This window comes from Lytechinus pictus, chromosome 10 (genome assembly GCF_037042905.1).
Source record: "Lytechinus pictus isolate F3 Inbred chromosome 10, Lp3.0, whole genome shotgun sequence".
Lineage (NCBI taxonomy): Eukaryota > Metazoa > Echinodermata > Echinoidea > Temnopleuroida > Toxopneustidae > Lytechinus > Lytechinus pictus.
Genome location: NC_087254.1, coordinates 18,657,838 through 18,729,926, shown reverse-complemented (window position 1 = coordinate 18,729,926; position 72,089 = coordinate 18,657,838). Strand labels below are relative to the sequence as shown.

Below are 72,089 nucleotides of genomic sequence, written 5' to 3'. Positions count from 1 at the left end.
TTGTGTTTTACGTCAAACTTGCACCTCATGGCAAGATTTTTCCTAATTTTACGAAGAAATCCAGTGATATTTTTTTTGTAACTCTGAAGTGACAAGGGTAAAACAATACGAATTATTCAATATTCAAGATGCGAAAGTTATTTATGGGTAGAATATTGCAGTCAGATATTGGAATAATGCGATCGAAGGCTGTTCGCAGTAAACCCATTAATCTGCAAATTTGAACCATTATTCATCACTGTTTCCTCAAAAATTGATAACGTACATGTATGCAAATATCTTTTTTCAGATTGTAATATATCTATTGATCGAGTAGTTGAGACTTATGACAACATTTCGAAAGGGCAGAATAATGCATTTGCTCTGCATGTCGATTGCTTTTTCTCGGTGCAATTTATCATAACTCGCAGTCAGCATTAATGCATATGCCGTTGTAAATGAACGCAATTAAAATACAAATCGTTCCCTGTTCGCTAAATTGCTTTTCCGACATTGCTGGCAGTTATTTCTCCCCATAAAACATTGATTTGAATGGTTACGATATTCATCTAAAAGCAAATGAGCGAATCGAAATAGCAAAGCAAAAACCTCTCCCATAAATCAATGATTTTATCGCCTTCACCACCATTTGGGTCGCTTTAGGGCAGGAAAACCTTTACAATTGTATATGCGACCTTGTGTCTACATTTTTGACAGATGAATATATCTGGAATAGCGTTTTTGCAACATGAATACATCTGTGTCAATGAATCAAATCAGATAAGTCAAATTACTCGAAACGTCTCACTATTGCTTTACAAAAATTTCAATTATTTTATGACACTGCAGCACTAATAACTAAATTAATGTGTCCACGCTTTGAAGGAATAACAAGGACATGTACGGACGGGGTACTACCTGCACAAAATAAAATTGACCTGTTTGTAATTGTATTCAGGTGCAATGATGTCTTTTCAAGAATCTATCAAGTACATTGTATTGATGCAACCACTGAGCATAGTAAGGTATTAATATTACACGTGACCCACTCAGACCAAGGATAAATTACAGATTGCCCTCTTTATATTGCGGTCAGTTGATACACATCATGAAAAAAACATATACGGATGTACATGCAGGGCTAACTATCTATGTAGAAATACATATGTGCAGGGTATCGTCATATCCGTAATATAGGCCTATATAAAAAATGAATTAAAAATGCGATAGCTTCAGTTTTCATAGGTAATGTATTATTTACATATTGTAGAAAAATACGGGTCTTGTAGAAATGTGGAAACAAGCGGTAGGAGGACACAATATGCTTATCGTTGAATAATATTATATGCATGACGCATTTAACCACATGAATCTCACCTCGGTCAAGAAAATATTCTACAACATTTTGTTAAATAAGAAAATTGTTGATGAAAAGCTCAAACTAATAACAAGTTATTTGCGTGATTTGTTTTGGTTAAGCAAAACCAACCTTGGTCTACCTAGTCTGAATGAGATCTTTTCTAGATATCCATGAATATATACTTATACAAAAGAATCGAATACAGGTGCATTAATGCACGTGTTGAGTTAACTGACCTAAAATAATCACTGGCGGAAATGTCAATACGTGGGTATGACAGTTTATAACGTAACATTATTATGATGATATATTTTCAATGTTCAGTCACATGATTCTCCTCAGAACTGGTCATGTGCTATGAATGTTAAAACTTTCTCACCTGTTCTATTGAATAGTTTGGTTTCTAACATGTCTAAGGGCCTTTTCACACGTGAATCTTGAATCATCATTGTAATGATGATTGCAGGCGTTTGTGATTCTAAGCAATTGTTCTAGTTTGGTTTCACATGTGCTTATTTTTGGCTAGACTCATCATTCAAATTTTGATTTTTGTTTTTACTGTGTAAAAGGGCGGTAATTTTAATGGTGATTTCGAATCGGATATGGCTAGTTTTCAAAGTGTAGACACACTTTGGTGAAGTCATGAATTGATATTGTTCATTTGCCTGAAAACGAAGCGTGGGCATTGACTCAATGAAGCAATTGCACGCTTTTGTACTTGTATGTTGTATGGTTCCCAAACAGTGTTGATAAAAATGCAGATCAAGAAATAATTACACGGTAAAACGTTTTAAATACACCCAGAATTGTTTCAATTGATGAATGCAGTTAGATTAATCAACTCGAAATACAGTTTAAGAACATAAAGTATAATGTTATGATTGCAAACAACATCAACAGTTTACAACGCCGTCAATCTTATTAAAATAAGTTTTGCTGTACTTCGTATCAGGAAAACAAAAAAGTTGAATAGATAAACATGTATGGATTTTACAATTTGCCAGAAAATTTCTGACTGATTCTTCTTTATCAAACAGGACGAGGAAATGATACTCGATTAATTGTTTCCTGACCATATTCAACATGTTCAAACTAACCCTCACTCCTGCGCAGTTTGAAACTTGGGTATGAATGAATTTAGGCTTTAATCGTAATAATAGCAAATAATTCTGATTTTAGGGAACATCTTTGGAACAGAGAACATCAGCGAAAACATTGCACCTTCTGCATATAACACTGAGGGTCTCTTCCCATCCATTCCCACACATATGGAATAAAGTCAAGATTTACTTACCGCTGATAGCATAGGCAGCTCCCACGCTGAGACAATCTTCGCCTCGATGCTGCATGTTGGGTTAGGTCCAAAGAATGCCACAACTCCACTCTTCCATTGCTCAGTAAGGGCCAGAATGGATTCCCTCTCCGTGTGTCCAGTATTCGTCCAAACGTACTTCATTTTATAACCAGGCAGTAATTTTTTGTCGGCATTGACGGCATTGACCGCCTCGGTCATGGCACCTCCGATTCTCATAGCGAAACGCGTGATCAAATCCTGAGACGAAGATGCTAAGAAGCCGACCTTGATCTCGATTAGGCCATCCTCGTCAACTACCAACTCCTGTTCGCCGTCTGGTCCACATTGCCCTGCTTGGGAAGGTGGTACAGGAGGTCCAGTTGATAGGTCCGTTGATGGTAGCTCTTGGGTAGTGATCATGTTCATAGGGGGCTCGATCCCGTCGGACGCTGTGGACGCATTCAGTTGCGCCATCGCCTCAGGGATCAACGATAAACATAAGACGGAAAGCCATAGCGACGTCAGTTTATGGTCAACTGGAGACCAAATTCTCCGATAGCAGCGAATTTTCATTTCAATCGATTTTCGCCTCCTTTCAGTGAAAATTCAAACTAGATTTGTGTGTTTTCACTAACGCATGCTACGATGCCCTTCAACCACTGTACGTGAAAATCAATATGGAATGACAACCCGAAAAGAAAGTATATCTGAATACAACCATGCATATTCCAGGTCCTGAATCACAACATTCATAATCAGCTATGAGAGTTCAATTTCAACATTTCGTCCATCATCAAAAGTGGATTATGGACTGTAAAGCTACAACAAATTGTCTCTTTGGGTTATTCAGTTATCGGAGTCATTTACGTCTCTAAATGTCGAATCGTATATCAAGGAATCACTGTTTCACGAGCGTCTGTCTTTAATCGAAAGATTGCAAGGCAATAGGGCATGTCTTGCCTACCTCATCAAAAGTTAATGAAAATTTGATAATAAAACACAATATCCCCACAGACATAACCTGTCTCTCATCAATAGAGTGATTAGGTGGTGTAAATCGAAGGCATACTGACAGATTGATGGTCTATGAGTCTGGCTGTGATTTATTTGCCAATCTTATTTTGTTGTTGTTGCACGACTTCCAGGTAGGAATATGGAATTGAAACGTATCAAATTCGTATCGAGTTTATGACAGATGCACTAGCTGTTAAAATGCATATCAGTTCGGCAGATGCGTATTCAAGAAGGGCTATTATTTCTGCCTCTCAGAAGACATTGCTTGACATTTTACATTTCCATTCCATTTCTTTGCTTCGTTCTCGAGAGAGTCTCCGGTATATGGAATAATTAATTGAGCATCGTCTTGGAAACGAAGAAATTGACAGGGGGATGGGAGCCGATGATCTGGTAATTCTTTCGCGATTACACGAGATGGGAATGTATACTTGTGTGCTCACATATGGCTCTCTAATCCTGATACTTTATATTGGTTGAGAGACGAGATTGCTTCCAATCAATGTTCTTGAGTAAAGACTATCGTCCATAGGGGCAAAAAGTGTTTCTTCCAATGTTTCCATGATAAGAATGCGATATTATATTCATGAAGTCACCTCTGAATCTACATTCTTATATCAAACTAAAAATTACAAGCATATAGTGATTTGCTTTTTGTTATTCATTTGGTATCGTAATAATGTTTTTCCTTAATTCAATAAAGCAGCCTATGTTACATGCGTTTGATGTGCTAATGATATCGAGTAGTTCCTAGCAGAGAAATTATGGGGAGAGTGCAATAAGTGGCAGCTAGGTAATCATTAAGTTATGGACACCTTGATGCAAAAAGATTTGTTCCGTTTTGATTATCCACCAGCGTGTCAATTACAAGTATTTTTCGTGGTCGTCGGAGTTTTCAAACAACATGGCTACCAAATAGCATTTGTTGTAACATGCTCAGTCATCGATTTCGATGGAAAGATGAAGTAGAACATTTCAACGTCTGTTTACTACCGAGACAGAATTTTCAGATGAAGTCGAACCAGCAGAATTGCTAACAGCATCAGTTAAAGCATATAGCATCCAGACCATTAAATAGTCACTCACTTGTCAAGAGTTTTCTCAAATTATTTCTCGTTTATGGATCTCTAAGTGACATCAGTACCTCCTCTTCCAGCGAAATTGAAATTGATATTCTTTTCTTCTCCTTATCTCTGCTTACTGACAGCATCCAAATGTCAAACGTGAATCGGGGTGACTTTATTTTATGCCAGACGGCAGGCTTATTTGTATTTCGGCTAATATCGTGGTATTATCACGGATAAGCTGGATGAGGGTCGAAATTTCATATGCAAAAGCACGAAATCGAAAAAATTGTAGAATCATGAAGACGTCAAAATGGTGCACATTCTTATCCGAATCATGCTTGATGTTTTCGTTTCAGAATCGTTTTCAAGCTTTTGGATTTATTTGCAAATCGGAGTGGTTACGTCCAAGTATTCCGAAGTGTTCGGCGGTGAATTTAAAATATTAACGACGACCAAACCTTTATTGTGTTGTCTTATCTGCCTCCTCTTGATATCATTCACTATCCGTCAGTATTGTCGATTAGTTGATTGAATTCATGATGATGCCGTTATACGTGTTTTACCTGTTGAGTTCATTTCAACGTCTGTTTACTACCGAGACAGAATTTTCATTCATTAGCGATCAGTTCATGGCCGGGCTGCAAAGTGAATGCCAATAACCCATAACAATATCCGTCAATGAATAGAATAAATGGTGCAGTACAAAGATCGTTTCCTTGTTTATGAATACACCTATGTGGTTGGTGAATATGCCTAGTACAATTAAACGTGAAATAATTTGTTTTTATTACTATTATTATTGTATTCTGCTTTAAGGAAAAACCTCTTAAATTTTCACGAGTCAAAGACAGAGCTGCATTAACGTCGATTCATTGCATGACGGCGACACCCATCGCTCTTCAGCATCGAGACATTCGTTCTCCTGTCCACACAGCTGCTAAAAACTAAGTGAAGGTGGCTGCATCAGCGCTAGCAGACGACTAAAAACCAATTGGGTATTGATACTCCTCCAGTTCCCTTTTTTTCCGCGCGCTAAGCTGAATCGTTCCGCCTTGATGCGAGTGTTCATCATTCTGAGAGCGCATTTAAATGGGGCAAGTGGTGGTAGCAGCGAAGGAGGAGTGCGTTCTGTGTGTGCGGGCGTGTGTGCGTTGGGGTGGGGAATGGTAAATACATATATGAGATGCTGATAGCAGCTATTCAAAATATTTAACATGCAGAATACTGTGAGTGGTCTTTAAACGTATATTTTTGTTTCTGTTTCTGTTTATGGTAACTTCCGCAGGAACTCGGCATGACAGCATTTTGCTGGTAAACATTTTACGTCTAGGTTAATCAGTCATAGTGGCTTGCGTTATAGACGACAGATATCACTCTCGGGCCATTTTATCAAAGTGGCGACAATGGCAGAGTTGGGATTCGAACTCACAACCTTGCGATTATGAATCCAATGCTCTAACCACTGGACCACACGACCCTTTTTTATTTGAGCATGGTAAACCAAAATGTTTAAGAGCATGGTTATAACTTTTGCCCTTGACGCATGTTCACCATCATGACTGTGCTATACAAACGCCTTTATTAGAAACGGGATAGGGTTTAAGATTATTTGTTTTGTTATGATTTTTAACAGAGCTTGCAATACTAGATGCAGTCTGTTTTCATTGCGGGACGTCGGTCATGCATATCATCTAATGATCGTATTATTATTACTGTTATTATTAACACATTTCCATTAACCAAATACTGTATAAGCTTGGCTTTGATAGTTTCACCAAGGAAGCTCTACTTCAATAAGCTCAAATGTTAAGACGACATTATCAGTCAGAATGACCCTAATTGCACTCATTTCTCTATACCAATTCTCTCTAACGTGCACAATCGCGAAGGCATTTATGATACACGTCTTTTAATCCTCATGTTTCTGATATAATTCAATGATTTATGAATGCACAGTATCACTTAAGCTGATAGTGTTACTATATCTTAATTACGATCTGTATGTTAATAAAAAATCATATTTTGCAATATCACCGACATAAAAAAAAAGTAGATATAAAATTGTTGTATTTTATTTCAACATATAAGCGTGAACTGCAATTGTAATAATTCTTTTTTAATTTAAAATTCAATTAAATTCGATTCTTATATAATATTTTTCATTGACATTGAAAATACAAAAAAATACAAAAATTTACATTTCAATAAATAGTGAACGAATGACGCCACTACACATGTAGTTTTTCGAGGCTTGATCATATGATGATGAAGGATGATGAAAAAATGCAAATATATTTTGTATAATTCAATAATTTGTATATATTTGTATGTATATATTTAATGTTTTAAATGTAAATATCAATAACGTTGCAATTCAACAGTCTACTAATGTTAAATATATCGGATTTGTAATTGACAATAAACTGAAGTGGGATGTCCATATTGAAAACCTATGTAGAAAGGTCGGCAAGTTAGTCAAATATTTGGGTAGACTCCGCTATTTTATTAATGAGACAAATCTAAATTTGATTTACAAAGCCATTATCTTGCCCCTTTTCGACAATGCGGATATTTTAATTGATTCCTCTAATAAAAATTTACCACACAATTGCAAACCCTCCAGAATCGTGCAAGTAGAATAATAATGAAAGTCAACCCATATGATCATATCTCTAATTTACAAATTCATTCAATTTTAAATTGGTCTTCTCTTGAATCTAGACATAAGAAAAATCTTAACCTATTTGTTTATAAATCAGACCATGACATGTTGTCTCCAATCATGTCCGATATGTTTCAACCATCTTCCCATCATTATTCACTTCGTAATTCTCATAACTTTGCTTTACCCAAACCCAAAACAGAATACTCTCGTCGCACTATCCAGTACAGAGGTGCATCTCATTATAATACTCTTCCCCATCACATGAAATTATTGGAAAATATCGATGCATTCAAAAAAGGCCTTAAAAACATTTTGCCAGACTTCTTGTAGTTTTTAGTTCAGATCCTTCACTCTTACTTTCTTACTTCGTTATCTTGTATATATATTGTAAATACCTTTTTTCTTACTCTCTCATATTTTGTCAACGTCTTTATCGTAAGTCAACTAAGTTTTTCTTTTCCTGTATTATATTTACATGTATATCTATGTAAGGGACCCCTCTGTAAAACAGCGTTGATATGTTATTAACGCTGAGTAGGGCAACCCCTCCGTCTCTTTAATGATCATTTCTTTGTAATTGTAAATATATCTATCGATGTTATAATTTTTAATTGACGGAAAATAAATACAATACAATATCTATTAAGTTTGATTTCATACATGATAGCTTCTCCACTGTATAGTAGCCCCTTGTTCAATAAATCATGTATTCATATAAATATAAATTGATAATTCATACTTTCTGTCCATCTTTGTTTTAACTCATTTGAGTGTTTTTAGATCGAAATTAAGGTGATCTCTTTTTTTACACCAACGCATAATGACAGTGATTAAATTCAACTGACTTAGAAGTTATAACTGATAAATGTACAAGGGAATACTTCCATGTGATGTAACTAAAAGATCGTGTCAGGGTCATCCACAGACCGGTGATAGATGATGGTATTCAAATTAAATTTCCGCACGAAAATTGACAGACAAAATGATAGGAGTGTTACAACAACAACAAATTACGAAGTTATTACTTTTGTTGGCATGATAGGAAATACGATCATAAACAATAGGCAAATATGATATTCATATGACAGAAAGAGAAAAATTGTGACAGAAATGTGGGAGAATGGATGTTCACTGATTTGATTATTTGGTTTTATTATTTTTTATTCAACTTGATTTTAGGAATATGAATAAGAAAACCCCCACAAAAAAAGATTTTGAAATCAACAAGTTAGAGTTGAAAAAGCTTATCGTGTAAACCCCGCAAAATTCAAAACTTTGCAATTCCTTTATTAATTCTCTTCAAAGGGAAATTCTAACATAGAGCAAAAATGATATTAATATTTATAAAGGCAGAAATAATAGTAATGTTTTATCTACCCAGAGCAGCCACTTCATCTATTAAACTTGTCTACATAACATAACATGTTACTATTACCCTTCTCCAGTATACATGTTGGGCACCAATGTAGCTGGGAGGCTTTTTTGAAATCTTTGTGACTCGGTCAAGGATCGAACCCTTGACCTCCTCTTCATGATGCGGGCCCTATACCACTGAGTCACATTGTCCGGTGTCTAGAGTCCAAAGTAAATATCAGGAATTTTTTCTTTACTTTCTAACTGTATAGTTTTCATAGTTGATTAACTATGGTATGGTTTTGATACAACTTTGGTTCATTTCTATAATTCAATTGTCTTATCTCCTACTAACGGCCACTAGCAAAACCAAGGTATTAATTTATATATATGTATATATATATATATATATATATATAATTAGCTATGAAATAAACTAGTGTTTCGTTTTAATCCCAATGGAATGCCATATGTACATATGATATAACAGTGCACAGTTACTCAACGTACCAGTATAAAACATGTACATACAGGGGACCTACCTTTATGCATAGGCAATAGCTGATTGATAGGCCCGATGTAATGCGTTTGAATATTGCCTCTGCAACCAACCTTAATCCCAACGGGGCGATTAATTCTTAGGAGTGAGATATCATTAGATATTCATGAAAAATGGTGTAAAACTGGAGTTTTTTTTCCCTCATGGCCACTTGCTGATATGTATATTCCTCATGGAGATTATATCGTAATACCATATTACAGGCATATTAACATTTACTACACCTTTAATCGATTTACTTACATATATATCCGGAGGCGTTATCATACCATCAAAATATTCCAATCTTTAAAATTTCGTACTGATGTTAAGCGAAATAGACCAAAGTCACAACTGAAGAGACCATTTTAAATTATCATCATCTTGATCGTATAAAAGATTTTATTTGTCCTTAAATACATCAGGACTTACAAGGCATCCTAGCAAAAGAGTCGCATATTGGAGCAAGACAAAGAATACAAAAAGTTAAAAAGAATACCCTTATAGCGTCTTTCGCGGCGGTTTTACACGAAATCCGCATTTCTTGTATTGCTGAAATGACATGATTATCAAAAGACTGGGTCCTTGAATAAAGATGGTGCTGATTACTAAAATAGTTGCTGGTGCAATGAGAAAGGGGAAACTATAGGATGATGGTAAGATGCGAGATTTTACATTGAATATCAGTGCGCTACGGATATAGCCTTTTGACATCCATAAAATATTTAATGTCTTGTGACTTTTTTTTCATACATGTTTCTTTCAGTTTGTAACTCCGAAGCATGAATATTTCAACAATAATACATTATCTATCTTTCAGTTTTTTTTATATAAGGAACGGTTAAACGGCAAGGTATTATTTTAGTGTATGGTGGGTCATTTGTATTATTACACTGTAAAAAATGAAGTCCTAATTTAGCACTTACAGTGCTTGTATAGTGACTGCACTACGAGTGCTAAATTAGCACTTCATTTTTACAGTGTATGAAAATAAGGATGTAGTACACTATGATTTTTGTTCTGATTTTGGCATGCCTTCATCGTAGGAATTATAAGAATATCAGCGAAAAGAAAAATAAACGATTTGCTTGCCACGTGCTCTGCTATATGTCAGTGCACAAACTTATTCGGTAAAAAAAGCGTTCGGTGTGTGGGATAAATATCAACAAATACTAAAATTTAAATGTAAACAATGCATTTCGTCGAAAATCAAACCAACAATCACATAATTCCAGAGAACACAATTATTTATACGCATTTGAATGGATTTTGGATTTTTAAATTTTACCCAAGAAAACTTGTCTGGATCAGACAGTTGTGTTACTTGGTAACATTTTTTTCTACAATGTAAGTTTCATTCTACCATTCTAGTGAATCTTTACACAAATCACGCTAAAATGATTATATCCTTGTACTTTTGATATACTGTGACATGATACATGAGCAGATGATAACACTAGGTTGCTTTATTAACAAACTGATTATAAGTTTGAACAGAAACTTGGTATTATTTGAAGGAGGAATATAACATGTTCATGGGGAGGGCACTCTACCATGACTGTCACTGCGTCTGAAGGTCACCGCACACCTTACGATTGGGAATGAAACGTTATAGTTTTGAAGTAAATATTGAAACATGGGTTATCTTACCGTGTCATGTTATAAATCATTGTACGAATACTTATGTTCAAATCTGTGACTACGTTATCATCCGTATTATAATCAAGCGAATTTGATATCTAGTCGTAATGACGTCATAGCGATCGTACGATTTGCTACGGTATGAAAGCAATTTGGCCTTTACTCCAAAAATAAAGGCTTGTACTCACACAAGACTGTTATATCAGTATCATTTTAGTTAATTTGAACCTCAAATAAAAATGTATTTTTAAAAATGGCAAAATGCGATTAGTTCAAAAAATTGAGATCGTGGACCGATCGTTTGGTGTGCGGTGGCCTTTAGACATGTTAGAAGTCGAGCCACTCTTTTCCTTATAATTCAAATGTGTTGGAATCGGCAGGGCCCTAGGGCATGTATTACATTTACATTTCTGGTCATTTGTTTTTATTATACTCCCATCATACTTTTAACTACTGACATTTGTGTTTGCGAAGTCTGCGGAGTCCGATAATGCAACCAAATATGAGTCTGTTTTGTGCATTGAGTGCACACATGAGCTCATGATTAAAAACCTTGTATGTTGCATCGTCCGTGGAGGACGTCGTCTTGATTTCCTTTTGATATTGCGAATGTATTAATACAGTGAGGGATAGTCGGATTTATTTCAAATCATTTTCAAGATCATCCATGAAATCCATCTTGAATCCATCAAATTTCTCTTCAATCATGTGTACCGCACACGATGTTGACTGTCAGGGAAAAGAGATTCATTCCGATTGATTTTCAAAGGCCATTAAAAATCAAAGCAAAGGTCAGAACTTGGATGATGAAATGCATTATATTTCACTTTCCCCTTTTTTCCATTATCCTTCGAATATTCCAATATCATGAATATTGTGATGTAGAAATAAGATAAATTTCAGAAGGGAAAATGAAAAAGGATACATTATTTGGGATATGCCAACTCAAAATTACCAAAGGTAGAAAATCATATGCTATAAACGTAAAATGCATTTGTTTTGTTTTTTATCACAATAATCCATTTATTTTTCAAAACAGTATAAAAACAAGGCATGTATTAAAATATAATATATAATGGTGGGCTGTAAACATATCAAAAACATGAAAAGAGAATCAGAACGACCAGACAAGTTCATTGAACTGAGCTTATTTAGGAAATAATGAAACAGTGGGAAAATGTGGATTAATTTGGTCAAGGAGTTTGAAGACATGGAGGACCATCCACATCAATTTCCCTATATTAGCCACTTTGATGCCGCAATGATAAAATATGTTACACAATGTGTTTCATTGCATATTTCTTGGAGATTGTAGACAAAAGATTCCTGCCCAACTACAGACTTACAGGCGAATTACACAAGTAAACATGCTTTTGTTATGATAATTACTTTACGCTGCTTCTGGTCGCATAACATGAGCAGACACATTGCTCACTTTTACAGGGGACAGCAAAAATAAATGTTGCAATATTTCTTGAAATATGATTCGAAATTACTTGACTGGCCGCATTTGGCTGAAGTTCTGACACATAGCATCCCAAATTGAAACATCCCAACAAACTAAGCATGTAATTTTTTAAGTGTGGAAGTGTGTGGGATTTTGTAAAATGTTGATTTAAAATATGTCAAATTATTCGGTTTTATCATCATTCAATATTTCGCCCAATATGAGGACACAATAAGCCTTTGATATATATTTCATCATGTGTTCAATATCTATGTTTTTGCTCAAATAAAAATGGAAATTATCCCAGTTATCTTTTTTCGCCACAAATCATTATTCAGTTTTTCCATGCAACTGGCGACATTACAGGTCGCCACCAAAGGCTATATACATTTCACCTGTGTATTCCTTTTGTACTTCTCTAGAAATTGGAAGCTATTTGCATATCGTTGTCACTCCATTCTTTCTACCTCCATGATTTGGTGGAATACCTCTATATTTTTCCACGGACATCTGACACTTATTTTCATATGAGCTGACGCAAAAAATAGATGCATTATTATAGTGATCAACCGAAATACAGCTTGAGCTAAAGCTCATCATAATTTCAAATTGAACGAAGTTTTTTTTTATTACCCAAAGTACTCGGATATAGTGTACATTTGCTCATATTTGACCTATTCTACAATGAACATACAATGCATGAGGCGTTATGAAAATCGTAATAAGAGAGAGGCTATGGGAGATTGATAAGTTAGCTCAAATTTCCAATTTTAATTATTTCAGGTATAGGGACGATCGAACTGCTGAATAAATCAGGCTTAATGGAAAGCGCGTGCTAAATATGACTGGATATTATGCTCTATGATATTTGAAAAATTGATTGGATAACACGATAATGGACATGATGGAAGATGTATAATACACAGATACATGGGTGGTGTATCACTTGAATAGAAAAATGTGGAATATTTCTAAAAACCCTTGATGAATCAAATGAAAAAAGCTTAACAAATATTTTAGATCATTATCGCTTCCTAAGTTGATCATTAATCACTTTTTTTCAGTGAGATCTTGGTCTGTCTGAGACTTACAGTTTTATAGTTCATTATTTTATTCAATTGTTATACTTGCGTAAATAAGCGGATAAAGAAACATACTAATGCTAGATCAATGTGCGCACTTGTAGCAATTCGTGCATTAATACGTTTATGGTGAAATATAGCGTTCACAGACCATCTCTATATTATCTACCCTTGTTAACTGGTCGAGGTTTTGATATCTTATTGATGACTCAGTATTAACTCGATTCAGTGCATCTAACTTGATAGTCCTTGTCATTGACGACAGCCCTCCCTTGGCCAAACGTCGTCCGGTAGATTATTTTGACCGATATGTTTCATCCCAAAGGAGCTTTATTAAGACGAGCGAGAAGCGGATGGTCAGAACTTGATTGCAGTTTGGCGTGAAGGCGTTAGATTTCTCGAGAAATGATATGATGAATTTCATCTAAATGCTGGTGCTTTATGTTATTATTATACCCAATTGTGGTGTAAAAAGTATAATATGACCTCAGGATCGAACGATGATTATACAGTATACATTGAAACTAATCTCGAACTTACTTTGTTATCAGGTGTAACGATAGAAATAGTATACCAAACTGCAGAGAAAACGATTCACTCACGGGACTATTTTCACCGAATTATTTTCACCGACTATTTTATTGTCTTGTGCTGTCCTGTCTCTTGCTTTGTCTTGTCTTCTACATCTTGTCATTCCCTCTCTCTTTCTGCTTTTAGTGGACCCCCCTCATTTCCATTTATGCTCAATATTATACTGTTTTTTGTGTTTTTTTTACGAAGTAAGAGTGCTCGTCTGTAAATTGTACTTGATTTGTATTACTTTGTAATATGTTTTGAATGGAAATGGAATAAAGAATTGAATTGAATCGAATTATAGTGTACAAGCTCTGTTTTTGTTGCTCCTCATTTTCATGTTCATATCTGCTTCTTTCGATCATGTGAAATATATTTCCAACTTTTTGTTTCAGTAAATTTGTATATTTGCTGTCTAAAGTACTCACGGGGAGTAATTAAAGTGATAAAGTGGACTTATTTAGTTGTGGAATCCTTGGATAATCGTTTATTCCCTTTCTACCCTATTTCGTTAGTGAAGTAAACAGGAAAATTGGATCAGTGTTTTTTTTTTCTTTTTGCATCAATTTTCGTCACCTTTTTTCATGTTACACATTCACAGCATCTTTTGAAGGTGAATGTGGCGTCGAAGGTATTTCATTTCACGTCAGTAGGCCCTTTCAAATGTAGATTAATAATTGAACTAGTACATTGACGATATGGCGGGAAGAAAACTGACACAGAAATCGTAACACCACCATAAGAAGAACGTGATGAGAGGTTATTCAGGTCAATAATCCGGTCAGACGATTCCGAAATGATCACGGATACTAATCGGGTCGCAGAAGTTTCGTCGCCATGGGCAACCGTATCTGACGGCTGATAGCCCGATGGGTTTCTTCCATTGAAGGGAAGAAAATAGGTGTTAGGTCTGAGCACATGATCAATAGCGTTGCGGGTCAATTAACAGAGAGACCAAAAAGTCACAAATTACGGCTCCTCCCCAGACAGAACTGTTTGGGATTTGGGATGGGATTACTGAGGGAGATGAGACATGGATCCGCCTGACATGATGATGGAATATATGATGATGGCGTTACAGTTTCAGTTGAAATCAAATGGACGTCCAGTGGCAGTGAATTATTAACACACAAGAACCCATGCTTGTCACCTTCGGACTCGGGCATAATAAGGAGAGCACAAAAAAATAGCCACGAAGAAGACAACACTATGGGTGAGGACGTAGTACCCTTCGGAAACTATAGGGTTACCTGTTGAGTGATTTTGTAACAGAAACAAGATGACCGCGAATCAGCAATGGCAGGAGTAGCAACAGTGTGTGAAAAAAAAAACATCTATGCATATAGTTAATGATAGCAGAGCAATCTCAACATTAATATATCGCTTGAAACAAAAACAAACAGATGCTTATAAGTTGGGGTTTTCTTTCATTCTTTTGTCACATCTTATTTTGGGGGGCTGTGGATAAGTGAATGGAATCGATTACCACTGTCGTGGTGCTGCAAACTATACACAACGCTGTTTTAGAACAGAAGATTTTACATTTAAAAAAAAAGACTTATACTAAAAAGTGTTATAACATGAAATTTTATGCAAATAAACAGAACAGGTCTGTGTTTATAAAGGAACAAAAAACAACAAAAGTTGTATTACATGCGATTTATTACGTTCCACCAAGTACAACTGTGAGTGTAGTTTTAAACAATGCATGTACGATTGTAGGTACGGTCTTCTCAAGGCTCTCATGCAGGAACTTCTGAATCATCATGATTCTTAATTTTTATCATTATAACAAGCATGTTATTTTTTAAACATAATATCATGTATGTTATTATCATGACGTTATATAGTTTAAAAAATACGAAGAAGGTTTTATTTTGTTAATATCATTATTTTACTCAAATTATCATGATGATCATGAAAAGTTACCTAGGGCACACTCACACAAAGGAAGTACAACATCTAAAGGAAACGGCATAAACCCTTTCTTCAATTAAAATTACGAATAATTTCTTATATAGAAAAAAAGAAAGTTCACCTCGCCTTAATTGACGATGCAGACATGCTTGGCACACGTATGTTCAGACTAGGTCACCAAGGCGCCTCGTATCATTAAGAGACGAGTGATCATTTTAGCCTCTATGGACTATACACAACGTTCACACCTCTCCTCCTCTCACTTGACTGACACGCCAAAAGAGGAGAAAGTATGGAAGTGAACATATAAGAACCAGGGAAAAAGAGACGAGAGAGAGAGAGAGAGAAAGAGAAAGAAAGAAAGATAAAAAACAATAAGAACGAGAAAGAAGGGGGAAGGAGAGAGAGAAACATGCACTTTGAGGTAAAAATATTGGGACAAAAACATGTTTCACGATGTTATACATAAATTTCACTCGATTTGTAAAAACAAATAGACAAAATTTGTTAATCGTTATTTTTTAATACCAGCATTAACGATTTCTGTACAAGGGAGAGAGTGAAATAGAGACGGAGAGAGGGAGTGTGTGAGTGCGAGCGCGCTTTAGGTGGGTGAGTGTTAGTAAGAAACTATATGAAGTTATACCCCTCAGTTAATTTCCACTGTTATTCATATTGTGTTTTTTTAAGTCGTATATGTTCTTAATTATCAGGATTATTTGAATTTACTCACACCCGTTGTATCTGAGTTGTGTTTACCGATTATCTCTATATTATGTTTAATTAATTTTCGTAATGATGTATTCACTTTTGACTCCCTTGTTGTTCATTTACCTATATATTGCGTATATTCTTGTTTTTTTTTTCTGAGTGCTTTGAAACTTTTGTTTAAAGCGCTATATAAATTGTGGATATTATTATCACATTATATTATATTATATCATAAGTTTGATGAAAGAGAGATAGAGAAAAAGAGAGTGAGAGAGAGGGAGGGAGTAAGAAGACTGGGTTGTATTTTAATGCATTAGTAAATGTGGGAAGAGCTTAGATATAATTTATATGCGGGAAAATAATGGTTTATGATGTATGTGGAAGAATCAATTGGGGAGGGGGAATTATGGCATACTACACAAAGTACAGGTCTATGAATGTGAAACCAGATATAATTGCTTATCAATACACACAAATTAAAGAAAATAAATAAAGCTTGATGTGAACGCATCTTTTAATTGTTTCGACCGAATGTACTTTCCTGACATTTTTTTATGACATAGAATCTATTAAGTTGAATGAGGGCGGCTTGAGGGTAATGGTCATAAATGGATGTTAGAAGTTGAATTACCGAGGTAGAAACCAATGATCAGAGGGTAATTCCACTAAACTCTAGACAAAAATACTACAAGGAATTAAACATATACCTGTATATTGCAGTTATGATTATAAATTAGTATATAATCATGATAATTGAACTAGAATCATATTAACGTATGTGAATCATCAGATTCAGCATGATCAAACTGAATAGTGCAACGATTAAGGAAGCACTGTTATAACCTTTCCAGCAAAAATGGTTGTATTTTTCTTTTATCACAAAAGGTATTCATATCAATGCGAATTGACGTACCTTACAACTGGAACAGTAAAGTGCATCTACATCATCGAAAACATTACGCGAGGGGGCGCCATACTCCATAAAGTGTTGCGATCATGTTTTCTGTCCTAAGATCGTGCCGTTTTTCAAATGAAAGTTGAATGGGAAAGCGACAAAAAGAGACCATTTTATAAGAGCGATCGGGATTTCAAAAAATCATATTTAGGTCATTTCAAAATACCTGCTACTCACATTTGCTAATGTCACATGTAATTTATGGAAATCTTAAATTCATTACGAAATTATTAGTACTCCAAAGATAAATAAGGATACGTTTTATCGTTATGTTTTGATATGTCTGTAGTTAAGATGATGATTATTAGGAACGGTGGCAAAAATAATTGACAAAGTTTCATCGACCATACACATCACTTTCTATTTTAAAGAAGGAAAACGTACAAATGTAAGCAATATTCATATCATTATTTTCAAAATAAACAATATATTATCAATGACGAGTGTTGGCGTATATATGCCAACAATATTCAGTTTCCACGCTTTTTTCCAATTACAATAGCGTTGTAGGAAAATAAGTTTAAAAAGCACATTAATGCATGTTCATACCTTGATTCATCCATGAAATTACCTGTTACAATTTGATGGGAAATATCTTGTATATTTATACGTAGAAACCCAATTTTACCCTCCGAATATTAAAAGAAAAACAGAAAAAGGGCTAAGCTCTGACCATGGGAGATGGTATATATAGAAACATTATCGTACAACCATAACAGAGCTGAATCTCCCCTCTATAGTATGGTCCATCTTACGAATATTAAGGGACGAAGCCCCATATGATATTCATGATGATGGGATATTGAGTTGGATGATCATCAAAGACGGACGGATAAAAGTGTGTGATATACTTCTCTCCAAAATGAAGCCGCCGTACTTCATATTGTTCGCTTCCCACATTGATACCTAAAAAGCAGTCACGTCGCTTATTAATCCGAAATGAAATATAGAAAGGAGGAGAAAAGCAAGGCCCAGTCTCCTATTAGAGATAGTCACGTCCACCATGAGTAATAATTCATTGATGTTGACTCGGTTATTGCTGCCTCCGCAATCTTGATATATAATCAGATAAAAAAAAGGTAAGAGACAACATTTGATCTGCTATTAAATGCCAATGAAGATCCGTGCTAGTAAGAATAAGTGATAGACAAAGTTATTTTAGGAGAGAAATCAAAGTTACTGTTTGACGAGAAACGTGACCAATACAGTTATTATATTGGGGCCTCGTGAAAGACAGCGAAAATGGTCTTCATAGTTACAAACTTTTTTCCCTCATATCTTGTTTTATTTGTGTTGTTTAGATACACGGTACCGAGGTGCTAACTGAGAGCTTATGAATCCAGTTATAACTTTAAAGGGTTTTTTTTTTCGTTATTATCGAATCAAGCAAATGTTGTACATCAAAGGAAAATCAATCATGCAATTCTCTTTCTTGTCGTTTTTTTTTTCTCTCCGAAAGATCAATAAACTACATCACATCATTTATTACATTATGCAGGGGATGCCTTTCTCGCTTTCAGTAGCTCATTAAATTTCATAGAATTCCAGCTTTGCCCTTTTCACTGTCATTCTATCCGGTTGCCCTTACGGCTAGTGATTTGGTGTGTGTGGGTGTGTGTGTGAATTATTTTTATTATTTCCATCGCACCTCCTCGTGTTTTCAAAGGACATTGTTCTTGGCTTCTATTATGCATCTGATTACGGAAGTCTCGTAAAGAAATACCGATTTTACGTGCAAGAAGTGAAACGTGTGCGACATTCTTTAATTATTGTTTGTTAAAAAATGTTCAACTACTTCGAATTCAAATTACACCTAAATATGCCATATCCGTTCCCTCCCAAAATGATAGGTTTTTGTTGGGAACACATCTCTATCTAGAGTACAGTGACGAAGTAAAGTTATTGAGTCGTATCATTATGACGTCAATAAGGAAATCTGACAATGATGAAGTGCTCCCGTAAAGTTCTGAATTGTATTAAGATGACATGTCTTCAACGTAATGGACCGGTTTAATATCAGTAATCTAACCTGTCAACATATTCCGTCATTTTGTGGCTTTTTGAATCGTCTTTATTGGAAAACGAACGTTGGGTTGGGTAAAGGGTTGTGGCACTGGTTTGAATGCGTTTGCTCGGATGATAACCGGATGATGATGACGATAATAATCAAAGTTCCAAGTACAAACACAAATCAAAAACCGCCCTTGTATACCGAAACATATAGCAAGATGATATTGTTATTTAAGGCTCTTAATGATTTCGAAGAATGAAAATTGGAAAATCAAGACTTCTACAGTGCGTATCAAAAAAAAAGTTTACACTTACAAAAAATCCTATAAAATTATACATTTGTACACTTTTGAAAAGTTAGTGAAAAATGATTTGCGCAGAACTTTGAAATAGTTATGCAAATAAAAGTATACCTTAATCATGAATAACACATGGAATTTAGCTAGTAAAATTGATTTGAAGATATATTTTACCTTTTTAAACTTGTTTCCTTGCCCAAAACACTTCGAAGAGTGCATTGCGCCCCACCCCACTCCCCCGCACAACGAGGCCATCGTGACGATATTTGCTTTACACTGAGCTGTGATTTACATGAAATGGCTTAGGCTTTATTTTTATTTTGTTAATCATTGTCAAGCTTGGAAAAAGTGCGGAGAAACAAGTATTAAATGAAAAATGAAATGTAAACCCAATTTAAATGATTAAAACTTAGTGAAAAATGCTGGAGATGTCTGATATAAACTTTTGTTCAGATTTAGTTATGTCCTCGGATCCAGCTGGCACAAAAAGGGTAAAGATTGTGCTTACTAAGTGTTGAATTTCAATTTGGGTGGCAAAATTATTACAAAATGCTTGAATGTATCCGTTTTATTTCAATTGACTAAAAGTGCAAGGGAAATGTATGAGAAATGTTTCGCAGGGTAAGTTTGATTTCGCCCTTTTCCCTTGACACAGCGTGAAAACAAGCATTTCTGCGCAAACAGATTTCCGCAAGTTTTACATAAATGGACAGTGCTCAATCAAGTGTAACATTCTGTCATAACTTTTACTTTCATTGGATAGATGAGACCCAAGCCCAAGAATATATGTGAAAAAATTACCCACATGTTGTATATTTTATTAATTCCTAGGGCTTTTTCAAAGTGTAAACTTTTTTTGATACGCACTGTAGATTATTCTAGACACGAATAAAAAAATATAGAGATTGTAACAGACGAGCATTTAATTGGCCTAAAATGATTTTCAATGACAAATGTTTATGAAATTAATTGAAAACGTCTCATTGTCTCCTACGATTATCTGAAAGTAATAAATACAGTGAAAAACAAAGCCATGATGATTTATGGAATCCCCACACACCCAAATACACCCCACACGCCCAAACACCCACACACACACACACACATATATACACACAAACTGTTAAAAAATATATCATTTTCCGGAACATCCTGTTAAAATTACCAAAGTAGTTTTTACTCCTTCAGAAAAAAAATGACTCTAGATTCTAATTTATAGATACATTTTATTTCAAGTTGCTTTATGACTTTACGCTTTGTTTTGTTTTATTTCTCTCTTTGACCACTTCTTTCAACTAAAGTTTGGAAGAGAACTGCAGAGACATACATTGGTTCATCAGGGAGTGATTGTTGTTTAGTTTCCATTTACATCGCATAATTTATAATGTATTTCTATACTTACCCCTTGACAACCATTCAAGCAGCAAAGTGGTTTTAAAAGAATTTAGGTTTATCAAAACTACATGACCTATATGCACGATAATAAATAAAAGAAGTAAATTCATAAAGGAACATTATGAATGCGATAGGGAGCTGATTAGCTCAATCATATTATTCATTTTATTAAACATGTGATACTGAAAAAAATTGGCGGAGCGATGTTTATGTGTGATTGGAGGTGAATGTGTAAGGATGCGTTGTGTATGCCTCATTGTAACATACATTTTATCTGTGGTGATAAATTCTTGAATATAGACAACTCCTTAGCAACTGGAATGCATTAGAATTCATTTATTCATTTAAAACCCAATAACGTTGATCATATATGTCAATGGCAAGAAACGGGGTACATGAATTATACAATCGGGTGAAGGAATACTGCTTTTAATACAGACGACACTATGAACCACTTTGAGGCCACTCCTCAAGGGAAAAGAGATCACCAGGAGGTTGAGCTCTTCGGAAACACTGCGGAAGTCTGATCCAAGCATTCCGATACGGATCGGCCATTTTCAACCGGAAGCATGGCTCTTCGAGAAAGTCGTCCAAATGGGATTGCGATACTGCCAAGTTAATCTCGACATGAACACTTCACCGACTTATTTTAAAGGGATGGTGGAGTAACGTTTGGAAAGGATGTGTTTTCCAAATTAAACATTAATGTTTTTGTATGTACATTTTAACGGCTCTGATGTGAATAATGGGGTTACCATAATAAACAGATATAAAACTTAATAAAATTTCGATTGTCTGTATGTTAGGTTTTAATTTTTTTAAAGGGGAAGCGTCGTTGTGTAGCGCATCTGACTCTCACCTTGTAATAAGAGGGTCGTGTGTTCGAATCCCACCATGGCCTATAGAGCGTCCTTTGGCAAGGCGTCAATTAGCAATTTGCCACTCTCCACCCAGGTGTTAAATGGGTACCCGGTAGGATGCGAAAGCAAATGTAATATGCCTATCAACTGAGTTTTGGAACTCTTGTTGGAATGCCCCCCAGGGAAGAAGGTGCATACATTGTAATGGGGGGCATGCCAGGATCCTATGACCAGGGTAATGATACATTTTTAAAGCGCTTAGAGACGTCATTCCGATGTATTAAGTGCTATATACAAGCGGATTATTATTATTATCATCATCATCATCACCATTAAAAAAAAGGTAATTCTCACTTCCCTGCAATAAAAAAAAACACGAACCAGTAAATATTCTGCGACAAGGGTTACAGTATGCTAAAGGAAGTTTGCTCCTTCTAGTCCTAGGTTTGAATCCACGACTATTCAAAATCATTTCACAGGGTACTGTTAATTTTTACTAGGCCCCCGTCAGAACTCTTTGTGTGACTAGCCCTGCATCTGGTCAGTAATTTAAAATTATATTTAATATGATTTCCACCTTTTCGTTCCTTCTCTTTTTTTTTCTTTCCTGTATACGCATATATGATTAAGTCGACAATTTACTTTTTTCATTTCCAAGGGGGATCCACACTTTACAAGCATTGCTTTTAGTGGACCCCCCCCTTCATTTCCATTTATACTAAATTTTATACTGTTTTTATTTATGAGGTAAGAATGTTCATCTGTAAAATTGTACCCGATTTATATTACTTTGTACTACGTTTGAATGGAAATGAAAGAAAGAATTTAATTTAATTGAATCGAACTCCAGGATAAAGTGTTCAAAATATTAAGAGTGAGCAAAAGGAGCACCATTTTATTTCCCATTTCACCCTAGGAACTTGTTTTCATAATATTCACAGTTGTAAATCATATCATGGATTGAAATATTGCTCTTCATGTGATTTTCAGAAACTTATCTTGACCCTTATTTAGTGTTTACCCCCAATAATTCATGGAAACGTAACGTACATTGCCAAAGATTTGTGAATATGAATGAAAATAAAAGTCTGTGAGTGTCTGCGGAAATAAAATCCCATTAACAGTCTTCGACATGTAAAGGACTATTGCTAACGAACTGTATTCCAGGTCACAATGTTAATTTATCTCCAAATATGAATATTATTCGAATTATTTTAGATGAAGGATTGGGTTCTTGCGGTTTATGACAGCTTCGTTTTGAGTCTTTTAGAGTGACCGATGAAGACGTTTTGATCACTTACGCTAAAAGGGTCAATCGTATTCAATGTAGCTAGAAAGAAGGTCGCTTTCATCTTTTCATTTTAAAGGACACAAACATCTCTTTTTTTGGACGGGCAACGATAAAGTAGTAATTTTGCTGTGATTGTTATAATAAACAATCCTGGTTTTGAAAATGATTTTTTTTAGGTCATTTTTTATCATTCATAGCATATTCTACGTTATCATTATAATTACTATATTGATTATCATCATCACCCTATTCCTTGTTTTCATAATGATTAATGTTATGATAATCAGTGTTGTTATTTTTCATTATCGTCATGGTTATCATTCGAGGATCTATTAAAAGAACGACACTTTATCTGATGTTTTTTAAGTAACTACAATCTTTCTAGATTCCTGATGTCTTAGATCATCCTTGACAACTATTGAATAACTAAGCTTTAAAAATGAAAACTTCAGTGAATTAAAATGGGTATTGACCAGCAGGCACGTGGACCTTTTTACAATACGATACTTTTCTTGTATTACGTTGATAGCATTCGCTAGCGATCACAATGCTCGAGGATCATGGACGAATTTATTATTCAGTCTACATAATCATTTTGTAAAAGAAAATAATCAAAATTCAATTTTTGAAAGACCATACATAGGCCTAATTACCATCTGACGAGTGGTCAACTCAACCAGGCGGTCAAGCCAATTTAAGATCTGGTTGGTCTAACCAAGCCTGGTAATCAGTATCAATGTACATTGAGAGAGAGAGGGGGGATATACAAACCCTGGTCTTTGACCTTCGACATGTTCAAAATGTATACTTTTTGAGGTATTGATATCGATCAAAAAAACTAAAACCTCTGCCACTATTTCCTTTATAAACCTATTTCGAAAACCAAATGAAAAAAATATACAGCTACGTGGGGAAAAATCTCCAAAATAGGAAATCATTTCAACTTTACCCGATTTTTTCGTTGGAGTCAGACGAGGAGGATAAATGTTGTGACGTGCACGTACGCGCGCGCACTAGGCCTGATCACGTGATTTGTTCTGATCACGTGATTTGATCCATATCGTTGTTCTGAAAGATAAGCTAAAATATTTTCTGCAAGATCGTCACGTAATAAGCTACGCGTTTATTCACCATGCATTTTCGTCTTATTTTTTTCATCAAGGAGATATCACTCTAGATATAATGATATCTCCTTGGTTTCATCGATCGATTGTATTTTCAGAAAAACAAAAAGCTTGTAATGTCTTAGTACTTTGAGCTGATCTCGGTGCACTTTTGAACTTTTTCCGTCCCCATCATCCCTCTTTTCATTATTTTTGTCTACTATTCTGAAAAAAAGAGAAAAGAAAGCAGTTTAGCACACCATTCATCTTATGCTCTTTTCAAAAGGGAAACGTCCATGTAGTTCATGATATCGGCACTACCCAAACAAAATAATGTCTGGGCGGCAAATCAAACAAATTCCTTCCGAAAAGAGCAGGATACAGATGGTCAACGCCCCGAACAAAAGGAAGATTAGTGTTTATCGGCAGGATTACCTATTGAATGCTTTTCGTACTTAGAAATACAAAAAGTTTTTATGAATACTCTTTTTTCGACCAACATACCGTATCTAAAGAAAAAAAAATGTCTCAATTACCGACAACACAGGTGCTTATGACATCGGTCAGTGATTCATATTGCATAAAAGCGCTTCCCCTGGGTGATGATGCATATAGGGATGAAAGAAGAATCATTTAGGGAAATTATAGGAAAAAAAATGTTCAGATGTCACGGAGAACGAGAGACAATGAGAGACAGAGATAAAAGCGGGAATAGACAAGTGCGCTTTTGCTAAAATTCCATGAATATCTACTTAAACGAATAACAACATGATTTTATTTCTTGTTAGATTAATTATTCAAAAAATCCCAAAACGTTTGTTTGTCGCAACTCGGTCCTCAGACCCTTGTCAAACTGATGACTTTTTATTATTATTCTTGTTTGACCTAGCCCCCCCCCCCCCCCCCCACCGATGGAAATGTTCTGACCTACACTCTAATATTGCTTGTTTATCTCCTCTCTCCTATTTTCTGTTTTTAATTGCGAGTAACGCGGTAGAAAAGATAAGAATAAAAACCGTCCTGGCCAGTTTTTTCCCCGTTGCGACCAAAAAAAAAAAATATATATATAAATTGCATTTGGGGCGCTTACCATGGTTAGCATCCAAACCAAAATAGTTGGAAAAAAATTTATGTTTTACCGGGACAGCAATGTTTTTTTTTTATGGTGCAGGGTTTGAGCTGTGAGACGGGGTGAATCGGCTAAAAAAATCCTATTTTTTTTTAATTCATGTCATTTTACAGAATGAATTTATAATAGGTTAGGTTTTAGAAGCTCTTTATCTTATTCTCCTTTTTTCTCCCAGATGAAAACTTTTGCATTGAAAAGTTGACGGAAACATAATCACTTTAAATGATAAAACCAATAATGAACTAAAAGTTTCCTCGCCTGAAATGGAGGAAATAGAATGATATAATTATGATAAGAAATTACGTTAAGGTACCCACTATAAAGAAAACATGTTTGTCTGGCGTGTCACCCGACAGATCCCTCTCAATCCTACAAACATTTTTGTATGTGTGACTTACACCCCCCCCCAAAAAAAAAAGGTTGATACCGACCCAAATTTTATTGATTTTCCTACTTTTTCGCGAATTTTGTTCCTCTTTTTTTTCCCCGGCGAATAGCGTGGTAGAAAAGATTCATATAGAAAAAAATAATTGTTTCCGTTTACTGCAAACATTTGGGGCCCTTACCCTGGTTAGCATCAAAACCAAAATATCTGATTTTTAAAAATAAAAACAGGGGTCGCTGAGCGTTTTGATAATAGAGGGGTTGAGCTGAATGTGGGAGGGAGTGACGGGCCAAAAAAGGGTGAGGACTGAAACTTCCTACCAACTCCGCAGCCTCTGTACTATTAAATAGAACGATTAAAACGATAGAGACAAAAATGAATTCTAACTATTAGGAATGTTTTTTTTTATAATTTATTTATTACTTTGTTTTCGGTTGTGATATCAAGGAGACAAATTAAAAATAAAACAAAACGAAAGAACAAATAAAAAAAAACTTTTGATTGCGGATGCTATAATTTATTCAAGAAAAAATACTTTCTCTTACTTTCAGTAATTGCTAGCGTGGCTCTTTTTTAGGGAAAAGTAAGATAAAGAAATGTAGAACCTAGAAAGTGACAAGAAGAGATTTGGGAGGTATGATTTCAGACTTACAATTTTAGTCACTTTTACTCGTTTAACTCTTTGACATAATTTCAGGATATTACAAATTGAATACCGGTGCGCAGGAAAAAAAATATTATATTATCATAGCTGCGTGGAAAATCGAATTAAATCAGACATATAATTTATGAAAAAATCTAAAAAAATGTCTTTTTAGTGAATGATTGAGGCCTCTGTCTTGCCATAACCCTAAGCCCCAAGTTCACAAAAAATAGTTTAGTCGTGCATTTTTTTACGATGATCCTCATCATCAGTATGTCTTTTGCGAAAGATATCTACCTACGTTATCAATATAGAAAATGGAAGATGATATAAAATTTATTGTGAAGTGACAGTTACAATGGTGATTTTAAAATGTTTTTCGGGATATTAATTTGAGAAACAGGGGGGGGGGACCCCTTAATGTTCGACATGACCACGATGAAATTGGACGAGAGGCCCACAAATGCAACCATCTCCGATCAATACAAGTTGGCAAATCGAGGCATATACTCTCGGAACCGTTTCCGATGAAGAGAGAGAGAGGGGGGACGTAAGATGTAATGTAAAATGACAGGTACTGAGAAGAAAAAATAGAGAGAAAGGATTGAGGGGAATGGGGGCGGGTATATACCTCGTAATCCAAATCGGGGAGAAGGAAGACGATACAGATATAATTTAAATGAGAAGAACTCAGAGAAAAAAAGGGTGTAGAAGGGAGGGGATATAGAAAGACGATAGATATAAGAAAGGGATAGAAAGCGGTAGAAAATACATTTAGTTACAGGTTAGAAACCAGAGAAAGGGAAAACGAGGAAATCCCTAATTGGTACCGTTTTATAAATACATGTACATTTTATATTGACAAACGTGCAATAATTTAAACAAATTTACCATCCGCCAGTCAAATAGAAGGATTTCAGTAGCTTTTTAAAACGGGCCCCTGGTACACTTTTGAACCCCCCCCCCCACACTTTCTCTTGTTATTTCATCTTATTGCTCTTATTTTTGTCTTCTATTTCAAAGGAAATAAACAGAAAATAAAGCAATTTAGAACACCGTTTATCGTCTGCTCTTTTGAAAGTGAAAACGTCCACGCAGTTCATGATCTCGGCACTCCCCAAATAAAAGAAAGTCATGGCGGACGCGCAAACAAATTCCTTATAAAAAGAGCAGGAGACAAATAGCCAATGCCCTGAATAAAAGGAAGATTGTTGTATTTCGTCAGGATGACCTACTGAATGCTTTTCGTATTTAGCAATACAAAAAATCTCTAAGGAATACCGCTTTTCATATTACGACAGTAAAATATAAAAAAAGTAAATGTTTACTCTCTTATTGACAAAACATGCAGGCGCTTAAGACATGGCAAGAACATTTTCTTCTTGAGCATGACAGTGCTTTCTTCATAAAAAATACGATTTCCCCTGGGTGATGATACACATAGGGATGGAAGAAGATGCAAGTGAGATTTAAAAAAAAAATAGAAAATGCAAATCAAGATACTTGTTTAGGAGAATGATGATGAAACGACAAAAGGATGAGAGGGGAAAAAAGAGGAAATAGACAAAACAGGTATAATGTAAACCATTATGTCCGCTTTTGCTATTGCACGAATATTTACTTATAAAGAATTATAGATTAGCTGAATGTGGGAGGGAGTGATCCGGCCAAAACAAAATCACAAGTTTATGGACTTTGCGTTTTTTTATACTTTTGCCGAAGGGGGGGGGAGGGTTGACTGACGCCTCCTACAGACTCAAACGCATCTGTACTATTTAATTGAACGATTAAAAAGATAGAGACAAAACGGTATATAAATATTTCATGATTTATTTATTACTTTTGTTTTCGGTTGTGAAAAAACCCAGAACGGTTAAAAAAATGAATAAAATGAAAGAACAAATAAAACACTTTTAATTTAGATGTTACAATTTCAATAGATAAAAATAATTTACTTTCTCTCACTGTGACGAACAGTAATCGGTAGCATGGTTATTTTTGGAGGGAAAAGGGAGATAGAAAAATGAAACGTAGAACGGGACGAGGAGAGCGTTGGGAGGTATGATTTCAGATCCACTATTCGAGTCACATTAATTTTATCCCCTTCACTCTTTGCAATTGCAACAGGAAAACAGATCGAATACTGGTATGCAATCTTCAGGAACAAAATTATTTTTATAACAAACAATAATTCATGCAAAGAAGAAACCAAAGGCGATTTTTAGTGAAACATTGAGGCTACCGTCTTGAAGCCCAGAAGCCAAAAATCACAAATTAGTTTCGGACTTTCGTTGCGCAGCATCATCATTGTACTTGCAAAGGAATATTTACCCTTTTTTATTCATTCTGGAAATTAAAGGTATTTTGTATGCTGTGATTTCACCCAAAACGGATTATCGTCGTAATTATACACTTTGCAAACGATCTCTATACAAGGGGCTAAAGAGACAATTTATGAATAGCATGACAATAGGCAATGAAAAAAGCACTGGAGCAGACAACAAAGCGGTATCGATCGAACCCGACCCGTCCGCGCGCGCTGTTGCCCTTACGCAATATTTTACACAGTGTCTATTGACTTGAGAAAAAGCGAAGATTTGACAAAATAACACGACTATTTCCTAGTAAATTTCTTAACTATTCTGTTGATTTGAGAAGCGAGACCTTCATTTCTAGAAAGAAAAATGTGTGATCTTTCATCTTTACATTTACTAAAAATCCTGAAAATACTTCAGTTTGGCGCAATTAGCAATTGTTTAGGAAAACACCACCACAGATCAAAATACCAGCAATGTACCAAAACGGCTCCGCCGCAGAGAGAGGTATCCGGTTTCGCGGGCCCGCACGCAAAGGGTTAAACTGATGCCGATCACACTGCAGCTAGCCATGCCTGCACTATGAAGGCCCAATTGATTTCATCAGCTTTCTTTTTTCATTTCATTTATTCAGTACTTTCATTAAGAACATGTAACAATATTTACACATATATAATGAATATGAAGGAGTATAGATACAGAGATAGAGAAAACATATGACACAATTAATGCGAGTGTACAAATGAAAGTACTTATGGAGAGGCAGAAAGGCAGAGCCTTAATCAAAAGCCAGTCTCCATGAAATTCAGTAAATTTGAATTTTTGATTTGTTGATTAAAAGTAGTAAAGTAAAATTAATCAAAGATAATTACTTATAAAGCACGCAATAATATGTCAACATGAACACACACCATTCGTTTCCAAACACCCCCATACACATACACGCATAATTTCTCATTCAAATTTTCAAAATGTTACATTTAAAGATAATTTAGTAGAAAAAAAATCAGTTTTTTTTTTCGATTCAGTGTTGGAGTCTGTCGTATTGCGATTGGTAATCCATTCCAAATTAAAAGACCGTTACAAAATGTATATTTGGTAAGTTGAATTTTTTGTTAAAGGTAAGGAAAATTGTTGGAATGCCTCGTTTGATATTCATGAATATTTCGGTTCAGTTGAAAGTATGAAACAATAGAAGTTGGTAATAATTTATAGATAATTAAATCAATAAATAAATAAATAAATAAATAATTAAATAAATAAATAAATGAATAAATAAATAAATACATAAATATGTACATAAATAAATAAATAAATGAATAAATAAATGAATAAATAAATGAATAAATAAATAAATAAATAAATAAATTAATTAATTAATAAAATAAAGCTTTAAAGCGGTATCCTCGCTTAAACATTGCGTACGTTGTACATAATGTTAGCACTGCTGAACTGATCTATTCGACCAATATTTTTTTTCGACCTGAATGTCGAAAATTAGGATTCATCGCGTTGTAGATCACCCTTTGTAGATTAGATAACCTCGCCGAGCTTGACAGACCAAAGCTGAAACTATCTTGATCGGGCTTGGTTAGAGTATATCAGCAAGATAAGATCAGAACTGGGAAACCAGCAAACGAGATAGCGTTATATTTCCATCAGAAATGGACAGGGACAAAACAAAGAAACTAAAAAAAAAAAATGTTAGTAGTAAGAAATATAAGGATCGAGGTAAATCAAGCTTTATCATGGTGATTAATTTTGTATTTGGCTCGAATTTAAATCTTAATAATGCGAGCAAGCAGTTCGTGCGATACGATCAACATCTTGGACACAACATGCATGCATTCACCATTGACATGTAGTGGACGGTGGTTACATATAAAAATGCTAGTGGATCTTGACAAGAACCTGACGCCGTAAGAGACAAGTTTGCCCAGCCCATTGTTTACGAAATACACAAATTTGATGATTTCCCATACGGGTGAGATGGAAGGAGATGGGATATAAATTAAGGCATAGGTTGTTCTTCCTTCTCAAGTTTCAGGTTTTATATTCACCAGTAATTTTGAATAAACACTACCTTTTTACCCCAAACTGACGCAGACAGCAAGCTATTTTGGGTGCACATCGGATCGATAACGCATATCTGTCCGGTGGTGAGATCAAAGAACCTACTTCTGCAGATAGATTACCTCATTGTTCTTGCGTATTCAAATTATGCAGTCTCTCAGTCAAGGGCGACCACTTTGACTATCAAATAGAATAGAAACTGAAGGAAAGGTATCCTCTTTTACAAAATAAAAGTTAATATTTGCATATTAGGATGATACACTGGCCTACATACGGACCTATCCTTGGGTGTCAATGCAAGCAAAAGTGAATCAATCGATGATGTCATGACGGTAATTATATCGTGTTTAGTTTCTTGAAATGAAATGACAGGGTTTCAGTCAGTCGGCAGGTCCTCAAAAGTAGCTCCTTTTATCCAAGTGATGTTTATGACTAGAAGGTTTTTACATATCTAATGAAAAAACCTCTTGCTATTCTGCCATTGCTATAGATATTGACCAAAATTCATGCTTTTTGTATCTTTATTAAAAAAAAATATTCGTTTAGGTCATGTGTCTGGGGGTTTTGAAAATATTTTGTAATATATGTGACACTTTTGATCTAAAACATGATGAAAAATAAGTATTTTCTTGCGACAAAAGTTGTTGCTTTTACACTTATTTATTAATTAATTCATTTATTACTTTATTTATTTATATATTTATGTGTTTTCTTTACTTTATATTGCAGGGTAGGCATTCCCAAACAAATAACTCAACACTTAATTTCTGTTTGAGCACAAATGGTTTTTAAATTATGATAAAACTGAAGATCTAAGCTTTAACATGATATAGATTTTATAAGGAGATGCATTTTAGATGGTCAGCTTCCAGTTTGTTATAGGCTAAGTACATTTAGCAGCTTTAAAACAAAAATATTACGCTCTGATTGGTCATAGAGATCACACCTATTCAATTTCAAACAGTTTTCACACTAGGCCACTCCAAGGTCACACTCACATGCGGTAATCTTTTCAAATTACCCGCGCCTGCTGTTTTAAAATATTATTCAGCCAATCGGAACTCTTGATTTTATACTGCTGAGAAATTTTAGAAATATCGTCTTATATCTTGATGAAAAAAGCTGGCTGCAGACCGATCTAAAAGGTGCCACTTATCGAGAGTGACATTGTAGGAAAGTAAATAGTTTTGAGCTTTCTGGTGATATAAATAGTATTTGTGCCCAAAACAAAAAGTTTTGCACAATTAGCAAGGAAAAGCAGAAGTAGACAATTCCGTTTGAGACGTTTTTTCAGGCGTAAATTCACTTATTTATCAAAATATCTTATTCAAAAGAAACTGATCAATATAAAAGAGTAACATTTACTTTTCCATATGGTACAAAAATATTTCATTTTACCTAAAAATAAGGTGGGTAAATTATTTGAGAAAGAAAATTTCATAATTCACAACATTTTGGCGGGAGATGAATTCAGCTTAGAGAGGATTCGGATAAATCGTGCTCACTTGCTCATTAGCATAGGGACCTCCACTCTGACTGTTTTTTTTCCGATAGTGGTATTTTAGTTCGATGAATGATTTTTCGTTTCTCATTATGCGTTTTGTTTTAGGGCCAACCTGTCCCTCCTATCTCCTGCACAAATGGATTCAAATATATATGAGGGGAGGGATGAAAAGGAAATTAAGCAAATGCATTGACATCTTTATTTCATGACACTCAATTGATTCCTCCATTGCGCGCTTGTCTTGCAATGCGAACTGTGATTAACACAAATTATAACAATTGTTAAATTATTATTTTTATATATCCCTTAGATTCCTTTTCTCTTTGCTCTCCAAACAGTTTGATTCGAGCGGCTATGGGGTTTATGCCGCTTTTTTGCGCTGCCGCCAAGTTGTTTTCCAACATTTATCAGATTTCTGACTAAGTCAAAGTACGTGAGTGCGCACACTCTTTGGTAATCACTACATGGGCATTCAGATCAAGTTTACTCCATGAAAGACTACAGTCGCTATGGAAACAAAGAATATAATTTAATACTTTCTTTTTTTCTCTCTCACTGCGCTTATATGGGCGACATTATCAAGTCTCTGGCTGTGATGATGCGACGACAATTCGATTAAAACTTGATTATTCTGCATTTAATAGGTGACCTGGGTATGGAGAGGGGCGATTGCTTACGCCAATCGCAGCAGTGGTACCCAATAATAGATTAAACCAGCCGGGTTGTTCTTATATAATTGGAATAAAAAACAAATTTTGCAGCCTTGGTTTCCATTTCATTTAATGAGGTTTTGCAGTATGATCTTTATCTTGGTTGTGTGATGAAGAAATGGGATCGTCCTGTCCCGGCAGCGGCGGTAGGGTAAAAACATCATGTCCTCAACAAAAACTCATCCATATTTTGCAGACGCTTGCCAGCATGGCCTGGCATCAACATGGTACATGGTCAACCTTAAATCCGATTATTCGTTCTCGATACCATTCTTTCAGAGATTAAAAAGGCAAAATTATTGACTCGCACATTAATCAGATCAGCTGCCCCTCGGCCAATTCAGATTTTGAAACAACCCTGAATTAGTGTTCCGTTGCCTTTTTTCAGAGAGTAAGCAACACATCTCAACATTCAACCTTGGAACAGCTACAAAAATACCGAAAATCATGAAAATTGTACTAAGAATGTACCTTAAATCCAAGTCATATTCCGAATGCATGTTGCTTGTTTTCCTTTTTTTAACAATATTTCAACAGGATGCCCAATCAACATAAAAATTGCTCTCCATTTGGGGTCCTTCTAAAGAGTTTCTCCGAAACTCTGAAACTCTTTCACGAAAACATGGCAAAAAGGTAACATTCATTTTATAGATTTGACAAATCACTTAATACCTTTATAACGGTTAAGCACATGTATCTTTTTTTTTTCAAAGCTACGTGCATGAAGTAATTGGTGTTCGATACAGTGTAGGGATCAAATCATTATACGATAATGATGATAATAATAATAATAAAAATAAAAATAATGATAATAATGACAATAAAAAATACAAGAAATGTCAACTTATGACACTAATTGCTCACTTACAAAATTATATTTATCATTTTGCATACCATTGCTCCACTTTAAAACCCAACAGCCTTTTCATCTTATCCATTTTTTTTAAAAAATCAAATCAATATTAATTTCGGGTGGATTAGGTGACGAGTTAAAACTAAGGGCCAGAGAATGATATACAGGTAATGACAGGTCGGTGTCTCAGTATATCGACTATAATCGACGTGTGAATAATGCAGATAATATTTTCCGAGCAGCTGATCACGATTGTGAAGATAAACTTTGAGGCGGTTATCACGGAAGACTTACCCCACCTTGGCTATTAAGACAAGACATTAATGGACTCTCAAATCACATCCTGTCATTCATTTGACATGGTTGGTTTGCTAAGCTCATCAAGGAAGAGACGTCGAAGAGAATGATAGAGTTAAAGAGATGGCTTTGTAACGCACACCTATGATCACAAGGCTATTAATGGTAAAGGATTATAAATCCCTCGCTAATTATAATGCATTTCCTTACGATTTTAATGTAGAATAGAGGGCCTGTGCTGTCTCCATTTACATTCATCGCCAGGAGTGCTACATGACATGTATGTCACTGTGACACATCCATTATTAAAAAAAACGTCCATCATTCATGTCATTTGTCATTCTTTCCATTTTACATTATAGCTCATGAAATTTAAGGGAAAATAAAGTGGTTAATGTTTTTCCAGTTTTGAGACCAAAAATGTTTGAAAAAAGAGTGCGAATGAATTTACAAAGGGCCACACTGTTTAACCTTTATCTGCTGGGAACGTGTCAGTCATGGTATGGGAAATTATATAATTTCCAAACAAGGCATTTTATATAGGTCGTTTATTTTATAAGAAACTACATAGAGTAAACACATTCAGTATGCCATTGATATTTATTGATTTAATAATTGTATATTTTGATTATTTGCATATCATTTTACAGGAAAAAAATGGGGAAATCAAATTATTTACATGGGGTTAAAACATAATAAATCAAACATCCAACTTGATGATCTTTTAGCGTTATCAACAGTAATGCTATTGAATATTGCAACAAGAATCTAGCCTTACACCTCGATATTATTCCAATATTTTTCCTGAACAAATACTGTGAACTCACTCGTCCCAATGATAATAGACTGTCATCGCCATGGGATATATTGAACTCTTCGTTGTAGGCACGTCAAATTTCCCCGGGGTACTTTAAGCGGGAGATGATAAATTCATCTTATCAATGAAGAAATAAATGGATCCCAATCTTATAGGGTAACTGCCGATTCGAGTTCTTACCTCTCCAGCTTTTTTATCACCCTCTCTCCATTTATCACCCGTGTCGTCTACAACGGTATAGTGGAAGAGGGGGGTTCAGACGTGGGATGTCACCCAGCGATATACGTTTGTCCCCCCCCCCTCAATTTGCGTCTATCGACCTATCATTATATAGACATAGAAAAACGCAGAAGGCTTCATTAGTCAGAACCTCCAAGGATACGGGTCAATATTAGCTCGGCGATTGAGTTTCATCGAATTGTTACGGGAAATAGAGGCAAGGGTGTAACGAGCAAAAGAATCAAATTCAACGAAATAAATACAGAAAGGAAGGCGTTGGGTCATCACTTTAAGACGAGAAGGGCATTGACAATTTTTAAAGTGGTTATCCCCGCTCTACCCCACCTCCAACAATGAAGAGTAATTAGCACAAACCGAGAGTTTGGCGAATGTCTTTGAGCAAGAATTACCTTCTTATCCAATTAAACTTAAGATAATGAATCAAAACCCAAAACCAATTTTGGTCAAGCCTTTAAAGGGATGGTCCGGGCTGAAAATTCATCAAAATCGGATGACGAATAACGAAGTTATTGAATTTTAAAGTTTATCAATATTTTGTGAAAACAGTTAATGCACATTGTTATGAATATTCAATAGGTGGGCTGATGATCTCATATCCCCACTTTCCTTTTTCTTATGTTATTACATGAAATCATAATTGATTCATGTTTTCATACATGTGTAAACGATGTGTTTCCATTATGGTGAAATAAGTTGCGGCAATAAATAACTAATGCACTTAATCAGTTGTCAATCCTATTGTTTTAGTTTTTGGTAGAAAAGAAATTGAATAAAGCTAATTTCATATAATGAAATACAAAAGAACAAGTGGGGATATGACATCATCAGCCCACGTATTAAATGAATATTCATGAAGACATGCCTAGAACTGTTTCACCGGAATAATGCAAATCTTTGAAATTTAATAACTTTTTTTTTTTTTTTTTACAAGTGCACACCTAGTTACCAATAATGCATATAGCATTTCCATTTATTTGAAAGCAGCATAAAAGAGCATTGCAGATTAAATGCCTCGCTCACGGACATAGGTGCCGCGGCCGGGGATCGAACCCCGGACTTTCCATGTATAGCCAGGCGCCTTAGACCAATCGGTCACGGCACCTCCACTTTGTTATTTGTTATCCGATTTTTGATCAAATTTTCAGCATTTTGCTTTGTGAATTTCACTCTATTTATTGAGATATAAATATCTCCAGCCTGGACCATCCCTTTAATAATTGAGGGTTGATTTCGAACGGGATGAAATTCGACCTACCCATTCTATTATTGGAAACTGTAATAAACCAATCTAAATAAAATAATATACTGCTTTTTTCTTCCATTTACAAAATGTTTGACATCATGAACACGATATAAGTCCAAGAGCCGTATCAATCACACATCTCTATTCCAGAACCTGATAGGATAACATAATCGATAGTTCACATTACCTTTAGATATTTATCAAAATCAAATTGCTACCATGATAAATCAAGCAGAGCTGCAACAAGTGTGTTTGATGGCATTAAAAGATTAAAGAACTATAATGAATCATTGTCGATGAAACCTCACACTAGCCGGCCCAGATAAAATGAATGATATTTCTGGAGTACATGTAGGCAAAATCACATATTTGTAATTTGGCACACGGTTCCATGAACATCTGTGAAAACTCCCAGGATGGCTTGGAGACGCAGATGTGTGTATCAATAACAAAGGAAGCATGTTAATTGGCTAGATGCTTGATACTCTAGGATAAAATAGGATAAACAGCAAACTTGTGTTCCAAAGATTGTTACCAACGTTGGGCTGTTCTGGGCCATTCTCGAGAAAGAATTTGAATGAAAAGCATCTTTTCCTAGTAAACCTTCCGTAACCTGCAGTAGGATGAACCCAACTAGAAGACAGACTGTGCACCATCTCCTCGTGACATGGGTAGCTCTCCAGACGCTTTCTACGGGTTGTCCTCTATCACACCCACCGCCGGTACCAGCTACGCCATCGGTCTGCCAGAACCAGTGCCCTTCGGGTTGGAACTACCTGGACAAATCTTGCTACATCATCGTTGGGGAACCGCAACCTTGGCCAGACGCAGAATTACGTTGCCATGACCTTGTCGTAGCAGCCTGCGGACATGGTGTGATGGGGCACCTGGTTCGTTTCTAAGATTCTACTTTTACTTGGATCATATTTTTTGTGCACTTTGTAGTGCAGTTGTTTCCATCCATGCTAATTCGAGCTACACGCAATACCTCATGATCATGGTATCGTGGTCTTGGGGTTTGAGGCCATATTTAGACCCATGGTGATCTGGCGGGGTTCGACCCATATACCACGACAGTTTAATCCCCTGGGCAAGCCTTTTCATATACATGAATTGAATTGAATTGAATTGAATTTATTAGAACTTCACTGGCAATTGCCAATATTTTGTTCATAACAAGAAGTGCAAAATGATACAAGACAAATATACAATGCAAGGAATATAAGCAAATAAACAAAAACAAAATAGTATTTCGGAATTGGAATTACATGTATATTGCTTTTTCGTCATACATTTAAACGCAATTGTAGGCATCTTGTACTTGCACTTGTTAAAACACGTCGCTGACTTTGAAGGGCCAAAGACTATTTTGAAATGTCAGAACCCTGGTGTTTCTTTTATTGTACGTTTGTGGTCGGATGTATTGCCTCTAACCTCGCATGGAAATGGAATATTTGAGCAAATTTCGTTTCAAATTCGCATGGGATTTTATTTTTAAAATGTAAAATAGAGTCCAGTCTTAAGTGGAAGTCTATCACTAATACAAAGCTTGTTTCAATAAGTGCAGAAAATCATTTTAAAGTTTAAAGAATTAAAACCAATAAATGTCTGACAAACTTATGGTTGTGGTAAAAGTCGTCATGGTAGCGAATGTTCATAGCAAATCAAATAACCTGATTCTACAAGGCACAATATTCTAGCGCTTTGTAATTTTTTGAGAATTTTTTTTTTTCGTTTATTTCATTTCATTTCAGTGTAGAACAGTAATGTCGGATTATGTTAATAACATGACGATCAAAACCTTTCTTTCAGGCTTCGATATATGGGGACGTAGAGAACAATTTCGTTCATTGCCTTTGGAAGCGCATGGGCCGTGGGGACATGGCAGTAGATAGTATATACTGGATTGGTCTCACCAAACAATCAGGTCACTTGTACTGGACGGATGGCTCTCTTCCTCTTTACCATCAATGGGATTCCGGCGTCCAAGATGCTGGTAAGTTGGTTGTATCTTTGTAGATTATGATAGTGTTCTCTTTGAAGAGTAATTCAGATATAAATAATTGTGATCTATCATTAAGTCTTACATTGAGACGGAAATATGTCCGTACCACAAGCTTAAATCATGCAATGGCCCGTGCAATAGGAGCTGCAAACTCTGTAATTGTATACGGGTATTGGAAGGAGGCGGCGGGATTGTGAGATAATTCAGACTATAATACGACTCATGTACAAGGAAAGACGGCATGAGGGAATGCAATAGAAGATGGGAAGATGGTGAGGTCACTGGTGGATCCACTGGGGGCACAGCCGACTCGTGCCCCCCCCCCCCTCGAGAGGCACAATTAAAACTTGTAATGTAAAACTGCCGTTAAAACACGAGAGTACCCCCCTTGAAATTGAGGACATTTTTGTAGTTTTTTAATTTTTCCTCTCGAAAATGTGCCCCCCTTTGAAAATCCTGGATCCACCCCTGGGCGAAATGACCTGTTAGTATTGTAGGCCTTTTTTCATAGAACATAAATAATAAACAGAAAGACAAGAGAGAGAGAGAGAGAGAGAGAGAGAGAGAGAGAGAGAGAAAAGGGACGGGTGGATAATTTTGCCTTCTAGCATTCATCAAAGAAAATAATTTCAACACTACATGTCATGAGAGCGTTTCATCAACATTTTGGTCTGACATGTTGTCAGATTTGACAACTTCCCTTGATTTTGATTGACCGAGAAGCACTGTTACTATGGTAACTTTCGGATGAAACATGATTTGTCGAATAAAATGTCCGACAGGTCATTTCATGTAACGCTTCCCGAGACTATCATGGAGTTTATAAGGTTTAGTGAAATATTTTTTTACGAGAACTAGTTCCGAGTTAAAAACAAATACATTCGCCGACTATGTAGCCTTTTTTCTATGCCTGTAGCTCATTCATAGCAAGAGGTTTTTTTTCTAAGAACATTCATCAAGTATGCATCATTCATGTTATTACGTTTTGCGGCCATGTTGAGTAATGGTCATTGATCGGTGACGGTAACTCGTTTACATTGGTTGGCTCAGAGCAATAGCGATTGCAGGGGAGCGTTCCATGAAAGGACTTGTCAGACATTTATCCGACAAGTACTGTTTTTCACGACAGTCACTATGGTGAGAGTGCCTCTCAGCCAATCATAAGCAAGGAAAATTATCAGACTTGACAACTTGTCGGACGAAAATGTTGATGAAACGCTCCCCATGATTAACGTACAGTGCTTATCAGGAGAAGATGTGAATGTCTACCAACCTCTGTCGGACTAATGTTTGCATTGAGCAGTGCCTTAAACAATATCGTGTTCACTCTAATAATTATAGTCACGTTATCAGATGTGTATTTTTTTTCGCGCACTTTGTAGTTTTTGGTGATGAACTTTCTTTGTAGCAAACTTCAGTTTGAATTAACCTTTGTCCGATATGTTTCCATGATGATTATAGATCATGATGGGTATTTACGAAAATCATTGTTTTCCTACAATATGTCATTGACTTTGTTACCCTCTTTACTGACTCGATTTTTTTAATTATGATTTTACAATCCCCCCATTTTGAAAGATTAGCAATAGGTAGTTTAGGGCAAAACCAGGGACAATCAACTAAAGAGTGTCGCAATATTGTGTGCGATATTCAACAGTGGAAGACTATCATTAGATTGATGTAGTGCATTTGAAAATAAAGCGTGTTTCTTATAAAATAGTAAAGTACATTTATGGGAGGGGGCATCTATTAACCATAATATAACAATAGAAAATAAAAATTTCGACACATTCACCCTCCCTCATCAGGTAGTTACCCACATTTCTGGCGTATTCACTAAAAATGAAATACAAGGGAGGTGGCTGACAGAAATGTAAATATGATTCACTCATTTATCTTCTTTCATCCCATACCCAGTCGACAGTGAAGGTGGTTTTTGTACATATGTGTCTGGTCGAGGGATCAGCCAGAAGAAATGGAACACTACAGACTGTGAGCACCCAGTGAACAGGGTTAACGGTCTGCCGTTTGCCTGTGAGTTTGCCCAAGCTCCAAACCAACCTATGAATCAGCCCGAGCCTGTGAGAGCTCCTGGACCTGTATAAAATCAATCCATCCTCGGGTTGGGATATAGGGAAGGACGCTTTTCACAAAGTGTTAAGATCGACGTGTTAAATCACACAAGCGAAACCGTCGTCAGACCAGCCAAAGTTGTTGCGTTGGATTTGTAATGAATGACTGTCCGATATGTGTTGCTGTCCGATAGGTAAATTGCTATTTACAAGTCACTATTTGTTGTAGTTCCGCCGAAAGTAATCTTCGTTGATCTGTTATATATTCACAACGATTTTTGACATTGTTATGACTATTAATAAATTAAGTAATTCGTCTCATTATCATAAGTATAATGACCCGGTACATCGGTAATGACCGAAGCAAAGGAAAGTTCTAAAGACTTGTTCTTTTGACCCGTCATTACAATTTTCAAATGAGGATAGTTAATCAGGAAACAAAGATTCAAATCATTATCTCATTATCTCATAACTTGTAAAACTTTTGTTTCAATTCAATTCAATTCAAGGTTTATTAAAAACATGAGTCGCAGCCAAATGGCTGAATTGGTCATGCATACAAAGTAAAAACAATTAAAAGACTCATTACATATTTCAAACATTAAAAAGCAGTACACCTTTGTAAAAAGTGACATGAGAAATATGTGTATAGGCAAGAATACTTAGGCAATGAAGATTTACATACATGTACATAAGATAATGAGGAAAAGGTAAATTAAGAATAATAAAAACAAAATAAGTAAGCTGTAAAAGATCAATAAAAATATATGGATATTAAATAAAAGAGTTGATTTCCTCATTCATGAAAAAACTTGATATTGCAAGTAGGCTGGTATTTCTTTCAAATGAGCAATGGGTTTATCGATTGGGCATGTCTTTATTCAGGAGATCTATGAAATATGGTATGGGGCTATTGCGAAATCGATTTGTCTTACATTTGTATTGCTGATATCTAGGAGTATGTCGGAGATTGATGGTTAAGTTTTTTGGAGGAGGTAACCAGGTACTGAATGTTGGATGTTTGGTTAAAGACATTGCGAAATCCAGGCTGAGTTTCTCCCTTCTGTATTCCAGAGTAGGAATTTCACATGATAGGCAAGCACTGGCATAATCTGTGTAGTTTGGGCCCAACATGATTCTACAAGCTCTTTTTTGAATTTGTGTACATGTATACGTGTGTATATTTTTTATTCAAATAAAGAAGACCAGTACTGGTTTAAAAGATTTTTTTTTATCTCATTAGACATAATGCGCATCACTTTCCTTGAATAGTATGATAATTGCACACACTAGGCATGCTTGCTACCTCTAACAGTCCAAGCGCCATTTTGCTTTGCCTCGGGAGTTCAATAACTATTTCAAAGGCGCTTCTTTGTTGTAATTCTTATCAGTGCCCTCAATAATGTTATTTGAATAATGATTACCATAGTTCAAAGTGGCAATAAATGATAATTATGAGATTGAAAAAGAAATGTTATAATTGTATAAAAGTATCTGGAGGGGAAAAACAATGGTTATGAAAAATGATAAATTTAATTTCCACGACAGTCCACTTTGTATTCGTTAGCGCCATATGTTATAAAATCGGTCTATCATTTTTGAAAAAACTCATTTCGGAAAGACACATGGATTAGATGTGGAAGCTGCCCTAACATAGCGCTCTTAAAAGATTAATGAAAGGTACATTTTTCAACCTCGAGTAAAGCTTACGCTCCTGGCTACATCAAGATAGTTTTAATCGAGTTGTTATTAAAATAGGTCGGGGTAAGTGTAGGGGTAGATCAGGTTTCTTCTTTCTTTTTTTTTACCCGGTGACCTACTTATACATCATGCAATAGAAGTTAGAAGCAAATAGGATTGAATGCCAGGGATGGGGGGTTTAATTGCCAGAATAAATCTTGCATTTGCGATTAGGTCAATCAAAGCGAGGAGAGATTATACGATTAGCATCGACTTGCAATCAAGCTAACTGATCCCTGATCTTCCTCCTGGCAAGAATACACCAACCGAGCAACTAGTCCTTTATATCATGTATATACGGCTCTTCACACCCGATGCTTCAGAGGGGGTGTGTTCAGCTGATTCAACACATTGATTATAATTACTACGCCCTCTATATCCATGCGATTGTTTGAATAGAGATAACCCCACCCCACCCATCCCTCTTATTTGGTGGTTGACCTTCAATTCAAGGTAACTTCAGCTTATTTTGCAAGCTCATCCACTCTCTTTAATTATTTTTTTTTTTGGGGGGGGGGTTATTAATCTAGGTGCGTTTCATGTAATTGAGGTTGTAACTTTATTTGAAGTATGTAATATTTTCTCTTTTGTGTCGAGGTTAGTTATTGGATACAATATCACCAAATTGTACTATTTTTGCTGCATTCTTTTTTATGAGTGGAAATAAACTTGAGGCAATATTATTGAGATGTTAAGTGCAAAGTTATTTGCCTTTTTTGTCACATTAATTGCAAAATTATTTGCATCATGTTTAATGTATAATTTGAATTTTAGCCTACATTACATAAACTATAAAAAAAGAAAGCTTTCTGCTCACACTATTTGTTTTTTATTAGCTAAGTGTTCATATTTACCTTTATGAAGCAAGGTCTGCTCCATTCGAACGTTTTCTTGTAGATTAATGTAAGAACCCGGTTAACAATAATTAAGTGTCACTTAATAACAAAACTTCGAAATCTCGACAAAAGAATGTTTTAAAACATTCGCACTTGATCATTAAACGTTAATCTAGTATTTCGTAAGTCTTTTAATTCTCATAATCCAATCGCATCTTGCTTGAGTTATTTTCTTTCTCCCTCTCTCTCTAATGCTACAGTCATGCCAATGGAATGGACTCCAAACCGACCGATAGATATCTGAAGGCCATCGCACACCTTACGACTGGTCAATGATCCGTCACATGTCCCTCATGTTCTGAAATGTGAATTAAAAGGGTTTTTTTAATTTGATGTTCAAATTAACTGAACATGCTGAAAGAATACTAATACCTTGGTCAAATTTGTTTTACGGCGGCCGTACGGCGAGTCGAAAACAGCCGTTTTAACATTTTTTTTTTGTACCAGCTACATATCGGTGGTTTGAATAAAAATGAATAAAACGACTGTTTTCGACTCGCCGTACGGCCGCCGTAGAGCAAATGTGACCAAGGTAAAATATAACAAACTGCGAGCCTTTATTAAGTTTCAAATCGTAGTCAATCGCACGATTGTTATGACGTCATTACGACTAGATATTGAATATTTCATTTTAATAAGGATGTTAGCAGAGTCACAGATTCGAAAATGGGTTTTCGTACGAAGATGTGCAACATTACACTAAAGATGTTCCATGTCTCAATATCAGCATCAAATTCTACTACATTTCATTCCAAATTCGGGTCGCAGACCAATCGTAATGTGTGTGATTGCCTTAAAGCCCCTTTCACAATTGACGTACGACCTGTTTACGACCACCTGCAACAGTTTTTTCTTGTTGTTGCACGATCGATCCCTTGGTGTCTTGCGAGCACTCGCAGTCGTTGTAGACGATCGCACAAACTCGAGGTGGTCGGAGGTGATCGTGACTGGTCGCATCTGAACTTTGAACATGTTCAAAATCCAAACGCGATCAAATACGATTGATTCACTCGCAACAGGTCGTACCATCGGTCGGGCGATCATCGTGTGAGTGTTGTTCAACGTTGTACGACTTGGTGCGAGAGGTGGCACAACTAAGTATAGTCGCATTTAGTCGACTGGAGGTCGTACAACACTTGCACATGTGCTGGAGACCTACAGAGACCAGTCTTGCGACTGGGTGCGATAATATGAGACTGTTGCAAGACCGATCGAAATTACGGCTTACTACATTCCACTACCGTTGCATTCGCATGTATGCGACCGTTCAGCCCCTTTCACAATTGACGTCCAACCAGTTTACGACCGCCTGCAACAGTTTTTTCTTGTTGTTGCACGATCGATCTCTTGGTGTCTTGCGAGCACTCGCAGTCGTTGTAGACGGTCGCACGAACTCGAGGTGGTCGTGGCTGGTCACATCTGAACTTTGAACATGTTCAAAATCCGAACGCGATCAAATACGATCGATTCACTCGCATCAGGCCGTACCCGGGGTCGTACCATCGGTCGGGCGATCATCGTGCGAGTGTTGTTCAACGTTGTACGACTTGGTGCGAGAGGTGGCACAACTAAGTAGTCGCATTTACTTGACTGGAGGTCGTGCAACACTTGCACATGTGCAAGCGACCTACATGTACAGAGACCTGTCTTGCGACTGGTTGCGATAATAATATGGGCCATAAGACTGTTGCAAGACCGATCGCAACGGCTTACAACATTGCACTACCATTTCATTCGCATGTATGCGACCGTTCCACTCGCAATCCCTCGTGCAACACTCGCATGTGATCGCACGAGCACAATAAGAGCATATGCGACTTACTCGTGCAACGGGGTTTACTGGTTGTTTTTGTTGTACGACAGCTGTTGCAACTGTGAAAGCCTCTGTGCGATCTTATGAGATGACTAGCGATTGATGCCTGTTGCAGCCTGTCGCACGACCAAAAGGTCGCAAATGGTCGTACGTCAATTGTGAAAGGGGCTTTAGGCGACCGCACACCTTGCGATTGGTCTATGACCCGATATCAGAATAAAATGTAGTAGAATTTGATGCTAATATTGAGACTTGGAATATCTTAAGCCCCTTTCACAATTGACGTACGACCACTTGCGACCTTTTGGTCGTGCGACAGGCTGCAACAGGCATCAATCGCCAGTCATCTCATAATATCGCACATAGGCTTTCACAGTTGCAACAGCTGTCGTACAACAAAAACAACCAGTAAAACCCGTTGCACGAGTAAGTCGATTATGATCCTATTGTGCTCGTGCGATCACATGCGAGTGTTGCACGAGGGATTGCGAGGGGAACGGTCGCACACAACGGTAGTGCAATGTTGTAAGCCGTTGCGATCGGTCTTGCAACAGTCTTATGGCACATCATATTATCGCACCCAGTCGCAAGACAGGTCTCTGTACATGTAGGTCGCTAGCACATGTGCAAGTGTTGTACGACCTCCAGTCGAGTAAATGCGACTACTTAGTTGTGCCACCTCTCGCACCAAGTCGTGCAACGTTGAACAACACTCCCACGATGATCGCCCGACCGATGGTACGACCCCGGATACGAGCTGATGCGAGTGAATCGGTCGTATTTGATCGCGTTCGGATTTTGAACATGTTCAAAGTTCAGATGTGACCAGTCACGACCACCTCGAGTTCGTGCGACCGTCTACAACGACTGCGAGTGCTCGCAAGTCACCAAGAGATCGATCGTGCAACAGCAGAAAAAAACTGTTGCAGGCGGTCGTAAACTGGTCGGATGTCAATTGTGAAAGGGGCTGTACGGTCGCATACATGCGAATGCAACGGTAGTGGAATGTTGTAAGCCGTAATTTCGATCGGTCTTGCAACAGTCTTATATTATCGCAACCAGTCGCAAGACTGGTCTCTGTAGGTATCTAGCGCATGTGCAAGTGTTGTACGACCTCCAGTCGACTAAATGCGACTATACGTAGTTGTGTCACCTCTCGCACCAAGTCGTACAACGTTGAACAACACTCACACGATGATCGCCCGACCGATGGTACGACCTGATGCGAGTAAACCAATCGTATTTGATCGCGTTTGGATTTTGAACATGTTCAGATTCAGATGCGACCAGTCACGACCACCTCCGACCACCTCAAATTCGTGCGTTCGTCTACAACCACTGCGAGTGCTCGCAAGACACCAAGAGATCGATCGTGCAACAACAAGAAAAATCTGTTGCAGGCGGTCGTAAACAGGTCGTACGTCAATTGTGAAAGGGGCTTTACTGTGTAATGTTCTAAATCATCGTACGAATACCTATGTTCAACTCGTTGACTATGCTATCATCCTTCTTAGAATAAAAGCGAATTTAATATCTAGTCGTAATGGCGTCATAGCAGTCGTACGATTGGCTACGATTTGAAACTAATTTGGCTTTTAATCCAAAATAAAGGCTTGCAATCTTTCAAAATGGTTATATTAGTATTCTTTCAATTGATTTTAACCTCAAATAAAATAATATGTTCCATTCACATTTTCAGAAAATGAGCAAATTACAATTTGTTCCAAAATCGGATCGCGAACAGTCGTGAGGTGTGCGGTGGCCTTTACACGCAAACCCCGAGTCGGTCTGGAGCCGCTTTCCCCGGTGAGTATGTGGCATAATGTCATATACATGAAGTAAAATGAACTAAACTTCGGACCGATCAAAACTAATTAACAAGTCCATGTTCTATTTCAATTTATTTCATTTTCAACAGAACAATAAACTTTTACAGATAATATAAATCGAAGCATGTACAATATTATTATATTTTTCTATAAGTAAAAACAAAACGAAGTGTGACTGTTAACGTACGATTTTATCTGTTGTGTGTGTTTTTTTTATTTAATTATTTTTTTCATTTATTGACATTTTTTTTTTTTTTGGGGGGGGGGTTGTTTCTGTATGGGTGACCCCCTCCCCCTTAAAAAGAATCTAGATGGGATTAAGACAGCCGCTTTATATTCGCGCATGAGAGGTAGCAACTATAAATACAACGGGCATGTAGGCTATTATATATTATTATCAACCATCTCATACGTGTTAAATAAGACATAGAGACATTTTCATTTCCCGCGCGATTTGAATGAAGTAGGGAGATAATATATACTCGGAGTTTCATTTAGAAAATAGAGACACATTTACATAGAGCCCACGACGACTTTAACTCAATAAACGCCCTGGAATAAACTCAACTGAAATTGAATTTAGTCAGTAGCGAACGAGGGGTTGTGCTTGGCGCACTCGGCCTCCTTCATATACTACCCTTCTGGACCGAAATCACACTTACGTCATTAAACGAACCCTTCAATATTTTTCCATCTCAAAATCAATCCTTGTTAGGGAGTAAATTGGTTGTTAATGACCGAGGTTGCGCGTCTCTCAAAGCAGAACTAATGGAACGACCTCAAACCCGAATCACGTTCTTTATGAAATTGTCTTTTGTTAAAGTGCGTTGCAAGTTTTGATGAAATCTAAATTCTACCTCATGTCAAAGTGTGAATCTATTGTCACAAAATAAATGAATTACATTATCATAATTTTGTTTCCAAGCAATCTAAAATCTTACATATATATTTAAAATACATGTATATCTAATCCGCGTTCAAATTCTTATTTTTAAAGAATCAGTATAAAATGGTCACTTTCCCCTTTTTGAAGATGTTTATTATTTTTGTAGAATTTTAAGATGTGTGTGATATTGATTTTTTTTTTCAATATAAAAAAGGCGAAAGGTGAAACAACAAGTAGTGATGAATGAACCTCTTGCCTTTAATAACCAATATCGGATTAGAACAGATTGAAAGGAAGAAAAACGGCGTCATTATACACTAAGAGATGAAAGTAGATACTTGCAATGCATCATGAATTATATCCATTTATTTGAATTATATACATAATAACAAAAATGATTAATATACTTTTGAAGACTTCTGTGGGTCCCCTTGAAAACTATACGATATAAATCACAACCAAGGAGATAATATAATTTGTTGTTATGTATTCAATGTAAAGCTATACAACGATGAATATATTACACGTAAAACGTTCTTTATCTATACCATTTTCATGATTTCTGCTCTATAATACAATGTTCCAAAGTTTCATCAACGCTACAAAAAAGTATGAATTTGGTCTCCTCGCAAAAAAATTACAGGCTGGGATTGCGAGAAGCTTTAAGCACATATTAAGCAACAACATTATTGCCTGCCCGGTGGTTTGCCAAAGGAATTGTATTCCCGCACCCGACCGTGTAACGTTAAATATAGGAAATTAATGAAATCAAAGAATAATGACAAAGAAGGTAGACCTTCGCATGCTTAGAACCAGTATTCTGATGTCCAGCCTCAAAGAATCTGTAAAAAATGCCTAACCCTGTGCTAAGAATGAAAGGAAGATGAAAATATCAAAACTGTCATACTGCAAATGTCTACTGTAATCGTTTTCCCCGTGATCTATTGGTAAAGTAGCGTCATTTATCAATTTAAATGCCGATTATACTGATATTGTTTTATTGAACCTTCCACCCTTTGGGGATATGTGTCATGTTCGGATGGTCATAATCAAACCGTGCAGCTTTCGACCAAGTGTTAAGTTGAACCCAAGTTCGAATAGAGGCCAAAATGATTAGCAAATAATTTCCTATGATATTAATCAGTCCCAGTCATTATCGATTGATCGTAATTGTAATACTCGAAAAATTGTGGTATGGTCTCAAAAAATGAGAAAAAAGCATACAAACGTATCACATTACAATACCTCACTTAACATAATCATGATAATAAACAAAAAATTGAAATACAAACATACATCTGGCAAGACTCTCAAACTATTCTATGGCTTGAAAGAGTAGTTCGGCTTGTATTTTCGATTGTTTTGGAAATGTGTAAAATGCATTTAAAAGTTACAAACAAGCCAGTGATTTCAAGCATTGTAAGACACACTAAAAATTACATGTACATGCCATCCTAATCAAATGTGACATTTTAGATAAGCTTTGGCGGAAGGGGATTTGCAATTTTCTTATTTTCTCATTCTTTTTGTTCGGGGGTATTCTATCAGATAATTACGAGTGATTTTAGGACAATTGATTCAAACAAAATATTTTCAATTCGTTTGCACTTAAATCGTTGACAATTCCCCCTTTTTTCAGCCAACCTGCGATTGGAGCCAGGATCTAGTGCTCTCTCTTCCGATTTTCACTAACGCTGTCCCAACGATTCCCAAGACTTGAAGGAACAAAATGGCGGTTGTGTAGCAATCTTGAATTTCGTGCAGGGGAGAGATGGGGTGGGGAGGGAGCAAGGTTCAACTACATGTAGTTACGAAAAATCACAGGTCAGTAGCCTTACCAGTATTCTATATGGGATATTGTTTAAGTAAAGTGTGTTCAGTTAATATGGAAAGAATATTTGATAAAAACGTGATTATCATCCAACGGCCAATAAACATATATGACACGCCAGACACGTGATTGTAATTATTCTTTCTTATGAATTATGATGTAAAGGATTTTGATGACCAATTAGGCTTTTTGAGAAGTATTTAGCCTACCATGATAAATGGTAGGAGGGGAAAGATTCGGTAGACCCGTGCAACTTATCGCTATTGATTACAGACGTCTATTGTTTTTAATGTCAAGAGATGCATGGCGCCACACACATGCTTGGGATAATTACAACATCATAATAATAAAGGGGAAAACATCTCCTCTACCCATCGACTTTTTTTGTTTTCACTTTTTTCCTTCATTTTTTTTTCCTTCACTTTTTTTCTGGGTGGAATGTGGCGAATTTAAATTGCAATTACATTCGTTTAGCCATGACTTCCACCATCCTAAAACCAGGTAAGCCTGGTAATTACTTAAGTTAATACAATTTAGAAATATTGTATTTTGGTGAAAAAAGTAAAGACTTCTATATAAATTCACCTACTAGTTTTGAACCCCATACTAACCAAATCAATAATGTTTATATATATATATATATCCGATTAAAAAATTGTCATTTCATTATTCACCCTATTACTTGAATTCGTGAATGTGACGTATGTACCTTTCAAGGAATTACAAATTTTGTCTATACATAATCAATTCATAATTTGATATAATGACTCACTTTAATGTTCAATCTTATACATCTTTTACTTCAACGGAAGTTTCAGCTGATTGGACAAACATTTACACGAAAATATGCATTTCAAATAGTAAAAAATAAAAGGAATCACTAAATCAGCAACGGAAAAATATGGAGTACTAAATATTGGGAAAACAATTTATGACACGCGTCCATATCGCTGTATGGCAGAACCACCACAACATGGATGGTCAAACAAAATTATTCTTTAGACACCACTTGTTTCCATAGTACTGTATAACAAAAGGGTGACTCTGATAGCCAAGTTCAAACATTTCTCCAGGGAAAATGAATGCGTTAATAGTCATTTCTATTCATGAAAGTAAACGGGTTTTAACATTATCTGCGATTGTCTTTGTCCTTTCCGCAGTCTTTAATGAAGTCTGTGCCCCCGTTTACTTGTTAAGGTTCATTGGTCAATTCATTCCCAGTCATCATCAGGGTTATATCGTAGGCACCATGACAGGCGATAGAAAGAACATCGCTGAATCTCAAAGGAAAATTTCACTGTGAAAGTTGCAATCTCGCGAACTATTCCCATTGCTCCCGATGCCGGAATCCGTTGTGCTATTTTTTTTGGTCTTGGTCTTGCTTCCTTGGGAATTGTTCCTTGAGCGTTGCGCAACAGCGCCATTCATGGTTGCTTCTTCACTAAGCGCTTCACATCTATTTAATGAACAAGCAGATACACTGCGCGCCTGACTAGAACAATCCCCACTGCCATTCCCGAAATCTGTTGTCCTAATCTCTACCTCTTCGCTTTTAGAGCACGGTAGTGAATCATCGCAATCCATGGGCAGTAGAGTATATCCATTCTTGCCGTTTCTAGGTAGTTCTGTCCTTGAAATATCACTGTTGCGTCTCCGCGTAACAACATCAGAGTCCCGTCGCAACTGAGCATCCTCCCTCACGTTTGAGCTGCTGATATCCTGTACACTGCGTGAAGACTTCATGCCCGTATTTGCGGTCGACGTAGAGGGCGCCATATAGGTTGACCCTAGAGGCGTCCGCAAGTAGCTTTTCCCTGGACTTTTCTTCATCTTATGCTTTTCACTCAGGCTGTCCGTATCCTCGACATCATCTTCCTCTACATCTTCCGTGCGTGGCTTATGTCGTTTGTATGATGGATCCTGATCGACGAGCCAGTATGTAAGAAGTTCACCCTTTCCTTTCATGGCAACCATTCCTCTTTCGGGCAAGACAAAGCCTCCAACCTCATCTAAGATAGCTTTGCACTCGACGCTGCAGTGGATTTTCAAGGCTGTAGGGAATTAATCGTTTAATGTGTCAATGGCATATTTACCTACAACGACAATTGCAAGAAACTAAATTCTCCAGATTATTACAAACATTATTTTTATATCGTCAGTACATTACAACTAGGAATTCAAATTGATTTACAAGTTGAGGCATGATAATACCCATCAATAATTTCTTTAACATTAATATTAAGGCCCCTTGCACACGTAAGAAAATTGATACCTTACTTCCATTATAAGTATCTGAGATCTATGATTCAATACTGCAACGGCTAACAATCCAATATATCGAAGAAAAACAATCATGAAAATGGATTTGTTAAAAATATTGTCAAAAAAATTGTGTTGTTAACTTGTTTTTACTCCCGCTTGGGTTCAATATTAATAAAATTATTTCAACGCACCTTCTCCATTTGATTCCATTCTTGATGATGTATTGACAGTATCACCAAACAAACAGTATCGAGGCATCGTTAACCCGACCACACCAGTCACTACCGGTCCTGTGTTAACCGTGATTGAGGGAATAAGAACAAAACCAACGTGAAACCTAAAATATGTTGACCAGTCAAAGAATCCTGTTTTGACAGAATCAACAAGATTAGAGAAATGAATATTCTAAACATAAATGCAATGGCTTGTAATCAAATGACCAGGCTACCAATAAGAATTAAATACATTCGGCCTCATTTGTAAACAACTGGAAGTTGCTCAACCATATTCCTGTAATTCGTATTAACAAGAAAACGGGGTGTTTTTATTAAAATACAACATGGGAAGCAATGCTTCGTCTTTATTACAAATAACAACGGTTTTCTCACTACAGTTAATGAAATTGTCTGTAGAAGGGGAAGTTAGATATCAGAAGAGGAATGCTATTCAAATACTCATCCGATATTAGACCATGCCTTATCATGTTGCATTGGAAGCTTCTGATTAATTTCATTGGATCCACGTCTCATAACATCACTTTACCAATGAGGAAAATTGAAAGTAGGCCAGGAAAGAGTAACGTATTGCTAAAACATTATCAAATGCTTTGGTAATATCACATCTAATAAGATTTTATCATCGCATTCATCACAGTTATTGGATGCATGGCGCGCAACATCTCCCTCGGCTCGGAAACAAATTTTCAAAACAGTGCATTGTATCGAAATGTTCAGCTTTAATAACATGATCAAAGTGCTAAATTGTCTCGATGGTTTCCCTTCCGTCAGACACTTTATAGTTTGTATCTCTGTAGGGCTGTAGGACAGAAACTTAAATAAATGTCGTTATGACAATATATAGCTCAAATCTATATATCTGTATGTTGATATCGGCACAGAGTGAGTGCTCTTTGTATGTACAGTAAGAATTTATAGAATTTAGGAAATTTAGAAAGAATTTAAAATGACTAGATGAGCAGCCAGCTGTGTGCAAGTAATGATTTATTCTAGTAATATAGCACGCTGCATTTATTCATAAATGGGATTTTCCTATTAAAAAACCTTAACATTTTCAAAAAGGTCTTTACTAATAGTAGCACCATTTCGCTGACGTTTTCATTTAATCTTTGTGAACTTATTATTTAGAAAGAGAGTAAAATCCGATAACGAGTAGCGAGTAGCTAAAAATCAACTTACCAGAATGAATGCCAACTCTCAGTTTTAGCGTGTCATCCGGGCGATGTCGGATTTTGAATTTCTGGACCTCATCGATGAGATGGAGTGCCGTTGATCCTATCTCTGCCGCATGTCGATTACCGTTTCGTATAGGTAGTCCAGATACCAGCATGTAGGCATCGCCAATGGTTTCGACTTTGTAAACATTGTAGTAACTGATGATGTCATCGAAGAGAGTGTAGAGGTCATTGAGGAGATCAACCACCTGTTAATTTGGGAAATGGTTAGGGTATTTGGGAGGGATAGAAAGAAACATGAAGATTCTTATATCTCAACTTAAATGATGTTAAGTCGTTAGTTGTGGGTTTATTTGGCAATGAATATTATGAATAACTTCACTTCTTAACTATTTCTCTCTTTATCAATGATTCCGAAAACTGCTTCACCTTATCAGTTGGATCTGTTACTATACTATAATGAATGTATAAGACAGACATGACATAAAACCATGTAGGCATAATAAAACGCGTTGTGAACAGCGCAGTGATGCTGTTATTGCCTCAATATATCGATTATGTTAATGAAATTTATATTGTATTAACACTGAAAAGGATAGGTTTGTTGTAAAAATTGATATCGCAAATTGTGTAGAGATCAGTGTCTGTTGATATTTTCTTCAGAATCATACATTGGGGGCAACATTTTTAATACCCAACATACACCAACATTTGTTTCGGGGTTTGGACAAAACATTGCAAAATGTCATTAGATATTACTCTTTCAAATAATTATCAATAAGCCTATAAATCAAGTTTATTTGCCATACATTATACTGGACACTGGTATATATATTGTGTATTCGACATTTGGATGTTACCTGAAAAGGCGTACTCATCGATGATAGTTTTGTGAAGCCAACGATATCACTAAAGAAGATAGTCACACAGTCAAAAGACTCGGGTACGACTTGCATCCCACGCTTCAACTGATTGGCTACTGGTCTGAAACAAGACAATTTAATTGTTTCGGGATGAATAATAGATCGGAATGAATAATCTTTCTTTTTGGGGGGGAGGGGGGTGGGTTGAACAGTCTGATATATTTCCAGTGCGATGTCACAGTTGATGGGGGGCGACGAAACTTTGTGATTTCTTTTCAAGTTTATAAGAAATAATGAAAACGATGGGTAAAGAAGAAGGAGAAGAGGAGGAGGAGGAATAAGACGAAGAAGGAGAAGACGAAGAAGAAGAAGAAGCGGAAGAAGAAGGAGAAGCGGAGGAGGAGGAAGAAGGCGAAGAAGGAGAAGAAGAAGAAGTATAAGAAGCGGAAGAAGAAAAAAAGAAGAACACGAAGAGGAGGAAAAAAAGAAGGAATCTAACTGAGATAGTGTGGGTCGTGTGCCTATATTATAACAATATCGTTTATATGGTCGTTTTACCCACCACTATCCAGTACACTGGCACAGTCACTGACTGTCATCCTCTGACTTCGTTTTACAACCGTTACGTTCTTATTTCAAAGTTCATAGATATTGCCATAATAAAATGACAGCCGCGCACGAGAGATGGCGCTTTTACAAAACACAGGGACGAGAACATTGGGCAATCTCATATTTTACAAATTGAAACATGCAATGATCTCCACCAAAAGTCGTTTATTTACTTCAGCAGGATGCAAATATATTGAAGTAAAATACTCTCGCACCGAAATGAAATTTCATAATTTCAAATAGTTCGTTGGAAATGTAAAGACAGCTTAAATATTAATCAAGGTAACGTTTTTGGTTGTGACGGTTGTGTTGTTGTTGTTGTTTTTAATAAAGGTACTTACTTAGGCAGCATCCTGTGTAATAGATTTTCTGTTTTCTTCTTTTCTTCTACCAGCTGCTGTGTTCTATCTTCAACTATCTCCTCCAGGTTGTTTGCATACTTCTCCATAATCATTACCATATTATCTAGGATATCTGGTTTCCTATATAAAATCAAAGAAGACAGTGAGAAGCACAAACATAACATTGTTACAAATTGACAGAAGTTGAATTTTTAGAGAAAGGCAAGACTGACTCAATTTAGATGATACAAGGGGAAAGGAGAATGAAAATAACGAGAAAGAGTTAAAATAAAGGAAGTTGAGTCGTGAAAAGAAGTAATAACATACAAAGTAAAAAAAGTTTAGAATGAAGGGGAAGACCATGATTCACAAGAGCGGGAAGGGAAATTATAAGAATATTTTTTGTATAAATAGTGATGATATTGATAAATATGATAATAGTATTAATGATACCAATATTATAATGATAAAATAAAATAAAATGGATGGAAGTATGAAATAATAAAGAGTACAAGAAAAGAATAAAATTGTCGAACGTAAATCGTGTAGACACAAAATTCAAACAATTTAGAAATGACAAAAAACCACAAAACCAGAAAAGTTCGAGCATTGGATTTATTCAAGTGCGATACACATCATCTCTTTTGATATACTAGCGTATACATTGTTTGCCACGCACAGAAACTTTTTTTTTTTAATAGCAGAGTCATGTGATCTATGGTTTTCGGATTCGAACTTAACCTGTGTTTATAAAGACGAAGAAATCAACTTACATTCCTTTATGAAGAGGTTTGAGTTTATTTGCAATCATTTTGAAATCTGGTCTCGTCTCAGGATCATCTGCCCAGCATTCTTGCATTGTAGTCAGAAGACATTCTGGACAGTTCTCTATCTCCATCACGTTAGGACGAAAAGGAATCAATTCTTCTTTACTTTTCACCTTTTCGTAGATTTCTTTAAGTTAGATAAACATGAAAAAAATAATATGAATAGAGGTCTATTATTTTCCAGGTATTTGTGAAACGCTTCATGCAGCAATATACACGATATCAACAACAGTGTTAGACTTGATGAAAAAAATATTTCTTGGATAAGGGTGGCGAGAGTGCAGTAAACAGTAAAAGAACCGATTCGTCATTCCAATGTAAATAAAAGAGTATGTTACCAAAATGTTGCATCCTTGAACTACATGTAAGTAAATTGTCTTGATCTGAGTAGCTTGATTATAACATGCCTACGTTTCAAACCTGATTGCTTAACCATTATCTACTATGCAAACTGGCATCTGGTGGGTGTTTCATAAAGCTGTTCGCAAGTTAAGAGCCTCTTTAAGAACGACTGGTGAACACTTCTTATGGCAAATGGTATATTCATTAGCAATGGTTTTGCGCGTGAGAAATGATCACCGGTCGTTCTTAAACTCATTCTTAACTTACGAACGATCTTATGAAACGGCCCCCTGGTATCTATACAGCATTTACATTAGCCACCAGGGGGAAGTGTTTCACAAAGATTTAAGTATGACTTAAAGAAAGAGTTGCAATCAATCACAACTCTAAAAATCATGCGCAACTTGATTTTCAACCAATCAACAGCGCGTATTTCGGACTTGCGATTTATATTTTGACTTGCGTTTAAACGCAACTCTTCCTGCAACGGACCCCAGGTGGGTGTTTCATAAAGCTGTTCGTAAGTTAAGGGCGACTTTAAGAACGACTGGTGATCCTTTCTTGTGATAAATAGTATATTGAATTGGCGATGGTTTAGCGCGTAAGAAGGGTTCACCAGTCGTTCTTAAAGTCGCTCGTAACTTTCTGTTTTCTCATGTTATTACATAAAATCATATTTTTTCATTATTTCATACTTGTGTGAATAATATGTCTCCCTTATAATGAAATAAGTTACAGCAATAAATATTTATTGCACTAAATCAGATGTCAATCCAATTTTTCTAGTTCTTGGAGGAAAACATTTGAATAAACCTAATTTCATATAATAAAATACAAAAGAACAAGTGGGGATGTGACATCATCAGCCCACCTAATGAATATTCATGACGACTGTTTTCACAAAATATTGCTAAACTTTAAAATTCAATAACTTTGTTATTTGTTATCCGATTTTTGTGAAATTTTCGGCATTTTGCTCAGTGAATTCTACTTTATTCATTAAGCTATAAATACTTTCAGCCCGGACCATCCCTTTAACGCTGTTAATCTGGATACATGTAACGTTATTGACTTCGCAATGTATTAACAGTGAGTCGCTTCACAAGTATTACCCTCTGACAATATTCTCCTCAATGGTTTGATTCCATTACCTTTTGGGCTCATGTCGATGTTTCCGAAGGGACCTTGTCTATGGGCTATTTCATATAAGATGATCCCGAACGAGTAAACATCACCTTTTTGTGTTCCTTGTGGCTCCCAGATTTCAGGTGCCTTCCAGAGGAAACCTAAAATGAAAGAACATAATTATAGCCCCAACATTTACCTCTTTTGGTTGATAAAGAGAGAAAACAAGTAAACTAGGTGAGAAGAGACATGAATTGTGAATTTTGAAATTGCTAGAATCCCTGATTCTTTATTCAAAGTTTAATAAATAATAATAATAGTAATAATAGCTGGATTTATAAAGCGCTTTTTGCCTGATACAAAGCGCTGCTATTATTACCTCGGCTTTAGCTCGAGCTACCATCACCGGCGCTCAGTGCATTCAAGGAAATAATCCTGCCGGGTACCCATTCACTTCACCTGGGTCGAGAGCAGCACAGTGTTTAATGTTTAAACATGAAAATAAATGAATACATAAGTAATGACATAAGTCAATCAATACAAAAATTATAAATAAATACATATATAAATAAATAAATAAATAAATGAATAAACAAATAACTAAATGAATAAACGAATAAATAGATAAATAAATAAAACAAAATAAATAAATAAATAGATAAATAAATAAATAGATAAATGAATAAATAAATAGATAAATTAATAAATAAATAAATAAAAAATAAATAAATGATTAGATATATAGGTGACTATTTGTTTTCAAATGATAAGCATAGCATGTAGGGTGCAAACAGTTACAATGCTTATTTGAGGGTTTTTTTTTTTTGGAGAATGTATTCTTACCAGGAATTCAAATCAAAGCGTCCGTTAACACAATCTAATGTTTTTGTTTTGTTATCGTAATCAATCATTGGCTTAAATTTGACATGGATAGAGTCGAGACCGGGGCTTCCAACCACGAGACCGGTACAATAGGCCTTTATCCCATAAACTTTATTTATGTGACTCGAGAGCAAGGCCAGGGATGGCAATATTTCGGCCCTTTCCTTCTCTAATTTATTTCCCGCTTTTTCCTTCTAAAATCACTTTACACATGTCAGGGTTTGAAAGGGGGAGAAGCCTGTCCCTCCCGCCCCTATCCACGATGCTCACATACCTTGGTAATGTGCATATTCTCCCATATCTGGCGGTTGATTCCCGACTTTGAAGTGAATTAGCCCAAAATCGGTGATTTTGAGAACCCATCTGCTATCAACAACACAATTACTAGACTTGAGGTTGCCATGGGTACGGATCTCAGTATTGTGTAGATGCTGCATTCCCTGTATAGCATGGAACATTGCAAATGAGGCAGAAAATTACCCTTAGTAAAAAAAAACTGGAGAGGATTAAGGACAGAGTGATAGAGAGAATGAAGAGAGAGTGAGAGGGTAAAGACCATGCTATTTAGACAACTGTATTAAATGATACTCTAATAGAAATTTGGAAAACGGGCAGAAAGTGTGAGGAGGAGACAGACGAACTACAAAGAGAGGGTGAAGATATAACAGAGTGAGTGAAACAGAGGAAGCAACACAAAGGGGCACGTAAATAGAGCGAGAGGAAGAAACATTTTCGAAAAAAAAAAACCCGGAAAAGAACTAACAAGTGGAACGCCTCTGGCAGTCTCGCCTGCATTACGCGATTTAATATAGCAGCAGTGCTAACTAAGAAAACTACAATAAAATAATCATTCACAAAAACACCATTCATATAATGAAATAATACCACGTTCATTGACCAAAAATGACATTTGAACGGTGACTTAAGACTTGTCAACTACACCCATGTCCACATTTCATTCACTCTATCCATATACTTTCAAAGTTATGATGGCAATTCAACAATTACCCCAACATGGCCTAAGTTTATTGACCTTAACTGACCTTTGACCTTGGTTTTTGTGACCTGAAACTCACAGGGGATGTTCAGTGATACTTGATTACTCTTATATCCCAAGTTTTATGAACTAGATCTATAAACTTTCAGAGCTAGGATGGTAATTCAACAAATACCCCCAACATGGCCAAAGTTCATTGACCTTTAATGACCTTTGACCATGGTCATGTGACCTGAAACTCGTACAGGATGTTCAGTGATACTTGATTACTCTTATGTCCAAGTCCAAGTTTTATGAACTAGATCCATAAACTTTCAGAGTTAGGATGGTAATTTAACAAATACCCCCAACACGGCCAAAGTTCATGGACCTTAAATGACCATTGACCATGGTCATGTGACCTGAAACTCGCACAGGATATTCAGTGGTACTTGATTAACCTAATGTCCAAGTGTTATGAACTAGATCCATAAACTTTCAGAGTTATGATGGTAATTCAACAAATACCCCCAACTTGGCCAAAGTTCATTGACCCTAAATGACCTTTGACCTTGGTCATGTGACTTGAAACTCAGGCAGGATGTTCACTCATACTTGATTAACGTTATGTCCAAGTTTCATGAACTAGATCCATAAATTCTCAAAGTTATGATAGTAATTCAACAAATACCCCCAACTTGACCAAAGTTCATTGACCCTAAATGACCTTTGACCTTGGTCACGTGACCTGAAACTCGAGCAGGATGTTTACTAATACTTGATTAACCTTATTTCTAAGTTTCATGAACTAGGTTCATATACTTTTTAAGTTATGATGTCATTTCAAAAACTTAACCTTCGGTTAAGATTTTGAAAATAATTCTCCCAACATGGTCTAAGTTCATTGACCCTAAATGACCTTTGACCTTGGTCATGTGACCTGAAACTCAGGTAGGATGTTCAGTAATACTTGATTATCCTTATGGCCAAGTTTCATGAACTAGGTCCATATACTTTATAGGTTATGATGTCATTTCAAAAACTTAACCTTAGGTTAAGATTTGATGTTGACGCCGCCGCCGTCGGAAAAGCGGCGCCTATAGTCTCGCTCTGCTATGCAGGCGAGACAAAAACTAGCACTAAAATGCACAATCTCACCTGTTTCACACATGTTCTTAAATAATCAAAGTTTATCTTAGCTTGATTTTGATAGAAACGTATAATGATATATCTGAGTTTCACAGTCTCGGAAAAGAGCTTTGTTTTAGCTAAAAAAGACAAAAAAGAACGTTTCGCCCCTGTCTGATAGATGGCGCTAGTGATCAAAGTTCTCCTGCCTTTAATACGCATTTGAGATCGATCACGCGATTCGAAGGTTGCATACTAATCAATGCAGACGGTAGAAATGCTGACAAAGAGCAATATGAGGATAATATTTGGATTTTTGGAAATATAATACTTCATTATTGCAAGATGAAACATACACTAAATTGGTTCGAGATTGTATAAAAGAAAACAAGAATATGTTTTTGAATAATTTAGATCCTAATACGTTCTGGGATTTTCTTAAATGTCAAATTAGATCATTGACGATTGGCTATTCAATAGAGAAAGCCAGGCAAGGTAGAGCTCGAGAAAAAAATATTATAGCTAGACTCAAATCCCTTGAGTCCAGTTATTCCCAGAATCAATCTGAATTGGTTAAAACTGAGATAATATCTTGTAAAGAGGATCTTGAGATGTTATATGAGAGAAAGACAGCAGGTGCAATTATAAGAGCAAGAGCTAATTGGATCGAAAATGGTGAAAGAAACACACGTTATTTTATAAATCTTGAAAAAAGGAATCAACGACAGAAAGTCATAACTAAATTACAAATTGATAATCATATAATCGTGACTTCACAAAAACAAATATTAATTGCTCTTAGAGACTATTATCAATCTATATTCACATCATCTCATCCATCTAAAAAAAAAAAAAAAAAAAAAAAAAAAAGGATAAAATGACCAGAGACAAAACGGTTCGCTTGAATAAAACGTCTATCCTCAGACCTTCATCGTATTTGTAAACTAATTGAAAACGAAACCTGATTTGGGGGGAGAAAGCATCAACGGAAATGAGACTGCATCTTCGAGGTTGAAACCATTAAAGTGACTTGCATGTTCAAGATTTTTTTTTAAATGGAGGGTAAAGCTACGTAAACGGAACCTCTTTATACACCAAAAATGTTACATGACCACATACGAGCAAACTGGTGTATCTTACCTTTACAATATCTGAAACCAGTGATGCGATGAACATTTCGTCTAATTTTATGTCGTCATTTTCCAAGATATCCTGTCAAAATAACAAAACGGCATGAATTATGAATTTAATTTCTTTGCTTTATTTAATAATTCACTTTTTTTTTCATGTTATCCCCGCATGCACTATTGACATAATTTCCGCGAGGCCACTCTCACATTAATTTAAAGAAGAAATGAATCCTACTACTGGGAAGCATCATGCATTTGATCATCGAAATTCACCTTTAAAATTATGTTGAAACATATTATGATTGATAAATTGATAATGGAACTTATCAAATCATAATCATTGGTATATAATGTATAATTTCATGAAAAAGTCATGCTTAATTCTCGATTAGTTTAAGAAACACCATAAATATTAAACAGTATCACTGTAACAAATGTGAGGCTTTCCAAAGTCTCTGATGTCCCCCATTTAATTAACATAGCGCGTTTAAAGTAGATTAATACAGTAATTGTTTCCATTGATAAATTGAATGAAAACAGAGCACATGCTTTACCTGTAGGCTGCCACGCGTACAGTACTCGGTGAGGATGCAGATATTAGGAGGATCAGGACAAGCTCCAATGAACTGACATAGATTAGGATGACACAGGTCTCGCATCTGAGTATAAAAGATATATGAATGAGAATAAAGGCAAACTACTACAAATTGTCATTATCATTAACAATACAACATTGTGAATTTCTGAATGTCCCAATTAGTGCAATGTATACTAGTAGCCCCGCCACTACTTTATAAATGAATGAATGATTGGATAAATAAACTCAAATCATTTATATAAAAATATTTACAATTCAATATATCAAAAATACACACAATATAAAATATAAATGATATAAATAAATTAACAAATAGAAATGTAAGTTAATTAATTAATAAATGAATAAATATAATAATGAATAAACATATAATAGCTAAGCACATAAATGTGCATGAATAGATACATAAACACAAAAATAAATTAAACAAACAAATAAATAAATAGATAAATTAATAAATAAATAAATAAAGAATAAATAAATAAATAAATAAAAACAAAATGAATAAATAAATAAATAATGTAAAATTGCACTTCAGAACTTTGCGGGAAAGCTACTCACATGACTTGTGTTTCATACGTACATTTTGCTGGATTTTCACAAACCATAATTAATATCATAAAAATAATATGGCTTCATTAAAACTACGATGACGCAATTGTGGGCCTTTCTTATTGACCATAAAATGACTCACCTCTTTGAGTTCCTTCCTTAGAATACGACTCATCTCAATATGCTTCTTATGAACAGGTTTAATAGCGACAAGGGTGTGGTTGTATCTTCCCACTCTAGTGAACACCTGGCCACGCCCAGATAATGGGTCTGCATACATAGATGTTCTTGAATCATGGGTTGCTATACTTAGCTGAAAATAAAGAGAGAAATAGGAGAGTGATTAGAAATGGAATGTTCAACACATTCTGAATTTTTAATTATTCATTTTCTTTGTAACCTACTGTCTACTTGTATCTAGTGATCCCTCTAAGAAGCCTCGTGGTTACTTACATAACTCAGTAGTCAATTGATTAAACGTTACTAGACGATGCTAAAACACACCTGAACTTTGTTCTGTGAGCCATACAAAAATAGGGGGAACTGTAGGCTTATGAATAAAGTTTAAGTTAAAAGTCAGTTACATCTTAGTTTTTGGTCTCGTAGATCAATGATTTTAATATGATCATAATTCTGCTCAGTAGCTTGTCAAGTTACTGTATATCATTATATTTCCTTTACAAACGCATATTTCTTACCCGACTACCGCGGCAAACACTCTTGAATTCCAATTCATTATAATCAACTTTCCACAGTAAGCTGGCCAATGCCTGTTCATACTGCCAATTCCTGAGGAAGAAATATCAATAAAAGGGGTTAAATAATCATATACAAATGTCATTGCAGTTAATATGGAAATGACTAAATAAACTGGATTCCAGACAAAACTTATTAAACTTTACAAGGGCACAGCACAAATTCCACTCAGTCAAAAAGCACAATATTTTAAGCAGACTAGCTTCAATAACCTTTACTAAGCACATGTGAATAGTTAAGATATTGGTTCAAGCACAATGAGGCTATTATAGTCCCTCATATATCACTTGGTTTCAGAATCAAAAGTAACAAAAGATAAAAGAAAGACCAATGAAAATGAGATGGGAGTAAAAAAAAACTTTCAAGTTATTTCGTTCACAGGCATGTTTAAGTGATTGGCTTAATCACAAAGAAGCTACAGGAAGTTTTTTTTTAATGAATGACTGGAACAATCACACCGGCACTCCGAGTTCCTCGGGGATGTTCTGGTAAGCGGCGAATAATCTGAACACAGTGGCTGAGTAAAGTACACACAGACACATACCGAGTCCAGATTATCCCCGGCTAACCGGGACATCCCCAAGAGAGGAGGTTGTGTGATTGTTCCAGTTATTTGAAATGTTGATGTTAATTTGCTGTAACTTTTTTTTTCTGATTGAGCCATTCACTAAAATAAGACATTTGTCATAAACTTGGAAGTTTGTTTAATCCCATGTCATTTACATTTGCTTTTCTTTTGCCATTTTGTGACTTGGATTGTGAAACAAAATGATGTGAGGGTATATATAACCTCTTTGGGATTGAACCAATCTCTTAATTATTTACATTTGCTTAGTAAAGATTACTAGACCTAGCCTGTGTGAAAATACTGTTTATTTTGACTGAATTTTTGCAGTGCCCTTGTAAAGTTTGATCAGTTTCTTTTGGATCCCAGTTTAGGTGGAAATTCGCTGTTTAAGACAGTTTTTATTTTTGATTTCGTTTCCAAAACGCATACGGCACAATAGGTAAAGAACTTAACATAATTTTTCTTTGCAGTTTAGGAGAACGTATCGATTTATATCGGGATAATATACGAGCAGCTCTTATCGATAACAAACATCTTAAAACACGACGTTGATTATTTTTTTTTTTACCTGTAAACGATTATTGCTATGATTGCAGCGAGCAGTATAATTCCAGCAAGCACGCCACCTATGATATGAAGTGTATAGTTGGGTTTGCATCCAGTTCCGTCGAAACCACATACAGGCTCGGCTATGGGTGGACTCCCTCCCTTCCATTGGATATCGAGACCTTTATGTGCTGCATACACCTGTTGAGAGGAAGGGACAAACGATATAGAGGTTAAATGGGTACTAAGGGCTGAAAATATTTATATCTTGATAAATAAAGTAAAATTCAAAGAGGAAATGCTAAAAGTTTCATGAAAATCTTATAACAAATAGCAAAGTTATTGAATTTTACAGTTTAGCAATATATTGTGATAACGATTATACGCATATCGTCATAAATATTCAATAGCTTGGCCGATGACATTACATCCCCACTTTTTCCTTTTCTTATGTTATTACATGAAATCCTACCTGTTTCATTTTTTTCATATTTAGGTGAATATTATATGTGTCCCTTGCAATAGAATAAGCTGCAGCAATAAATATTTAATGCAATAATAATTAGTTGTCATCCCAATGTCGGGGGTTCTTTGAATAAACCTTATTTCATATAATAAATAGTAACAAGTGGGATTATGACATCAGTTTGCTCATTGATATTCATGTAGACATGCCTAGAACTGTTTCGCCAAAATAATGCAAACCTTTAAAATGCCATACCCTTGTAATTCCTTGTCCGATTTTGATCAAATTTGCAGTGTTTGGTTTTCTGTCTTTTCCTTATCTGTTCAAATCATTCTATTTACAGCTTGGAATTAAGGTTAGGGGTCTCGCAGTCATTTAGCCTAAACCAAAATATTCTGACCAACATGATGTTGTAAATTAACCAATAGGGAGCAACTCTTTCCCCTCCGATACCTCCCCGCATAGCAGTAAAGATCTCTCCAGGGATTTAATTGGAGTAATTTTGGTATAACTTTAAAACATCCACCTAAACAAATATTGTAGATATCATTTTGCAGTAAATATGTATCGCAGTGCGCTTCCTGAAGGACACTTTTCTAATTTCATCTTTGTCATGGACATTTATCTGTATAAATTCTTAATACGATTGTTATTTTACCACAAAAGATTTAAGCACATTCATTATTCATTGGCAACTTATACTATTGGTAAAGCCAAAATTGTCCACAAAATCAAATCGCCAATATTCTGTTACAGACGTTTGTAAATAGAAAAACAAGTTATTTTGTTTCCATCATCGTGTTAATCTCCAATCGTTAAAATGCAAACAAAATGTTAAAATGTGAAACTTTCGTTTGGGAAACAATATTTCACAACTCAAACAAACATTATATCAATATTTATGGTTGAAAGTTGTTCAAGATTTGGTTTCATTTCATTTATGTAAGCACGGGGCCTACCTCAGCCAGCAGACTGTTCTTACGCAGGGGCGTCTATCATGTCAATACTACATGTATATTTTCATTTTCAATTGCACGTTCACATCGCTTGTTCCCATCGTTACTCCTTTTCTTCTCTTTTTGTTTACTTTGGAAACTGGTTCTCAAGTCGTCAATGCTAAGGGATTTTTTTAATTATCTTTATTATCAAACTGTAAACACAATCGCGTGCAGTGGTAAGACCATTTCAATTCAAAGAGATAGATCTATTTCAACTTTTTGTGAGACTTTTTTTTTATTTTGGAGCTCAGTTTCATTTGTTCTATATACAAGAGAGCACTCGCCCTAATTTTGACGTCGACCACAACTGATACCGGTGGCTGGTTTTGTACATTTGTTGCCATGTGACTGTTTTACATTTAAAGATCTGAAGAATGTTGACTCACTTAACTATCCATATTTACTAAGAGACGACCAAAATTTAAAAAGTGTTGGTGTTGAGTGAAATGAAAGAAATCGATAGATTGAGAAATAAAGGGGTGAGCATCAACATATCAAAAAACGATTTCAACCCCACTGCTCATATTTGTTTCGATGTCGCCCGTAGCAATGCTTCTCAATGTTTCAAGGTATATTTGTTCGTGTTTTAAAGATCACAAAGCCTTATTTCAAGTTTGAAACGCTGTATTTATTAGAACCATGATATAGGGGGCAACTTGATATCGTGTATAGAGGGGGAGAGAGGAGATAGAAAGAGGGAAATAGAGAAAGAGATAAACGTGGGACGGTTGATAATTAGTTAGAGGCAGAAAGAATTGTGGAAAAGTATAAAATGAGATTGAGAAAGACAAAAAGAAAACAATCGAAAATAGAGAGCAAGGAAGGCGGGTTGATAAGTGTGTTTGTGTGTGTGTGAGGGAGATGGTGTTTGTGGATGGGTGTGTATAGGTATTCACACTTTCAAATGCCCTGTAGAAAAATTGTGATTTGCTAGATAATTTCACAATATGCAAATAAGTTATACTTGCTACACAAGGAATTGCAAAACTGAAGACTCCATAAGGATGATTCATAGGGGTGTGTCATATGCCCAAAATGTATCCACAAGGATAGGCTCCATTAGGTACTTAGCGCGCGTATGTGTGAGGGAGTGTGTGTGGGGGTGGATGTGTGTGAGTATTAGAGGGAGAGAGAGGGGGTGGTAGAGGCCTAGAGGGTGAGAGAACGAGAGAAACCATGCATGTTCGCAAACAGGCATAGATCTTGTTTGTAGCCCGAAGTGCACGAGTTACATCAAACGAGTCCGCAAATATTATGAAACAAAATCCATATTTGTAAGGCCATACCCATTCTTCAGTTACACTAAACGTGCCAAAGAATAACCATTTTCTATCCCACAGGCTCTCGAATCACCGATCCTCTCGTGCTTAAACGCTTGTCTCTTCATATGCACATATGTTTTAAAATATTCATACCGAATAAAAAGCACGGCTGTGTTTCGGATGATTTTATTTGGAAATAAATGTGAAAACACCGTCTGTATTTTTAAACAAAAATATATATAAAAAAAGTAAAACACAATATAAATTAATGAGTTGAATCATTAGATAACAGTTTGCATTAACCTTCCGTTTTGTTATTACAAAAAATGATCAGTTGATATCCTGGTTGTTCTTCTATATTGACAACTATTCGCTGAAAGATGTCAGTATTAACGACAATTACAAGACAAACCACTGAGAGGGACAAACAACCCACCCAATATTCACCTTCCCACACACACCCTCACACCCACGCGTAGACCAAAACAGATAAAGGTGAACAATTTGGATTATACATGTCAGCTCTTCGATTCTTTAGTCAAAATGACGCGTTTAGACACATGTTTCTTGCAATTTGATATATACATACCAATGGGAACATAACAAGACTAGATTGACTTAAACAGTTAAGATAAGTTCAGTTTGCACTCATGCAGGGTATTATGGGTAAGGTGCATTAAAGGGTCAAACTGGAATAACATCAAAGTAGAAGATGGTAAATTTGTTGATAAGGGCATGCATCCACCCTCCTTCGCATACTGTTTATTACCCTTATATTGTCCAATCCTTTACCTAACATCATTAAGGCCCATCTATCCTCATCGTAAGCATGTTTAGAGATGAAATGGCGCCAACCTTTGGGAAGGGTCGTTGGAAACGAGAAACAGGCGGGGATGATGGCATAGTTAAGGAGAACGCGAGCACGATATATGGAGACTGGCATTAGGAATGAATGAATGTTCTGAATAAAAAAGACCCTTTCAATTCAAATAACAATGATTAAGACAGAAAAGAAAACGTGGGCGTGCATAACGAAGTTTACTCAGGAAGAGGAGGTAAATAATATTAAAATGATCATTGATGAGCAGATGAGAAGAAAGGGGGAAGAAACACAAAAAAAATGTACACTAAAATATCAATATTTCGAGCATTAAAATGTCATGTTACTTTTATCATAGAAAAAACAGAATGTAGTGTTAACAAAATCTTCAACCTAACTCAATTAAATCAGAACAAAAACAAAAGGAAATGAGGGGGGGTGAAATAAAGGATAAAGGGGGAAAACACCGGAACCAAGACCCTATCATAATGCATTTTACACATACAAACTTGTTAAGAGTCATCACTTTTTTATATTCTCTGGTCTATTTATAGATAAATAAATAAATTTTCATAATCTCAGTTCAATTTTCACACATTAGAATCATGATTGTGATTGTACAAGACACTCACATTATACACCTACTTAGTATTTATCAGATTGATTCTTTGGTAAATCATGGAAGGCTTGAATGACAAATTCATGTCAATCCCATGCACCTATTAAATTGACGCCTTGGGTTGAAGATTCCCAATTGTCGTCTGGTTCTGTGCGGAGAAAACTCATGATTTTCAAGAAAACAAAACAAATGTAATTATCTATTCCTTTATTTTTTCCCTGTTACTATAGAATATGACTTGCTTTGACTTGCTATGGCTTCCGGAAATTCAATCGTTCCGCATAATTGCTTATTCTGGCCATTGAATAAGATGTATCATTGAGGGGTATGATAATTGGCTAGTTAGAATGCACATGACATCCAGATGGTATGAAGACAACACTAATGGCACTATACCCAAGGGAATATTCGACATTTTGGGTAATTAACGGGTCTTTTTCCCCTCTACCCTATCTAGCCTTAAGAAATCAAATACAAGGTGACGACAAGACGCGTGTTTAACATTGAACGTCCATGACGTTTTGCAAGTTGAATGCCCATTTCTAACGAGTTGGATTCCTGCTGGTACTCAAGATTTTCATCGTGTTCATAAACAACTTGATCAGGTTTAAAGTATTATAGCGCATTTTGTATTTCATTCCGTGATTATCATTTCTAGGTAGACCATTAGAGTCTCCTGCGGTCACATTACTTTGTAAAGAAGAAAGTTCGGAGACAGTTCCCCACCGTACACAGGTATTATTATATACAGTTTTGAAACGCACTCGTTTCCAAAGGGACTAGAGATGTGTTCCATCAGCCCTGTTTTAGTGTTTAGCTCCAATAATCCATTTTGCTTATCCGATTTTGAAATAGATTGAGGGTAATCACTGCAGATACAATGCACCATTTCCTCCTGTCGATAAATTGTCAAAAGAGATGAGAAAAGGGGCAACTGAAAATCAGGTTTACGGGATTCAGTACTTACAGGAGAAGCGCAACCAGGATTATTGATAAAAGCAAATATGGTATCGAATGAAAATATATCATTGGAGGCTATCGGATTTTTAAATAATAGGCCCTACTTGTGGAGCAACTCGCATGTGACATGGCAAAATATTTGATTCTTTTTTTTTCTGTTTTAATCAAAACCAACTAGATGCCCGAGTTATTTTCCACTTTAATACTGGTAAAAATGTTTCGATTAGGAGGCGACGTAACAGTAAAGTAAACCCCAACCCTAACCCATATTAGACTGTATATTGTCAGTCGATGGGTTAGGGTTGGGGTTGGCAAATCTTAGAAAGATGCTCATGATTCAATAACATAAATATAAATTTGTCTTAGCAGAAGTATGCAGCGTATTCCTTAAGCATGTTAAGCTAGCTTTTCTGTTATCTCACATCTTTGAACTTTTCCTCCATAGCGCTCAGAACGATAAAGATTTAAAAAAATGGAATAAAACATGTAGGGCAATGCCACAAAGGAAAATGATATTTCGACTAAAAAAAAAAAGAATAATATAAGAACATTGATTACTGGTTGCCATGGACTCTAGGGTATCTTGCTATTTACAGCCTTACCTAAAAGGTGTGATAAATCTGTATAGTACAAAGCTAACCGGAGAACATTGATAATTCATATTAATAGCCATCGATGCTGAAGGCATTATTTACGCGTCGAAAAGCAACCTGTCGGGGAACTCGGTCAAGGAATTGTGCCTATATTGTTTACGCTTAAGATTCTTGCCACTTGCTAAATGACATATATGTATACACACAGAGAGATATATACCGCCATTTCTCATTAAGCTGTACTTTCTGTCTAAACTTCTCCTGATGTCAAACATATATGGTCGTAACCAGGGTCAAATATAGACTCTCTGTGGCATTAAACCTTAATTCCGATGGCAGATGGTACGGTTTAACCTGTTTACGTATACAGCCAATCAGTAGAACATTGATAATCATAATCGCATGCTGTATATGGAACAAATAATCAAGGAAGCTCGTTTTTGCGCGGAATGTTTAGTCTGTTGAATCCATTTGCGATGGAGAAACGATGAGTAAATCAACAAGGTCATTCGGCGAAGGCAACAAGGCGAAACTGAAATGTTTGGCAATTGAAATTCAAGGAAGGGTGGAAATGATCTAAGGTTGGCCATCAAAGTATAGTAATGAAAGTCATGGACGGACCATTTTGTAGAATTACATTACTAGAACCCTTAAAGGAGAATGAAACCTTTGGAACCTGATAGCTTGTGCAATTGTGCGAAAACAGAAAAATTAAAGAAACAGATCAACGAAAGTTTGAGAAAAATCGGACAAATAATGAGAAAGTTATGAGCATTTGAATATTGCGATCACTAATGCTATGGAGATCCTTAAATTGGTAATGCGACAAAGATGTGTGATGTCACTTGTGAACAACTCTCCCCATTATTTTAGTATACATTTCACTTAAATTGCCTCTTTTATCACATCTATAAGTAGATAATATGTTCTTTCTAGAGGACATGTAATACAGATTTGCAAAGAATACACCATGGATAAAGAGTTTGTATCACAATAAGAAAAAGCAAAAAGAGACAGTTTGAGGGTATTCACATGTGGCATGTGACATCAAACATCCTTGTCGCATTGCCAACGAAAGGATCTCCATAGCATTAGTGATTGCAATATTCAAATGCTCATAACTTTGTCATTATTCGTCCGATTTTTCTCAAACTTTCTTTGTTCTTATTCTTTGATTTTTCTGTTTCGACACAAGCCTACTTGTTCCAAATGTTCCATTCCCCTTTAAGCTAGATCGATGAAATACAGACGTGATTATATAAAATATTTGACAAATCTGAGTGATAAGTAGTCATATATTAGGAAATTGAAAACGTAAATGTAGATTAATGTATCATTATAGCCCAATCAAGGAACTGTTAAAGATAATTCGAATTACACCTTGTATTACAAGGTGTTAAAGGCAATATGTCTAATATAACAACTATAGGCACCTTCGCTTTGTGATCAAAATAAAAAACTAATACTTTTATGTAAAAAAAACACAGAAAATCTAAATTTAAAAAATAATAAGAATAGGACAAGAACCGCGTGAAAAAAATAAAACAAGGTTAATGGCGGATGTTGAGGAGTTATCAAGTAAAAACAAAAAAACTCGATTAAGCAAAATAATATTTTTAA

General features: G+C 35.8%; 2 protein-coding genes across 2 annotated transcripts; one reads left to right on the top strand and one right to left on the bottom strand.

The window, feature by feature from the left end:
- The first annotated feature begins 37,254 nt into the window (after positions 1-37,254).
- On the top strand, positions 37,255-40,947 carry LOC129270285 (C-type lectin 9a-like). The gene is made up of 3 exons (XM_054907681.2): positions 37,255-37,653; positions 38,576-38,759; positions 40,686-40,947. The coding sequence occupies exons 1-3, from the start codon at positions 37,387-37,389 to the stop codon at positions 40,871-40,873; spliced, it is 639 nt and encodes a 212-aa protein (XP_054763656.2). The 5' UTR covers positions 37,255-37,386; the 3' UTR covers positions 40,874-40,947.
- A 7,292-nt stretch (positions 40,948-48,239) lies between these two features.
- On the bottom strand, positions 48,240-64,947 carry LOC129270283 (speract receptor-like). Its single transcript, XM_054907680.2, has 13 exons — positions 64,774-64,947; positions 63,580-63,670; positions 63,024-63,194; positions 62,286-62,390; positions 61,742-61,813; positions 58,772-58,937; positions 57,642-57,776; positions 56,095-56,275; positions 55,322-55,462; positions 54,369-54,492; positions 53,513-53,756; positions 52,289-52,387; positions 48,240-51,886 (listed from the first exon to the last, which is right to left on the bottom strand). Exons 3-13 carry the CDS (start codon positions 63,159-63,161, stop codon positions 51,117-51,119), a joined length of 2,175 nt encoding a protein of 724 aa, XP_054763655.2. The 5' UTR covers positions 63,162-63,194; positions 63,580-63,670; positions 64,774-64,947; the 3' UTR covers positions 48,240-51,116.
- Between the last annotated feature and the right edge of the window lie 7,142 nt (positions 64,948-72,089).

Excerpts from the sequence above, each read along its gene's own strand:
- LOC129270285 (XM_054907681.2), top strand. The coding sequence starts at position 37,387 with ATGAACCCAACTAGAAGACAGACTGTGCACCATCTCCTCGTGACATGG. Across the intron at positions 37,654-38,575 it reads ATGGTGTGATGGGGCACCTG|GCTTCGATATATGGGGACGT; the intron begins GTTCGTTTCTAA and ends CCTTTCTTTCAG. Across the intron at positions 38,760-40,685 it reads TTCCGGCGTCCAAGATGCTG|TCGACAGTGAAGGTGGTTTT; the intron begins GTAAGTTGGTTG and ends TCCCATACCCAG.
- LOC129270283 (XM_054907680.2), bottom strand. The coding sequence starts at position 63,161 with ATGTATGCAGACCCATTATCTGGGCGTGGCCAGGTGTTCACTAGAGTG. Across the intron at positions 53,757-54,368 it reads CGATGAGTACGCCTTTTCAG|GTGGTTGATCTCCTCAATGA; the intron begins GTAACATCCAAA and ends CCAAATTAACAG. Across the intron at positions 52,388-53,512 it reads GAGAGTTGGCATTCATTCTG|GACCGGTAGTGACTGGTGTG; the intron begins GTAAGTTGATTT and ends CGGTTAACACAG.